Source organism: Harpia harpyja, chromosome 5 (genome assembly GCF_026419915.1).
Source record: "Harpia harpyja isolate bHarHar1 chromosome 5, bHarHar1 primary haplotype, whole genome shotgun sequence".
Lineage (NCBI taxonomy): Eukaryota > Metazoa > Chordata > Aves > Accipitriformes > Accipitridae > Harpia > Harpia harpyja.
This window is the reverse complement of record NC_068944.1, coordinates 28,766,359-28,827,306: the sequence shown is the minus strand read 5'-3', so window position 1 is coordinate 28,827,306 and position 60,948 is coordinate 28,766,359. Positions and strand designations below refer to the sequence as shown.

Below are 60,948 nucleotides of genomic sequence, written 5' to 3'. Positions count from 1 at the left end.
CCAGAGGATGAGAGCAAGTTATACTTGTGGGAAGAGAAAAACATTTTGTGGGATTCCCAGTGTTCAGAGTATTTCATCAGAACTTGTTTGCCCTCCAGTTGCTGAAGATGCCTGCAGCCTTGGGGCGCTTTCAGACAGCTCACCAGTTTTCCAGGGCCAAGTATATACTTCTGATAAAGAAGTAAGTCCTTGTAATTCTATTTGCAACCAGCTAGGAGATAGCTCCTTCTGATTACATGTTGATTTGGCCATGGCTGTCTTGCATTCTTCATTCCTAGGATTCTTTGTTGTCTTTTGTAGTAACTAGAAATAGTATCAATTTGGGCACACAGCTATTATGACAGTTATCCTGTGAGTTCACTCCAAGGTAATACAGTAATAACCATGAATTACCATGAAGCATATCATCTTTAGAAAAAACAGGTTTCTTCAACCCTTTCTTTTTTTGCTTTTGGTTTCCTACAAGTATGATAGTGAAGATGATGATAAATTGTGTGGGAGACAGAAAAAAACCCCCAACCTACTAGTCCAGAAAATGGACCCAGATACCATGGTGTATGAATAAAATAATGGTTAGAAACACAAACAGCCTAAGGGATATGCTGGCATCGCTCCTCCTTCCTTAGCATGACCTACAGTGCAAGGACTGGGCCAGAGACATTTTCTGGAGAGGAGAGCAAGCCAAATTAACATCACATCAACTCAGGGTCCTGTATAATCTGAAGAGACAGGGCAGAAGCAGTGCCATTCTGGTAACAGAGAGCATCAGGCCCAGGTGGCGGACCCTTGGAGAGGGGGATGCTGTAGGAATGCAATAACAGCTTGGAGCCAGCAGCCTGGGAACTGGTTGTCAAGGGAAAAAAGCAGGGGGTGATGGGCAGTCACAGTAAATCCTAGGACAGCAGAGCCAGGAAGGGTAATCTCCATGGGGTTGGGGAAAGGAGCCAGCCTAAAAAGTCTGAGGAAGGAGCATGCCAGTTGGGAAGCAGCTGTACAGCCACGGGGTGGCCACGGATGCCACTGACAAATGTGTGCTGTAACCAAAAGGGTTAGGGCTTCAGGGAAGAGGCAGGGACTTCAGCCAGCAACAGCTGAGAAGCAGAGCAAGCAATGCACCGAGTAAGGAACAAGATTCACGTATTGTGGTGTGGTGTCACGTCACCGAGTAGCGTCCCATTAGCCACAGCAGCACACACTTCTGCCAACTGCAAGAGCAGACATCAGTTTACGAAAGGCCACAGCTTGGAACGGAGACAGTACTGACAGCCGGTAGTGCGGCACTGAAAAGCATCCAGGCTGAGCAGGGATGTGCCCAGGAAAGAGCACATTTAAAATGCTTTAGTTGGGGATTTTCAACTTTACTGTACCATTACCCTTCGAAACTCTCATCCTTGTAAAGAACAGTCTTAGACTTTGCAAACTTGTACCTGGTGAAACCGAGATCCCCTCCAGCGGCCGCACTGAAAAAAATCACGGCTGTTTTTAGCACTTTCAGCGTCTAAAATTTATTCAAAGTTGCAGCAGTAACTGCTTCTCCTTGCTCCGTTTTGTTCTCACGACAGGGAAGCTGCGGCCGCCGAGGCCGGTAGGAAAAGCCGCCCCACCCCAACCAGCTGGGGGTCGCACAGCTGCTCCCCTCCAACTTTTTCTTCACGGTTTGTTTCTCCCCCCGCCTCTCAGCGCTGGCAGCGGCGGCGGCGGCGGCACAGGCGCTGCTGAAGGAGCGGCACCGCAAACGGCAGAACCGTCACGGCGGCAGCGGCACCTCCCCCGGCGGTTAGCACCGGGCCCGCGACTGCCAACCCCCCTCGCGGGCGGGCCCGACGGTGCCACGCCGAAACCACGGCGGCCTCGCCAGCGGAGCGCAGGGCCGGCTGCCGTCGCCTCCTCTCGGCGCCTCCCTGAGGTGCCTGCCGCCCCGCCCCGCCCCGCGCGGCCGCCAGAGCGGGCTGCCCGGGTGCAACCAACTGTCGCGGCGGGTAGAGGGGGGAGGAGAGCACGCCGTTCGGCACAGCCGGAGCGCGTCCCCTGTAACATGCGCACCACAGCGCTCCCATCCCCCCCGCCGGCCGTACCACTTCGCTGCCTGTCCGGCGCTGAGGCGCGTTGGGCAGGAACGTACCAACGCCGCGGAGGGAAAGGGGTAGCCAGGAAGGTCGCGTGAGAAGGGGAGGTCATGTTCAAGCGGCGCAGCGCCGACTTTCGGTCCCCTCGTTTTGGCCGAGCGGCGCGGGGCGGCCGCGGCCTCACGCGGCTCCCCCTCGCAGCGGGAGAGGGGGAGGAGCAGCCGGTCCTCCTTAACCCTTCCCCGGCGGGACGGGGATGGGCCGTCCCGCTGGGCAGCCGCCCCCGCCCCCCCGCGCGCAGCGTTCTTCCCGCATCGCTGCCGCCTCCCGCCGTTGGCTGGTTCCGCGGGGCGCGTGAGCTGGGCGGGGGGGGCGGACCCTCCCGGTAGCGGCCCGACATGTCGGTGGCGTTCGCGGCCCCGAGGCAGCGGGGGAAGGGTGAGATCACGCCGGCCGCCATCCAGAAGGTGAAGGGCGAGGGGCCAGGAGGGGCCGGGCCCGGGCCCGGCGCCGGGGGCTGCAGCTGCTTCCTGCCGCCGGGCCGCGCGGGGAAGGGGGTGGCGGCGCCCCGGAGCGCCCAGGCCCCGGCGGGGGGGGCGGCGGCCGGGCCGCGCTGGCGGCGCTCGGGGCATGGCCCGGCGGGGGCGGTGGTGGTGGTGGTGGTGGGCAGGGCGCTGCCTCTCTGCACTTGGGTAGTTCTTCGGGGGTCCCGGCGCCGGGGGGAGGTGCCGAGCGGGCGGGCCGCGCCGTCTGCGGCGGGGCGCGGAAGCCGCGCGGGTGTGGAGGGGTGGGGGGGCGGCCGATGGCCCTGGGTCTCCCGCCCCACTCCCTCCGTTAACTGCCCCCAGCTCTCCCGAGGCCGCGGGCCTGAGTTAACGCGTAAGGACTCGGCCTGGCTCCGCGGGGAGGCGGCGGAGTCGAGCAAGTCCTTCCTGCGAGGGGTGCCTGTGAGTCGGACTTGAGTCGGGTCGTTCCTAAACCCTGCCTGGCTTTGGGCTCTGCCTCCGCGGGGCAAGCGGCGGCTGCAGCTCCCAAACTTGGTCGGCCTAGTAGTAAGGCTCCCCCCATAAACCTTAAGTGTTATTAAAGAAGAACATTATGGTCGGAGCCAATGACAGCGACTCCGCCCGACTCCATTTAAGCTTTCGTGGGAGGGAGCAAGTTAACTCGCTGAAGCAATTGAAGAAAAGCGTGTCTAGGGTTTGTAATAATCTGTATCGGCAGAAGCAAAGGAGCATGTTCAAGTTCACTGGTAACTTGGTGGTGTTTAGAGACTTAACTGAAGACTCGCGCTGTTATTAGTGTAAATAGCCATGAATCAAACAGATTTCAGATTACTACAAGCTCCTTGTGTAGGAGTCTTTCGGGTAGATATAGCTAAGCTCTGATTTAGTAAAGAATGAGAGCATCAATAAGATAGGTGTTGTAGGGATCAGGACCTCAAAGAGGACCCTCGAGTTATAGTGGAGATCTCCAGGGTACTGTAGCAGAAGTCAGTGCTTGGGAAGTGTAAATGAAAAATACATACCCACTGGGTGAAAAGCTGCCTCAAGGTAGTCAGTAGCAACTTCAGCGTGCTTATGGATGGCGCACACAATTAAGTTTTTCTTGTGCTGTAGTCAAACCATTAATTTGATGGTGGTGCCCTGGCAAAACCCTAGTATAGTTAAAGCTGAAGAATCTTTGTAATGTACATAAGCTGTCAGAAGCCCTGGAGGTGTCTTCATCCAGCTGGAAACTAAATTCTCTTTTGATGGTAGGTGTTTATAACTCTTTCAAAGAACTATTTCAATTTTCTATCAACAACTGCTCAATCAAACTTGTATAAAACAGTGCCTGCAGCCCTATCTCGGCTACAGTTGTATTCTTTCTTGTTTGCTTTCCTCTTAGCCCTAGCATTCCTTTCCTCTCGTCCCCCTGCACTCCCCCCCCCCCCCCCGCCCACAACCCCCCCCCAGGTCCAGCTTACATGGCATCAGTGAAGAATGCAGCCATCTAACTGGCAGTCTCAAGGTCTACCTGTCTGCTAAGCCTTAAGTATCTGCTGCCTTGCTCTGGAAGGTGGGAGACATTCTGAGGAGAGCCTTGATTCAAGGCTTCCTTTGCAAGTGCTCTGTTAGACTTTGGTATGAAAGGTATTAGCTTCTTTTTCCTTATTTTTTCTGGTGAAAATAGCCACTCTGTTTCTTATAGAAATTGATGTTAGTACCTGTGAAATGCATTTGCATGGCAGTGTGTTTGTGATCCTCTTCAGAGAGTGCAACTACAGTTCTGCCTAGTTTCTGAGGCTCAGATGGTAACTCAAAATACTACAGTTCTGTCTGTGTTTAGTGCTTAATGACAGTGTTTCCAGATCCAGCAGTTTCAGGCAAAATAATTGCCCAGGGATTGTTCTAGTCCGTTCTGGAGAATTACTGGTTTGAATTTAGGAAGACTCGGCTGGTTGGCTCATTCTTACGTGGATATAAGTCCTGAGCAGACTGCATGAGGTTTCTGACCTTGTACCCTTTTCATAGTAGAGATGGATTAGTTGGAAGAAAAAAAAGTGTAGGTACTTATTTCCTATCCCCCCCCCATAGTATTTGTTTCGGTTGGATTCCTAGGGAAATAAAGGTGATGTAATAACACTGTGCTTTCCTTGTAGAGGCATGAGCCTTCTGACTAGTCTCAACCATGTCTGGAAGAAGGAAAGAGTCTTGCAGATGGTTAAGATCCTATTAGTTTTGTGAAATTCAGCAGCTGGGTAGAGTAAAGGGATCTAAACTACCTTTCCACTAAGAGGAAGCAAAGGGAGAAACCAATGCAAAATTTTCCACTTGGCAGTAAACTTTCCATTTAGTTCAGTTGACTTGGGTAACTTGGCTGGTAGCTCAGATAGCCGTGGTTCTGCTGACTCTTGTCTGATCAGAGTGTGAGAGAGTGGTTAAAAAGACATGACTGTAGGAACGTGAAGCTCTAGGAAACCAGGCTATATTTTTTTCCTATTTATGGAGCTTGGAACACCTTGAATTCGTGAGCTTTTTGTAGAAAGTCAGGAGGTCTGAAATTTCCCATGATATTAGAACTACCTTTTTTTTTTTTCTTTTTCTTTTTTGTCAGAAAATTAATTCATATAAGTTCATATTCCCGGACACTTCTGAAGTATTATAGAACTATTGTGCCCATTATACAGAATATTTATAAAGTGCAGTTTAATTAGAGATCCTTCATATAAATATGGCCAAGCTTTCCAGTGCATTTCCTTGAAAGAAGTCTGTTTGGTAGGCTTATTTTCTATCAATAACAATTTCAATGCCTTTCATAATTAAATTTATGAACAGTTGCAGGCATTAGAAGGAGAAGGGAAACTCGGGGCTTAAATTTTTAAGTACGTTTCTTGGTAGAGATCAAATGAAGAAATGCAAAACTTTGAAGACTTCCGAAGAACTTGGTGCAGAACAAGCATAGGTGTTTGAATGGGAAGCTTCACAAATGTAGCTATAATAGTGATATGAAACCCTTAAACTAAAAGCTGTAAAACTAATTGGAGGGGGAAAATGGGAGCAAAAGAGTGTTCTATAAATAATTGGTTAAAGTAGAACTTTCTGGAATACTACTTTCTCCGTTGTTTTTAAAACCTCTGAGAAGAGGAGCAAGACTCAAACTTATCTTTGGTTTCTTTCCACAAAGAACGTGAAACTTACTCCGAATTTCTTCTTTATCGTTTCAGATGTTGGATGAAAATAATCATCTTATTCAGTGTATAATGGACTATCAGAACAAAGGAAAGACGTCTGAATGCTCACAGTAAGACATTAATCCAAATCTACTGTGGACTGGGTGAATTTCCATCTAGATCACCATTCTTAATTTGTTTAGCTCACCCTGTGGGAAAACTGTGCTGTGAAGAACAGAAAAGTATTGCTACAGATACTACACTTAAAATTTATGGGGTTTTGATTTGCCATATGACTATCACTTCTGTCAGTGAAATGTTGCAACTTGCCTGCTGCAAGTTGATGTCATGATGATGACACTCATGAAAATGGGGACTGTATAACCAAGACCTTTTTCCTCTGCATCATAATTACACTTTGGGAAAGAGGTATCTTTCTTCTTAAACCTTTCAATCTTGTAGGAATGGACCTTTCTTCTTCCTGACAGCATGCTTGAAAACTACCTGCTTACCACTTGCCCAAGATCAAACAGGCTTGTCTTAAAAGTTTGGCTTGCCAGAATATCCCATGTGGACTTGCTGTCTAGTGGGGTCTCTGGAGAGTGGTCTGAGAGAACTGTGGAAGGAGTGAATTATTAAGGAATATTATTTTCCCATTACTCTTTTCTGGCATGGGATGATCATGGCACCTTTGTAATTGGACAAACACAGAGTCATGTGACAGATGGGGCATCACAGTATGGCTTGAGTCCCTTACTGAGAACTGGTAGTCTGGGAGTAGAAGGGGGGTCATAAATAGTAGATATTTTTGCTTTAAGGGAATGCTTTTATTGTAGCATAGTTACTGTATTAAGCTGTTTACAAGCCTATAGTTATGTATTTGTAATCTGTTCCTGCTTTCAAGGTTATTTTTGTGACTGTGAGCTAGATGTTGAGACTGGAATGTGTTTCTGTAGCAGAAAAAATCATTCCATAGCAATCTTCCAAAGTTAAGGGTCGTGATGAAATGTTTGCACTGTTCTTGGTCACAATTCACATAAATCTATGGTATCTTGTATCTGGGAGCATAATAGAAGGAGCTTTCTTTCCCTAGTGTTTGTGATGAAAATTACACCAAACAGCCACACACGCTCTATATGTCTCCTGGTGACTGGGACAGAAAATGAAATAGGTGAGAACAGTGTCACCCAGCTTTAGATTTTTCATAGCAAGACAAAAGTTGTAGAGAAGATAAAAGCACAGATTTGATGGGGACATTGGCAAAGATTGGGTAATAGGTAAGTGTGAGGGAAAAGGCTTAGGATTCCTAATAATGATACTCTTGTAAGTCTCTTGAATCTTGTTTTACATAGGTAACTTTCCTTACATGTGTAGAATTAAAGTAAATTCTGATGTTATTTGTGACTTAAGATCTGTTTTGCTTTTGTTTATTTTGATAGATACCAGCAGATGCTGCATACAAACTTGGTTTACCTAGCCACTATAGCTGACTCCAACCAGAACATGCAGTCTCTACTACCAGCAGTAAGTACAAAATAGTGTAAAAGTAGGGAATAGATTTCATTTGGGTTACTGGAGGATAAAAAAAACAAAACCAAAGAGAAGTGTTTGAGGTAATGACCAAACATTTAGCCTCTGATTTACTGTACAGTGAATATATGATGCAGTGTCTCTTCATGCTCTATTTGGAATAATCTTACTGCTTAGGTCTTGCTCAAAACCTGACTTGTTTAACTGAAGACTCTTGTTCTGAATTAAATGCGCAGTGCACAGATTATTTGGCCTGCCTCGTAGTCTTAGATTTCTTTTTTTTCTCAACTGAGAACTCTAGTGGTGTCGCTCCTACAGCGGTACTGTTTTTTTTTCTCTTACATTAGAGAAATGTGGTGGTGGGGATGGTATTTTGCTGGAATATCATCCATTGTTTTGCCTCAGTGGAATGAGGTTGGGTAGATCTTTGTCTGCTTTTCTGTACTCTAGGTGAGTCTCTTAAATTCTTTGCCTCTCTCCTGTATCAGAAAGCAACCTTTTTTTAAGGTGGATAATGATAGTATGCAAGAAGTACGGTCACACAGGCTTAACTTGAAACACCACGTTGCTTTAAAAATGAAGCATTTATTGGATAATACTTGCATCTTTTTTTTTTTTTTTAATCTGGAGTTTTCTGAATCTGTGTTCCTGAACTCTTTATTTTATAAGATACCTCAAATTTTTCCCCCGTTCTGTTACAGAGCAGTAAGGAAGGACACAACAAACATGAAAATAGCTTTCTATCTGTTTGCTTTTTGTGTTAATTGGAAAGCTTGGAGAGTTCTTTGTGAGTAACACAAGGAAGTTCTTTATTTTTTGGTAATGAGACTTTTCTTGAATTAATATAGTCTTGATTCATTTCTGTAATATGAAGCTAAAAAGGATGTCTGTAAAACAGCCATTCCTAGATACTAGCTTTCACCAACTGAAATTGAATTACTTTTCCTTTGGTCTCTGGAGAAGTGTTCTCCAATCATTGCTACTAGTGAAGCGTCCTTTCAAGTTGGTACCTAGAGGACTATAGAAACAGTGCTTCATTATGTCCAACCTGTTGTGCCTGTAGAGGCTTCTCTTTTCATAAATCCATGCTTGTAGTTGAGGGGGAGGGAAAGAAACCTTTAAGAGGGCACTGTGTATTACTCAGCTAATATGTTTTTGGAGGCTTAATTCATATCCTGGTTCTGATGACAACTGGAAATGAATTTGACCTTATCCTAGTCCCTGGTGAACAGCCCTGTTCTTAAAGTTGAATGTGATGACATTCTCTTCTTAAAAGAAAATGGAGATAGGGCCAGGAAAGACTTTTGCAGATCAGGACGGAAGTGCATTTCTGATCTTGAATGTAAGGAATATTTGACAGTAGTGAGAAAATAGTGTAGTGTGTTTTTGTTGGGGGTGGGGGGAGGAGTCTCCTTTGGACAACTGAGGGGGGAATAAAAAGCTAGCTTCTTGTTTTTTCTGTCAAACTAAAATACAAAATGAAATTTAGATGTTCGGTCTTACCTAAGTGTAAACGATCTGACCTACCAAGACAAATCTTTGAAGATTTGCCTGAAATGTGGTAACATAATAGGATAAAGTGACTTTTTATAGGGGTTTTTAGAGAAATATTCTTTAAATTCTTTCTGTCTTCCCAACAAATTTTAACCAGAAGAATTTGGGAACATGTGAGCTACTGCTTTTTTCAATGCAAGATAAACTACGTCAGACTCTTTTTCCTTTATTGGCTTTCTGTTTAAGAACTGATGAGGCTCAAGTTGACTTGGAAGTATTATGTTTCTATTCACCGTGCTTCTGTGTCAGCTGTTGAACAGTCTTACTAAATTCAAGGGTTGTGGGTGGCAACAGTTAAATATGGAGCAAGATACTGTGTGTGTAAACATCTACTGTTTTTAATAGTAAAATACATCAACCTTGTGATACTACCATTGCAGTAGTTCCCCACGTAACTTAGGAAGGCTTGATTCTGGATAGCTTCTGAAGTTGTATTTCATCTGATCTATTCCTATCTGGAAGATTGTTCCCCTAGTAAACTATGCTTTCTTTTTTGTTTAAATTTTATTGTTTTTGTTTTAATTGGGTAAATACACTCTCAAGAAATTTCAAAACTTAACTATTACTTTTTATAAAATGCTTTATGTGATAAAATGAGGTTGAAAAGAGAATACTGCTAAGATAGCATTCACACTGAACAAAAGAGCTAAGTGATCAGGTTCATTGAAGTTTTTAATGTAAGCTAAAATGACTTTGAACTTGATGATAACTTCGTTGTATCCTCTCACGATGCTCCTTAGACTTAATGCTTCGTGTTGTTGGGAAGAATGCTTGTAGTCAGCTTCTGTGCCTCTGTCCGCATCTTTTAGAATGCACTATTCTAATCAAATGACTGTACATCCTTTCTGAAAGTGTGGTGTTGCCTGTAGAGAACAAGATAAATCTTAGACTAAACAAAAGTATAGCGAACCAACTGTGTTGTGCAGAGAAATGCTTCTATAAAGGAGGCCTGGAAGTGAGGAAAAGGTGAAACAGGTGAAGCAAGCATTGCAAGGCATGATTGAAGGGAACTGGAAAGACTTTGAAACTCCAGTGTCATAAGAAAGCTCCTGTTGTCTTTGTATGCATGATAAATTTAGAGTATTAAATTATGACTTCTGGGGTAAGAGACCTTCCTTCACATCAGAAGACAAAAGAAGTGTGAGGTTAATCTCCTTCAGTCAACCAGTCTTTTCTCAGCCGTGTGAACAGCAGCATTATTAAGGGCAGGGCTATTTTGGAGTGTCTTCCCACCTGGACCAGAGTGGTGGCTAAGTCCACGCGTGAAGTTGATGCAACTTTTTGCTGTCTCTTTCTGAGTTGTGGCAGGTATTTTCTTTCTTGGACAGCAGTCGGAAGTCTGTTTACCACCACCATATGAGATAAGCTAGCTTCCCAAAAAGGGCTTGAACAGTGAGGAATGCAACACTGCTGTGTTCTTTTGATTTTCATTGGTGCTACTTTTGAGGGAGGCAACAGCAAAGTATTAGTTTCCTTGATCTGTAGGGAGCAAAGATGCAATTAAAGTTTGTTGCTGCGACTTTCAAGAGAACCTCCAAAGAATAGTAGTGAAGTATTGTGTGCGTGTGTTTCTGAATACATTAGGTCTCAAACTGCAGAACAGGCAGGCATCTTATCCTCTCTGACTTTTATTTATTTTTTGTTTTCTTGATAGAGAGTGTTTTAGTGGCATTAAAAAGTCATTGCAAACTGTTGAAAAAAACCCACAGAACAACAAACCACCCCAAACTTTTCCACTTGGACATTTTCCCTCCCCCATATGTCTTCATTTTGCCAAATATTTATAAGAATACAACCCATGACTGTCACTATCGGAAAAAGTACAGGGGAATTTTTGTCCTGCACTCCAGCCTTTTCACTTTGGCATTAGTTTTGCAACAGGCAAATATTGAGGTTTGCAGGAATTATTTGATTGAGAACATTTGTTTTGTTCTTTTAAACACAGAAAAAATTATTTTATTTTTCAGAGTTTTTTTTACATAATGCTACTTGCCTTCTGTCAGCATGCAAAGCACTTGATTTCAGTGTGTATTTCAAGAAGGTGATGAAAATAAATGCTTATGATTATTACTCGATTCTATAAGGTACCAGTTTTCTTTGTATTGAAAGTGCCAGTTTCTTCCAGTAGCAAGCTAAACTCTGTATGTGAAGGGCTTCCAAGAAAACTCGTTGTCTGAATTGTAGGAAAATGTGCACGTCGCATTAAATTGTTTTTCTTAATTTCATAATATTGAAAAGGTTATTAATAAACTTAGTAATAAAAAAGGAATTTTTTTTCTTGCTTGAAATACTTCTCTCAAATCTAATGCTTTTTGTAGGACTTGTAAAATCCCTTAATGTATGCTGTTTCCAAACTTGTCACACAGATTAGGACGGAAGTCCATGCCATTTCAGTTACAAAACACTAATTTATAAAATGGTTATTGCTTTTTACAAACACTCAACATCAACAAACACTGAAATGATAGTTACTTCCAAAGAAACTGCTTCAAGAGGTAGAACCATTAAACTTCATTATTAGCACCTAACTAAAACTTTTCTTCAAGTTCCTTGTTGGAAGATGGGGGTTTTTTGTTGTTTGTTTCGTGGTGTGTGGTTTTTTTGGTTTGTGTTTTTTTTAAAAGCTGTGGAGTTCGGGTGGCTAAATAGGAGTCTTCAATATAAGAATGGTTTCACTCAATTGGTGGAAAGTCTCATATGATCTTAAATGCACTTTAGTATTTTTCAAAGAGGCAATGTTCAATCTGTGGCTTTAATGTACTTGTGATTAGTTTGTTGAAACAATTCAGAGTCTTAGGAACCCAACAGTGCACTCTGCTTTTTTTAGTAGCTTTCATTTTGAACGTAAAAGTTGTCTAAAATACATGTGTTAATTGAATTATCTTGATACTGTTTTTCTTGAGAAAAGCAAGATGGCATCCAGAAAAGAAAAATACGGCTCAGTTTTAACAGCTTAAAATTTGCAGATAAAACTCCAGTTACTGAAGATGAGAGGAATCCTAAATTAATAAAATTCTTGTCCAGTTATGTACCAAATGCCTGGGAGAGTCTGATATCTGTGGTAATATAGCAGAAAGTCTGTTCTTGGTATCTGCATTCCTGCTGATCACAGCTGGCATCGGTCTTTAAACCTCTGGCTTAATTCTGTATATATTGAATGTTAGTGTGTTGGCTGAATTAGTTTTAAAGCAGATACACTATACTGCTTTGTTTATTCTGCATTAGCCTTTCATAACACAAGTCCATGCCAAATTCAAGTTCCACTGTTTGTAAACTGAATTAATAGAGAACAGAGCAAAAGAAAAGGTAGCATGTTTCCTGTCAAGAGGCAAGTGAGCTGTTAGTCAGAAGTGGAGCTTGGATTTTGAAGAATAATTGCTCTGATTAAATGTTTGTTAAACAGTTTTCAAAAATCATAATAATTTCTGAAGACTTTTTAAAAGAGAAACATTAGGTGGCAGATTTTTTGAGAAAGGGAGGAAATATGTTGCATTCGTACCTACCATATTATGCAAGTACACTCCAAGGAACTTTCCTGCTGCTCTTCAAATGAGAGGCAAGTAGAGCCACTGTGGTTGGGATGGGTAAAAGAAATTAAGCTTCGCATTCCTGTACTGTTACTAGAAACTGTGAAGCTAGTGCAAATCCATAATTGATAAAAGCTAATCTATTTGTGCTTGCATCCTTCTTGAAGAACATAATTTTTTAAATTATTCCTTCCTCCATCCCTTTGTACTCTACATTTTTGTTTGCTCTGTTGGTTTTGCATAGCAAAAAATACTTCCTGTGTTTTGTGAGCAAGAAACACATGAGGTAAGCCTCCTTTGGTAATAGTGTCTAGCCCCCAGTTAGTTAGGCTTTGTCACTAAAGAATGGAAATGTGGGACATTTAGATTCATGCTGTAGTACCACAGTACTCTTAAGAATTAAGCGTTACCACTATGTAACTCAGCACTTTAAACAAAATGGTAAAAAGACTTTTCCTGAAGTTGTACAGTATTACGGGTCTGTTACAGATGTAATTTAGTCCATTATTGCTGTCAGTAGCCTAGTTCTTGGGTATGACTGCAATAACCAGTCATAAAAGCAATGCATTATGATCTAGCTGTATAAGTGCTTACAGAGAGGTCTAGTGTGTCTGTATCACTTAATTGTCTTTGCTCCAAGGCCAGCAAGTGATCATCTGTATCCATTTTCTTCCTTTGAGGCTTTGCATGCTATTTGACTTCTGACCTCTCAGTGAATACTCTGATTGCCTACATGTTCATTGTATGTAAAAATGTGGTTGTGGGATACTAACCAAAAGAGAACTAGTTTTACAAATAGCTACTCAGATTTTTTTTTTTTTCTTTTTTTGTTGGGTGGAGCATGAAAGAACAAATCCATCACTTATACTAGGAAACTGAAAAACTACTCACCGTAAAATTGTCAGTAGTACAAGCTTTTTAGAAGACTTACAGGCAAAACAACCAAATTTACTATGATTTAAGTTTTGTGGGTTGTTTCTCCCCTAGCCTGTTTGTTGAATCTCTGTAACACCACCAGTCCTTGTGTTGATGTGCATCTTTTGGGGCTAATAGTGTCATCCTGCTTTAGCAAAAGAGAATTGGGTATGCCGCATTTTAAAAAGAATTTTCGGATTGTGAATCCTCAGTTTATCTGTGTACGCCATGGTGTTGTAGTAAAAATTGCTTTTCCAGGTTGTTTGTTTTGCTCCAGAGAAGCTTTTAAATGTTGGAAAGAAGTTTGGGTGTTGTTTGATGAGATTTCCTTTTGATAGTGATGGTTTTGCTGACATAACCAGAACTGTAGTCTCATCAGCTGCAGATCTGCTGTGTGATGTTTTAAAGTTGTTGTATGATGAACCAATCTGGAGTATCAGTCCAGATTAATTAGGTGGAAAGGGGGATATTTTCATTCTGGATTAGTTCAGATTAACCACAGGGCTATGTTAATAATGGCTGTGTTGGCACAACTGAAAGGGTACTACTGGGAAATGGAGAGCTGCCGGAGGGAGCTTCTTAAGCCAGCAATTTCACTAAAAATAAAAAAATCAGAATATGGGAATTTAAGTTGTTAGCAAGGAGTGAATTCATAGACCACTAGTGTACTCCAAGAGGATCACTAACTTCTGTAAGCTACTTTGTGTGTATTGCTAATCAGGTGTGTCCACATGGGGAGCTAGTGCACTGTACACAAAAACCTACTTACATTGCCTGCTAACTTCTGTGGCTGATTTAGGAATCAGTAAAAATAGCAGCCAATTTGAATTGGGAGTATGCTCTAAAGTGTAATTCATTCATACTTGAATATGTGATTTGCCTCTCTGTAGTACAGCATCTGCACAATAAATACCTATTTCAACCCTAGGCAGTTTGCTCAGAGCTGTACCAGGCGGTCTGGTAACATAGATGCCAAGTCCTTTAGCCTGTATGGTTTTGCTGTTTCCCAACAAAATGCTCTGAGGGTTCTGCAGGATTCTTTCTGCTTTAATTGAGTTTATATAAGGCCTTCTAGCTGGAATAGAGATGGAATTTTTCTCTTAGGTTGCTAAATGCAAGCAAAACCTGTAAATATTGGACCAGACATTAAACCACCTTAAAAGCCAAAGATGCAGGAGGTAAACAGCTGTAGAACAGAAAGCTCCTGCTTTTGAGGACAGATATGAACTGTGTTTTATGGGGGAATTATAGAGTACCTCTGAAGTCATCTAGTTTCTGTAGCTCAGTGCTCCCCAAGTTAACGCCCACAATTAACTTACTCGTAGTCACTTAAAATAAAACCATCTGAATTCATACCAGATTATTCAACTTTTGATTTAAATAATTTGTAGTTATATAAAGAGTTAAGAATTTTGTGTGATTATTTTTTAAGTATCAGAAGAACTATTGCTATGTGGACATTAAGTATTTTAAGGTTAAATTTTCGGGTTGTTAAAATGGTGCAAAAGAATATTTGTACAGTGAAATATTTTTATACAGTGATATATGCAATTTGAAACAACTAAAGATTCCAATTTCCTTTTTGAACAAAGCTTTTAAGTATTACATTGTGCACTATTTTAACATTTTGTTTGAATATTAACTCAGAGTTTCTCTGATTTTTTAAGATACTGATCTAAATCAAGATTTAGAAACCGGTTGTCATTGTAAATTTAGAATTCCTTACTGCTAGTGTCACAGCTGGTACTCCCAACAGTGAAAGCACAAATTGTATTTGTAATTAACTTCACTATTTAGACATGATTGTAAATGCTTTTCATGTAGAAACCCTCCCTACTCCTGAATATTACACTTGCTGAGAATTGATACAGGTTCTTTCATTTTTTTCAATTGAGATACTCTCAGTACTAGAATACCCTGCACCTTGTTGAAGAAGAGTTGTAACCCAATTAAATAAATTTAGCCCCTTTCAAATCTCAAAAATTATTCCTTTATGATCTTATTTCCCAGTCTGACACCTCAGTAAGTACTCTGCAGGTGACATCACCACTGATCAACAGAGTACTGTTCTCTGAGACTGGGACAGCTGCTGTGATACTAGCAATGTGATACTAGCAGGGCAGGGTACCTCCTGGGATGGGATATTTTGCTTTGCAGAAAATGGTATTTGAGAACTGAAAACAAAGATGATTGATTAAATCCTGAGTTAGAGCTTCTCTTGGAAAGATCAGAAGGCTTTTATGTTTGTGTTCCATGTAGCTTTTAATTTTTATTCTGAAACAATTTCAAGAAAATTGTATTTTTGATGGTGCACTTTAAATATCTATTGCTATTTGTATTGATTAACAGTACCGTGTTTTAATGTGCTTAACAGCATTTCCTGTCTTTTACATTTTATTGATAACTGAGTTGGTATTCCACCTCAGTTTTTATAACAATAAATGTTCCATAAACAAATCTTTCAACCTGCTATTGATGGTAAGAAAAATCTGATATGGCAGAGAAGAGATGATAGATGAAAGTTCCAGGTGTACAATTCCACCATGGCAGCTTTTATTGTTTGCTGTCTTGCATGTGATCTAATTTATTATTTAAGAGAAAATAGTCTAAAAAAAAAAAAAAGCAGTTTGGTTATTGTTTTAAGTGTATGCTTTCAAATAACTTTTGGGTTTAGTAGGATTTTGTTTGCTGAAAGTTGTCAGTTAAAATCTCATGGGTTTTATTCTTGTCTCTTTTTTTGGTTACAACTGCAGGTCAGTTCCAATTTTTTTCCAGTTCAGATTTCCAAAGTTGGACAAAACAGCTTATAATTTTTTTTTTCATGCTCTGATAAATTTTAAATGCTCATAGCAGCTATAAATTGTAATCTGTGTTTTTGGGGAAGTAAGCCAAAAATCAGTGTTTAGCAAGTGAAGCTATGTCCAACATCTTGCATCTAATTCTTCAATTTACTTTTTACTGATAGTAAAATATTTAACATTTTCTACTTCATAATTGGAATAAAATTGGCAGTGATTTTAATTTCCATTCCTTTCTGTCACTCATCCAGCAGAAGTAGGAGAGTAGCCTTGCCTTTGGTTCTGTTAACCTAACTACATTTGGATGCAATTTCACCCTTCATACCTAGACTGAATGGGTAGGGTTCATGTTGGGTAACTTTCCTTTCATAAAGGGTGGCGGGGGGGTTCTTTTTATTTTTTCTTTTCTTAGTATTTGGCTTTTGAGTACTTTCTGGTCATTTTGTATTTTTATCATGCATAGTGCATGTTACTGGGGTTAGTAAATTTCCTTAACTTCTGTAAAGAACAAAAAAGGTTAAATGACACAGGTTTTGTGGGGTTTTGGTGTTGAGTTTTTGGTTTGGGTGTTTTTTATTTCTTTTTTTAAATTAAAGCTGATTTAAAAGAAGTTTATCACCCATAAAAGCCTGGATCAACTCTTGATAGAAATAGGGAAGTTGCCATTTTAAAACAATTTTTTCTTGTTTTCTTCTGTCTGTGGCCAGTAGAAAAATAATCTGGAGGAATTTCACTGGGAAATAATTTTATCTGCAGGAGGCATTTCTTTTTAATTAACTCTCAGGTAGTGATTGGTTTATGATCCTGACATGAAGGCCTGTAACACACTTTTAAAATATCCTATATAATATACTGTATAACATAACTGTTTCAATTGCATGTATGTATGTGTAATTATCTCTGAATCTTATTTAAACTTTGTTCAGTGTCTTGTGTTGATTAATTACTCAGGTTTATGTGATTTATGTGGTGTCTTGTATGTTTAATGTTATTCCTCAATTTATTGACTATTCTCCTGGGGTTTTCTTTGTTGTTAAAGCATAAATTGGATGATCTACTTTTTGTATATATCGCACATTAAATTGTATTTCTGTCATAGCCTCTTATGTTTGTTTCCTTTTGATGGGGGGGGGGGGAATCTGTCCTTTTTGACTTGGTTCAGGTGATAACATTCAAAGTCTTTGATCACTAGTTGCCTGTCTTTCGGAATCCTTCTGCTTTTGCAGTATCTTTTTGTGATTGCTTTCCTCAAAGCGAACATACATCATGATCACAAATACCATGGCATTTTTTCCTTGCATATTGTACCTCACTTTTGATATATCAAGTACTGCAGACAGTAAACACAGGTATTATGAACAGTTTTTATGGATTTTTTTTTTATTATTTTTTCACACCAAACTCTCTGGGTAGTGCTCAGTTTTTTTGTTGTTTGGTTTTTTTCTTTTTTTTTCTGGACTAGTTACAATAGGAGTTTCTTTTTTCTGAAGAAAGAGTGGTTCAAAATTCAGTGTAATTGCTGTATATTTATTCATGTTGAATTTCATGTAGCACCATTCTGCTTATTCTTTCTTCCACAGTTTTCAGTAATTAATGTTGCAAAATCTTCAGATGTTGACATATACTAACATATTTTCAGGTGACCTCTCTGTGTTCCTGTATTCTTTGAACTTCATGTAAGATTATTTCTTTCCTTTGGGCAGTTTCTGATCAGTGAAAGTGCGTACCCCTGGGCAACATACTTTTCCAAAAAGCTGTGTCAAAAAACTTGCATTAAGAAGTATCTGTTAAATATGCAGCTAAGTGGTTTAATTTATATTTTTGAAAATTTCTAATAGATTAGAAAGATACGACTTCCCTCTATTGACGCTTTACTAACCCATCTTTATTTTCGTCATCCTTGGAGTTTTATAATACTCTAATTATTTTCATCAATTTACTTGTAGCTTGGGGAACAAGACTCACAGACTTACAATTCCTAGAATTGGTCCTACTACTTTTTTATAACAAGAGGTACAGCGTTCGCCTACCTTCTAGTCATCTTATGGGGTAGTTTATTTTAATGGAAGATTGCATTTTTTAGCAGCCTGGACCTTTTTCTTGCATTATTTTCAAGATCTGAAATGGGTTCACCCAGGTCTTTGGGCTGTGTCCATATTCAGAAGCTCCTCTTGCTAAATTATTTTCTGGTAGTATCTTTTTGGGTGTTTTTAATAACTCCCTCAGTTCTCAGTTCCCTGTGGTTTGTGAAGTCTCTTGCAGGTTTTTGTATCTAATGGGATTTTTAAAATCCTCAATACTTTTTTTTTCACTGTCCTTGAATTTTTGTGCCCTCAACACTGTTGTTTGATCACTGCAGTGTTTGTCTTAGTGTTAAACAATAGTTGTTTTGAAAACTTCGAGAATAAATTTCAGAGTTGGAATATAGTTTTGTCTCAAATAACCTTTGGAGGTTTTTTTGTCCCTCTTTCCATGCATAAGGGCATGCCTGTGTTTGTGCAATAACACCTGCAGGATAGCTAAAACCTAGGTGTGATCTAATGGTTTTTAGTACTTTATAGTATTTTTCATTATCAGCATGTTGTGTGAGCGTTGGATTTACTAATCATTTATACTTGGAATCTAAGAAGTTCATTTTAATTCTGAAGACATTTCAGCTTGAATGGTTTTTGGCTTTGCTCTCTGGTGACGTGGGGGGGTTGTTAGGCTCTGAGCTCTAGCTGCTTGTGTGGAGGTACCAAGTGTGTTGGTTTTGCTAGTATTCCAAAACATACTTTCTAAATAAAAATTTTAAAATATTCTCTTTGTATTCTTTTTTGTTTGTTTCTCTGTATATCAGGTTTACATAATATCTGTTAGATGCAAAAGTAGGATGATAGTGAGCTTTTGAAAGTGAAGGGAGGGAAGGCTTAACTGAAGCAGCCTTACTTTTGTTGCTGACTAGTGGAGGAAGATGGAGCAAAATGGAGCAGCATTTCACTCCCACTGTTCAGATTAGAGCTGCCTTTCACTTTTACCTTTTCTACCTTCTGCCAGTTCTGCTATAGGGTGGGGGAAAAACTTGCTTATAAAAGGTCATTCTCTTAATTGTGGAGGAATGAAAGGAATTCAATAAGAGAAGTCATCTACTTGCTTGCATTTTCTTTCCTTCATCTCCTTCCTTCCTCCTGCTGAAAAAAAGCCTTTCACTAATTTCTGGAGGAATTTTAAAAAATATTGCAGGGAAAATAATACCTGCTTGAGGTATTTGAGGAAATGTTGAGAAAATAAATTAATACCGTTACCCCCTTCCCCTGGGAAGTGAATACATCTGTGTGTGTGTCTGTATTACCCAGATATTGCCATCTCCAAGGCCAAAAAGGGGTCCTGCCTTACACTCATTTGGAAAGCGTTACTCTTTTCCACTGTATTACATCTTGTCTTTATGAATGTCCTGATGAATAGGTGTAGGTATAAGGGGGGCTGGGCGAGATGGGTAGTTAGGCATCACCTCCTTGGTTCTTTCTATGAAGAGAAATGTTGAAAAATACAGAAACGTTTGTCTCGCAGGAAGGGTTTTGCATGAATAGTTACGGCCTTTTAGAGAGGGTCCTCAGAAGCCAGAGATCCAGGGATTTGCTCTCTCAGAGCTGATTTTCATTCCCCTGAAAGCATTTGGCTAAGGTATGTGAAGAGGATCATACAGTCACAGGTGTTTTTAATAGGAGAATGAAGCTGGCTACTAGCAGTCTCTGCATCTCCTTACGCTGCCGTGAGTAGAACCTACTAGTGAATTCCCCCTTGTATTTACTGTTTTTCTTGCTCTCCCTCTTTGAACTCTCAAGGTTATTCAGTTATTTTCCTCACAATTTCATTAGGAAATTTGCCAAAAACATCCTTTCTAGGCAGCTGTCTCTGGACCTTTGGAGGCCAGCACTAATGTGCTTCCAGTCTGTAGGGGGTGTTTGGCACAAAATTATGAACTAGGCCTTCAGCGCTTCGGGGGAGAGAGGGGAAGAGATTGCAAACATTTTACCACACCCAGGTGCAAATTTTTTGCTACTCTATGATTATTCAGAGGCTTTCATCTCTTGTTGTACCTGTTTTGTCCTGGTGCAAGGTCTGTTAACAGTAACAAATTGTTGATGTGAGAGAATTATAATGGAAGAGTTATTTTTCTGTTCACCAAATGTTGCTTTGAAGGCAAGCTTGTGCGCATGTGGGAGGGAGCGACTCCAGCAATCTTAAACTGTTCAGATATAATTTTTTAATGAGGCATTGATTTGTTTGGGGGTTTTTTTTTATTATTATAAAGCGGTGCTTGAAGGTGCTGTGGTGTTGTCTGCATGTAATACTTCACGTAAAATTGATTGAAATGTTAAGTGTTTTGCCAAAATTAATATTGGGAGGAGTTAAATGTATCAGAGCAAGAAATGCATTTCAGTGCTTTCTTTCATACCCCGCTGAACAATATAGGCAACTGCTGTACCATATGTACATATAATATATTTGTCAGACTAACTGCTTCTCGTGTTTGACTAAACTGTCTCCTTTCAGCCACCCACACAGAATATGCCTATGGGTCCGGGAGGGATGAGTCAGAGCGGCCCTCCCCCACCTCCGCGCTCGCACAACATGTCTTCAGATGGTATGGTAGGTGGGGGCCCTCCTGCACCACACATGCAGAACCAGATGAACGGCCAGATGCCTGGTAAGTTTTTCTCCTCTAAGACATTAACACCAGCGTTGCCTGGCAACTGAAACGACATGGGGGCTCAAGGGATACTAGATTGTTGATGACAAAACTGCTTTGAATGCCCCCGAGTACAAGCTCTCTTAGAGTTTGTTAGCTACAGAGCTACGTGACCTGTATTCAGTGTTTATCAGGCTGCCCTTGGGCTTTGATGTAGCTGACACACAGCATTCCTCTGATGAACAGAACTGGCTAAATTTAGTCTGTTTGAAACCGTGCAGTACAGCTGGCTTTAGAAGGCTTATTGGGGAAAGGTATTGGCCTGTGGCTGAGTGAACACAAATCCTTCCATCAAAAGATAATGTGAAATCATTGTAGCTAAATAATTAGATAATAATAAAATAGATACATCTTAAAGAGGGTGTTTCAAATGTGGGTAAATGTTTTTTAAAAAAAAAAATTGCTTTTATACAGAAAGTCATCCAGCTTCCACTAATCCTCTGTGTTCTTTATTATTGAAGATGTGTTGAATCGTAAGGGATTTGTAAAGAAATGGCCTCCAGATTATTGTTCTAGGTGTAAATTTTAAGTCAGTTTTTATGCCATCCTGTTTTGTAATAAAAAGAAAAGTGCTTGGGAAGTCAGAAACAAAGCAGTGAAACAAGATGATAAAATTCCACATTGTACCTACCACTACTGGCTTTGGGGTAACTATTCCCTTTAGCAGTCAGATCAGAATGGAGTAGGCCCTGGAAAAGCTTGCCTCTTTATATAGAGGCAGTTTTCCAGGATTTCCACTCATAAAGTCATACTGCCTATTTCATGTGAATTGGCTTTCAGCTTAAAATTGCAGTCCCAGGATTGCTTTTGTTCCGGACCCCTTCTTTTTTTTTTGTATGGAGCAACTTTTCGTACAAAAGCTCTTCAAGGTATTGATTCTTCCAGGAAAGGTAACTGCTGTCAAAGGAGCTTTGAAAATTCGTCGCTCAGTGGTCACAAGGATAAGCTCCATGACAGCAAACACAGTAAATAACTATGCAAAACTTACTATGAAGTAAAAAATATGATTGCTGTAGTCTCTAATTCTGTGCAAATCTTGATAAAACAGACCTGGTAGTGACAGCTTTTCTGAGAAGAGTGGCTGAATAGCCTCCAGAGGCCATGTGTAAGAACTGTAATAAAAGATCTAGAGAAGAAGTTAGTTTCATCATGCATATTGGTCATGGTCTGCATTTGGATTTGGAAAGAGCAATATATGCTGCTCCCTAAGTAGGGCAGAGATATTCTGGTTGTGGAGTCCTCTATCCATCTAAGATCCATCAGCTCCCATGGAGAATAGCATTGCCTCTCACAAATCAGTCTCTTTGACCCTCTAGTGTAATCATATTATTGTTATTATAATGATCTTTTCCAAGGAGAAGGATTACTAAGTCGCAATGTGAGCATAATGACTTCACTGCAGAGCCACGGGGGAGAAAAGTCACTCCTTAAACATACATATTTTGTAATTAGATAGAGTAAGAAAAGAGCTCTTAGAAAAATATGTGAAAGGTAAATAGGTTTGTTTTGGTATTCACCTAGACAGATACTTAAATACAGTTTCCAACTAAGCTTTAATTTAGCCTTTCTTCCAACATATTCCCTCTTTTTGAATGTCTGTTCCTTCCCTTCTCTGTTTAAGGTTGTCTCTGAGGATGCGAAGATAAACAGCTTAGGATGAGGGCATCTCTAATGTCAGAAAGGCATGCTAAAATTATTTCATAGTTAGGAATTGGAAAAGGAGAAACAAAATCATCTTGTTAAGTGGATAGCTGAATGATTTTTTTTTTAAGTGTTTGCTAGTTTGCCTGTATGTACGCCTTTCTGTATTTCATAGACATGCATTTGTAATAATTTCTGCAGTGTATTCATTTGCTTTCTGTTTATAGGGCACTTACTCTAAAGTTATGTAGGCACTTTGTAATAGAAGCCAGATACAAAACCTTAAATATCTGAAGAGATGATCTGTCCAAAAGGAATAAAGTCACTAACGTGCAAACCAAGAGAATCCACGATTGACAACTATGAGTTGACCAGCCAGGAAGAAATAAAATGCAGGCTCTTAAAAATATCAGATTTCTGGAAGGGCTTATCTGAGTAGGGGCTTCCACAGGCCTGAGTATGCATGGAAGGGTTGATGGGAGGATTAAAAGAACTGCCTAGTGATGGTCAGGGCATGAGTTGATTTAAAGTTCTGCTGTAGACCTGTCCCATTACCTAAAGGGAAAAGGATGATTTTTCTCATACCCGTGTTCTGATTAATGAAGGACCTGAAGTGGTGCTGAGGCCCTTAATTGCATCCCCTGACAAATAAGCGTCTGTATCCTCTTACCAGGGAAGACAGTCATGACGAACCTTTTTCAGCCTGTGGTGGTGTCGTGGTTTAACCCCAGCCAGCAACTAAACACCACGCAGCCGCTCACTCACTCCCCCCCCCCCCCAGTGGGATGGGGGAGAAAATCAGGAAAAAGAAGCAAAACCCGTGGGTTGAGATAAGAACGGTTTAATAGAACAGAAAAGAAGAAACTAATAATGATAATAACACTAATAAAATGACAATAGTAATAATGAAAGGATTGGAATGTACAAATGATGCGCAGTGCAATTGCTCACCACCCGCTGACCAACACCCAGCCAGCCCCCCGAGCAGCGATTCCCAGCCCCCACTTCCCCATTCCTATACTGGATGGGACGTCACATGGTATGGAATACACCGTTGGCCAGTTTGGGTCAGGTGCCCTGGCTGTGTCCTGTGCCAACTTCTTGTGCCCCTGTTGACGCGGAAGTCACGGACACTGCGCACAATCAATATGATCAAGCAGATGCCACTTTATTGCCAAGATAGCTCGGTTTATATGTTCATTCTAGTTACTGTTCACGCATAAGCAAATTAGAGATTGGTTAGCATGAGCTGTCCACGCGCCTAGTTACACCTAATGATTGGTTATATCAACACTGTACACGCGCATAAACATAAGGCATAACTGGTTGTATTAACTAAAACATGCGAAACTTGTCTCAGTCTAATTGGTCAAGATAAGCTGCCGAATTGAGGTTCTTTGTGCCAAGTTCCCTTTATCGTGGAATGCGCACCTGTGTTCTTCTAATTGGTATCTTTTTTTGTCTTCTTGTTTATTCTGTTCAAGGCCTTCTAAAGGCGTCTGGAATGCTCTTACTACCGTTAGCTAAATATGTGTCCACAAGCAAAGCATCCTTGAAGTCTGCTGCCTACAAAACATCCTTGGCTCACAAATTGATCAATTCTATCGAGTCTGGATTGTTCACTGTGTGCCCATTACTTTCCAAGTATCCCACAAATCCCTCTTTTTGTTTTTGAACAATCCAGACTTTAGCCATTGCATTCTGTACCATCCTTCCTAAACAACTGAGTATACAAGGGATAATTAATAACAAGACTACCAATACTAACAAAGCAATTCCCAACATTTTTAACAGATCTCTTATCCATCCCATAATTCCCCAATGGGTAAACAGCCTGTCTAACCATCCCAAACCATCACTAACCTGCCGTTTTTGAACTTGGTCCTTCATCTTTTGTATAGCTTTATGGACCGATTCAGAGTGATCAGATAAATTCATACAACACATTCAATCTAAATCTTCACAACCATGACCATGTGCTAGCAATAGAAAATCAATAGCAGCTCGATTCTGCAACATTGCATGCCGTCTTGCATCGCAAACTCGGCCCAGCAATTGGTAGGTGCCAGCTTTACATGGGCGTCCCCATGGAGGCAATGATGGCCTTGCCGTACACCAGCCTGATGCTCTTTGGAAAATCCTGGTATTTATACATTTGCAGAGGAATGGATTTCAGCACACGTGGCCAGCGGGTGCCAAAATCTGCCTCGGTTGCAACATGGGGAGCCTATGACGCATGTGCTTGCTGGCCAGCCGCCCTGCACGAGTCATAGCCATCCTGTCTACTGGTTCATGGGTTTTGTGATGCGGTTGCAATGCACCGAGAATCTTGACCTGTTATGTTGGTCAAGGTGACCTACAAGATCTATGAACACAATTAATTAAACACAGTAAAAGCAACATTATACCTAATAAAATATACAAGAATAAAAGAAACCCCGATTTTTAACAAAGATACAAACCAACTCCTAAGTCCCCATCCCGCAGTTAAATGCTCTAAGCCGAAATGACAGCTTTCTTAATTGCGTTAAAGCTCTTGCAGCTCCTTCTTGCCTCTGCAGTTCTGTTATCTTGTTTATTAATTGCTCCACTGTCCAAGTTCCTCATGTCCGTTGTTTTTCTGGTGGTTCAAAGTCCGTTTATACTGCAGCTGTCACGTACTCCGGCCCACTCATGGTAACTGCGGCCTACTTATGCTAACTCTAAATAATCAGGCTCAAAGAAATGTCCCCCATTTTCCATGAAGTCTCCCACATGCCCCTTCAGCTTTCTCGCTGGCTGGGCATGAGAAGCTGAAAAATCCTTGACTTTAGTCTAAACACTACTGAGCAACAACTGAAAACATCAGTGTTATCAACATTCTTCGCATACTGAACTCAAAACATAGCACTGTACCAGCTACTAGGAAGACAGTTGACTCTATCCCAGCTGAAACCAGGACAGGTGGAATTGAGTGTTATCTGTACCTGTGACAGATTATGGCTTTTACCTGAAAAAATTCCGATCTGAAGAGTTACATTGACTGAGAGTTTGTGTGATGCAACATAAGGGTGGTCTGCATTTGGAAGGAGATGAAGAACTGGGTTGTGCTGGTGACAAGTTATCTTTCCGGGTTTTTGAGCTTGTTTTATCATATGTAGAAAGTTTAAAGGTAAGACTAGCTGTAGGGTTCTCTGACCTTTGTCCTGGTACTGGTAGGTGACCTTCCTGAATAACAGGTGCTTGTGTATTACCAAGAAGTTCTCTCAAAGTCTTCTTTCCTTCCTGCAAATGTAGTCTCAAATGCACTTAGGCTGGCTTACAGCTTCTCAGAGCCAAGATACTGTCCATAAGTGGTTAAGAGGAAAAAGAACTTCTGTTTATAGTCAAGATAGATACTTATTCCACTAACTTTATTATAACACAGAATCTAATTAGTATAGCATTTAAAGCAGTTACTTTAATGGCAGATATGCACTTCATATCTCATTCATTCATATTCCGTTCTTCCTATTTTGTGTATTTGTATGAAGAAAAAAAAAAAATAAAATCAACTCTTGCATCCTTATGTGCAGGAGAACCCCGTGAAGTATTTTGGCAAAATATAAAAAAAATTATTTGTAAAGTGTGTTCTTACTATTTTTCATTTGCAAGGTTTTTTGATAATACGGTCTTAGCTTTTCCTCTGTCCTTGCCTTCTAGCTTCTCACTAACAAACTACCTGATTGTGACCCCAGAACATACGCATGCCTGACATTTCACGTGCCAGCTTTTTCTTATGAGTGCTTTCTCCTGTTGTGGTGCTAACAGAGATGTGAAGTATAAACCAGCCATTTAGAGAAGGTGTTTTATTTTTTCAACTTCTCTCTTGCAATGATTTTTGCCTTCCCCCATTTTGCTTCTTACATTACCAGTTTTTAAAAACTTCCTCCACTGTGTGTTTGGCTAGCTCTCTGAAATTTATTATTGACAATTTCTTCCTTTAAATAAAAAGGAACAAAACCACTCCCAGGTCCTGACTTTCTGGCACTAACCCTGTGTATTCCTTCCTTTTATTCAGAAAGAAATTAAGAAAGTAGTCTTCTAGCAGTCCTCCAATAATTGCTTGGCACTACAGTCTGGAGCTTTTCTTCACCTTAGCTTTACTTTAACACATTGATTGCTCTCGTGGTTAGAGATAATCTCACTTTTTCAGAATTAAACTGTCTCCACTATTACTGAGTTAGGCAGTGCTGAATTGAAGAGGGGACAGTATAGGCATCTGTAGTTCTCTGTCATGGTCATAATGCTATTCGCTGAGTTGTTTTTTTCTGCATTTGTGTTGGATACGCCTTTGTACAATTAAGCAATCTCGGCTCGCTTGTTTGCAGGAACAGTGAACTGCATATATGATACCTTTTTCAGCTTTTTCACTTTCCTTGATAAAATAAGCTTATGTGTTCATTTCAGTAAGGTGTCTTGAAAAGGACAAAAGGATAAACATATTCTTAAACTTACTCTCTGTTTCTTCATATTGGCTTTTAGTAGATGTGTTCCTTGATAATTGTTATCTTTTTCTTCTACATCTTTTTGTTTGCAGGTCAGTTGGTGTGGTGGGTTGACCCTGGCTGGATGCCAGGTGCCCACTAAAGCCACTCTATCACTCCCCTCCTCAGCTGGACAGGGGAGAGAAAATATAACAAAAGGCTTGTGGGTCAAGATAAGGAGAGGGAGAGATTGCTCAACCAATTACCATCAAGGGCAAAACAGACTCGACTTGGGGAAAATTAACTTAATTTATTACCAATCAAACCAGAGTAGGGGAATGAGAAGTAAAACTAAATCTTAAAACACCTTCCCCCCACCCCTCCCTTCTTCCCAGGCACAGCTTCACTCCCAAATTTTCTACCTAACCCCCAGCAGTGCACGGGGACAGGGAATGGGGGTTGGAGTCAGTTCATCACACACTGTCTCTGCCACTCCTTCCTCCTCAGGGGCAGGACTCCTCACACTCTTCCCCTGCTCCAGCGTGGGGTCCCTCCCACAGGAGACAGTCCTCCACGAACTTCTCCAGTGTGGGTCCTTCCCACGGGCTGCAGTTCTTTATGAACTGCTCCAGCGTGGGTCCCTTCCACGGGGTGCAGTCCTTCAGGCCACAGACTGCTCCAGTGTGGGTCCCCCGCAGGGTCACAAGTCCTGCCACCAAACCTGCTCCAGCGTGGGCTCCTCTCTCCATGGGTCCACAGGTCCTGCCAGGAGCCTGCTCCAGCGTGGGCTTCCCACCTGTTCTGGCGTGGGGTCCTCCCTGGGCTGCAGGTGGATATCTGCTCCACTGTGGACCTCTGTGGGCTGCAGGGGGACAGCCTGCCTCACCACAGGCTGCAGGGGAATCTCTGCTCCAGCGCCTGGAGCACCTCCTCCCCCTCCTTCTTCACTGACCTGGGTGTCTGCAGGGCTGTTTCTCGTACATGTTCTCACTCCTCTCTCCAGCTGCAGTTTCTGTGCTGCTGCAACTTTTTTTTTCCTTTCTTAAATATGTTATCACAGAGGTGCTGCCACCTTTGCTGATGGGCTCGTCCTTGGCCAGCGGTGGGTCTGTCTTGGAGCCGTCTGGCATTGGCTCTGTCAGACATGGGGGAAGCTTCTAGCGACTTCTCACAGAAGCCACTCCTGTAACCTCCCCGCTACCAAAACCTTGCCACACAAATCCCATACAGTTAGTATTGCCTCTATGACCTTGCATACAACTCTCTATGTCCTTATTTTTCACCTTCATTCTGTCCTAGATAGTGCAGTTATTTCTTTAGCCAAGACAGGACTCGGGAGGTGTTTACATTTGAAGGCAGATATGTGTTTTGTTTTGTTTGTTTGTTTTTATTTCACAGAGAGATATGTAATCAAATCACTATCTTCATACAACTCCACTGGCATAGTTTCTTTAGGTTTCACTAAGTTCTCTGTATTTCTTAGGGTTTTGTAGCTTAACAAAAAACCTGTAGCATGTTTGGCAACAATGACATCTTCTTGGTGAACATTGTGTATATCAACACTTGACTTGTTTACAGTTGACTTACTCTGGTTGTACATATCTTCGTAAACTCTTCATGTGGTGCTTGTCAAATGCATAATTCTTGCATTTCATTTACTTTTTTCACTTGTCATATTTATATTCAGTCATACCTCTTACTAATTTTACTCCTAGTACCTGCTCACTTAACCCAGCTAAAGTAGTAAGTAAACTGATCAGATGGTATTGTAACGTTTATACTTTTAAAATACCCATTGAGGGTAGATTTAATTCAGAGAACAATCCAATTCCAACCTGTGTTGTCAGGAAGAGGGGAAATAAAGGGTGAAGAGATGTAGTTGGCCTCATGGGTATACGGACAGGTTGCTCTTCCTTTGCATCTTTGCAGGCATGAGAGGTGAGGTGATAACTTGATGGCTGTCCTTCCAGTCATCATCTCCCACCCTAATAACCTGTAAACACAGTTGCAGAATATTGGCTGTAGATTATATGTTCAAACGATGTTAAATATGCCTTCAGCCATTTTTATTCTACATGTATTTGTACCATGTCAATGTTAATACTGCCTGATTTTTGGAAAAATAAAGTATTAACTGTTACTTTCAGAAAAGTGTATAGTATGGTCTGTTTGAATAAATGGAAATGTTACAGCTATTGTAACAATTATATAGCTGTGATAGAGCCACCAAGCTGGCTGTTAAACTGATCTTGTGCAATTCAGGTTGAAATTCAGGGTATGTTGTGCAAGTACTAAAAAGGATAGTTTTGCATATGATAATGGATATAAAATGAGCTATATGATAATTTACACCTTTGTTGTAGTAGCTTCAGCTGCTCAACAAAAGAAAATGTGTTGCATAGTAGAGCTGAACTTCGTTAACTTTTTTTTAATTTAAATTGGGAAAACATGAGCAAACCTCTGGTTTAGCCTTGTTTTAATGTAATTGTATTTAATTACTCTTATTAAGTTTTGTGACTCAGTATGACTGTATTTGCTTGTTTTATGATACTTAATGTAGAACCTTTTTCCCTGTCTCGTTCTGAAGGACCTAACCATATGCCTATGCAAGGACCTGGACCTAACCAACTCAACATGACGAACAGTTCCATGAACATGCCTTCAAGTAGCCATGGGTCAATGGGTGGCTATAATCACTCAGTGCCATCCTCGCAGAGTATGCCAGTGCAGAATCAGATGACTATGAGCCAGGGACAGCCAATGGGCAACTATGGTCCCAGACCAAACATGAACATGCAACCAAACCAAGGTAAGTGAGGTGCCAGTTAGCTTCTGTGCAAAGGAAACCTCTCAGCTACAGGCCTTTTCTAAAGGTCTTTTCTTGTAGCTTTCCTTCTCTAAATGCATTTGTACCTGTGTTTGGAGGACTCTACATCTCCTTTCTCCCATGTGTCAGCGACTTTTTATTTATTTGCAGACATTGAACTGTTTTCAGGGATTGTGTGACAATCTGGGAATGGATCTGCTTTCATCAGTTATAAGTTTGAACTACAGTTTATCTTTCTCAGACTTTACACTTCTATCTAAGTGTTATTATTGCTCGAGTTGATAAAATACATCTCTACTCTTCAGTCTCTTGGGTAAATTGAAAAATTAAAGTCAGGTAGCCCTCAGATTTTTATACCCGATTAATCTGTGTTCTCTGCTGCATGCTGTTTTAGCGTGGAATGTCTGTTAATCTTAAAGAAATAAAATTCAGTTCCAGGAACAAATCCGCTACTCCCTACTGTTTTCAAGAGATGTCCTTGTGTATATAGTAAAATTCAAAACTAATTTTGTATCTAGGATATTTACATAGCGTAAACAGATGATGTAGCCTGTTGACGTCCTTGTTGAAGTGCAGGGACACTGTAGAATTAAAATATTGCATTAGAGTCACAACAGACCAAATCATTAAATTGTATATGTACTGTGTATATATCTTTTAAATGTGCTTTACAAGTCAGCAAGCAGTATTTTCAGCTTACCTGTGAAGTCCGTTACTACATTGGATCTGGACATACCACCTGCTAAAAGACATACTGCAGAATTTTAGGAAGAAAAAAAAAGCTGCTGCCATGTTTACAGCAAGTATGGTTTTTTTCCCCCAATATGTATGAACTCTTATAGATATATTAGCTGAAGGATATGACTTGAGGATTTTGTCTCTTTTCTAGTGCTGTAGGAGAATATTTTTTTTTCTTTTTCTAAGGCTCCCTCCCTGGTCATTGTAGAAAAAATAATCCTCCAGTGGCATAGGTGGTTCTTCTTGCAGTATACTCTAATTGGAGACCAAAGCTCCACTTTGTTACATAGATACCATTTGTTCCTGAGGTGTACAATCAATCAGTTTGATTATTATATCACAGAAAGGTTCAAAACAGACAAAAGACAGAGTTAATGAGACACCAAAAATAAGTCAAGACGAAACAAATGATTCTAACATTTTCTTGCCAGTAGTGAAAGTGGGAAGTCCTTCATTGTCCACATTGCTAATGGCATTTTTCTTAAAATTTAACAGCAGAGGAAACAAAAGATGGGCACACAGCAGAGGAAACCATCACAAGTGGGAATATTTTTGACTGCCTCTCTGAACTGGCAGGTTATCTGTGTATTCTGGGCAATACACAATGGAGTAATTTTGTAAACGTTGTAAGATGCTTTTGAAAAGTCCTGTGCATGCTCAGTTTAAATGTCTTAGTTGCAGAGAGTTAGCAGTAAATATGTAACAGTATGTGTGAGGGAGTAATCCACTAAGTTGTGCTACAGAAAACAACTTTGTATGACTGGCTTACAATTTAGGACTAGTGATTATTTCATCTCTAAGTAGCGTTCTTTACTCTTTCTCATAATATTCCCCTGCTGTATTTTCAGTATTCTGTCAAACTTGAAAATTGCTCATTAGGAATTAGACAGAAAGATACTTAAAAGCTTTCTGTTCTGAACAAATAATAGTACTGAAGTGGCTTTGGGGAATAAAGAATAAAGCAGTATCTAGCCGATTTACAGGTTCAAGAACAAGAGCAAATTCTCTAGTTAAAACAAGAGCTAGTACCATTGCCTGCACTTAGGGCCACAGTAAACTTTCACATTGGGTAACTCTAATTTTGCCAAATTTTGACCCTTAAGGCTGCGACTTTTTCCATTCCAAATGTCTGCTTCAAGGCTGATTTTTTTTTTTTTTGTGTGGAACTTTCACAGAAGTGGAGAGCAATTTCTGACAGCGGGGTGGTAAATTATCGTCTTTAAAATATTTTCATGTCTCAAAAAACATTAGTAAATAGAGCACTTCATATGTAAATGTAGGAGTGCAGGTGCCCCTTGCTTTAGATAAAGGCTTTGAAACTTGGCTGTTACGTCAGCAAGGTGCTATTTGCTGTTTCAATGAAAATAATGTCCTAAATTAGTCAAACTTTAAATACCTAGGGGGGAAGAAAGTCTTTAAGTCTGAAGATGCGCATGTTTGTTATGTATTGGTAGCTAAGGTTTTTGACCTAAGAATATTCCCAGTCAGGTCTACTTAATACATTTCCTCCATTTTCTACTCTTAGTTGTTGCATTTGTATTGAGATTTGGTGACAAATTAGAGGAAATACTTCTGTATCTTCACTCTCTTGTGACTCCAAGACAGCAGGGGGGAGAATAGCAGAGGAATCTGTGAGACCATGAGGGATTTAGATAGGTAGCCAAGATCCAGTCTGGCTGGGCAGAGGTCTCAGCCAAGCATGGACACTGCAGGTGTCTCATCAAAGTGAAGAAACAAGAATGAGCTGCTAGGAAATGCATTGAGATGCAGTTTAACAAAAAAGGAATAAACAGATTGTGACTTGAAGATTTCTTAACTGGTAGCATGTGCTGCCATTCAGAAATGAACCAAAATTTCTGAACCTCAGTATTGTTGTCAAGAGATGTTTGTGATTTCTGAACCTCAGTATTGTTGTCAAGAGATGTTTGTGAACCCCTAAGCACGCTTTGCTGCTTTGCCTTATAAAGGGGTGATCTGTATTGAGAATGAGAGATCGTACAATAGCTGTCAGTTAATAGCAGCACTAGCTAAATATAATGCTAAATATTCTGCAAGATAAGGTCTTGGCATCTCAAGTTGGCTGTTAAAAATTACTAGATGTTTTTGACCTTAATCTTTCCCTGCATGGGTTCCCCATCTGTAGAGGAATGAATCTGATGGTAAGATTATGACACCATCTGATTTCACCGGAGTGTTGTGAAAGTATATTCATTATGAAGATTTGGACATTTTTATGAGTTACGAGTGCCATAAGAAAACCCCTGAGTAAATTAATAATTCTGTCTTCAGTGTTTGACTACACATGGCATCTCACACAAACAATTAGGAGGAAACAAAATATTGAAATAGCTTTTCAGTGAATAATAGCTACTGTGTACTGAATGAGGCCAGTACTTGTAGAAAAAAAGCATGCTATCGTATAATAAAGACACCATAACACGCAGAAAGGTTTGATCTAACTTTTGTGTGGTTTTAGCATAACTTTTTATGTGCAAAACTTTCTCTAGCAAAACATCTTGCTGTATGTACACGTTTTGAGGCAGATGGTGTTAGTAAGAAAAAATGAGAAAGTGCTAGTTAAGAAATAAAATGCATAGTAACAGAACCCATTGTTGGATTTACTTTCTGTCTCCACTTTGTACTCATCATTGATTTGCACTAGTTAATAAAATGCTAGCCAGAGAAATATCTTAAATGAGAAGCAAAATTTTCGTGGTATTGTTTTTATATAGTCAGTCCAGTTAAAAAAAGAAGTTTAGTCATTTTGGACTTAGGAAGCAGAATGTTTTAAGTGGAAGATTCTGTAGATGACTCTTGATTAAAAAGCTACTGTAGCAGCCTGGGACATCCGCAAGGAGTATTGGCTACCTTTTTGGAAAAGATAGGAAGCAGCAGGAGCTGAGTGAATGTGGAAGAAACTCCTTTCTTATGGGTGCATTTCTTCTTTTGTATGAGAAGCTACTTATATTGAATGAAATATTTCAAGTCTTGCCAATTTTTGATTTTTCAGAGGGGAGGTGTAAGCATGATTTTCTGGAACCTGAAACTTACATGGAAATTCCTCTTATTTATGTTGAACAGATCTTTCACAGTCAGAGAATAATAATAAACAGTAGAATTCAAATACTTCAAGGACCAAGAAATTATAGTTTGTCCATCTCAGAAACTTTGTTTCTCAGATAGTTTTGTTAAGCTTGGCCATCTCAGAAACTCTTTCTCAGATCCTTTTGCTAGGATTCTGTTCCCTTGCCAGAAGCACTTGAAGCAAAGTTGCCAGACTCCCCAGTCTGTATTTAATGAGCATTATACGTTGCTTGGGATGAGAGAGAGGAACTAGTTTACTTTTAACAGGTGAACTCTACGTGAAAATATCATGTTGACTCAATTATTTGCAGAAGACCAATTGTTGCATCTGGTGCTGAGATTGTTTTAATGACAGTTTCATTTATATAAGCTTACAAAAATTCCATTAATGTTTGAGAGCTATTTCAATTACAAGCAAATATGAAGAGATCACAGAGACAGCAGAGGTGAGGCAGTTCCAGAATTCCTGTTCTTTTGTTGTCCATACAAAGAAAGGAACATAAAGATAGGAACATCCAATGTTATCTGAAATATAAACATATTCATGTATGACAGATCAGGATAAAATGATTCCCGAGGTTGAGGACCTTTTGTGAATGTTTTTCCATCTGTTCATTCCCATGTAAGCAGAGGCTGTTACGTTTAAATACCTCAAATGCTTACAGGAGTCATGATGTCATGGACAAAGCAGGACAGTCTCAATTTTTTGCACACCTAACCTGTTAAAGAAAAATAAAATTGCCTCCACCTTCTGAAGTGCCATCGTGCTAAAGCTGTATTTGTAGCATGTCTAGCTGTAGAAGACACTGCAGTTCTATTGTGAAAAAAAGAAAAGATATAAACAGGTGCCATAGTGCTTGTTCTTTCATCTTCCTTCCCTAATGTAAAACGTGATAGGTGATGTTGGTACTAAGGAATTTTCTTGTATGAGTTATTTTTATGTATTTTTTTTTTCTTAAATGACACTTGAAATTATGGTTCAGTTTGAGATGAGAACTTTGTGGAATAAGCAAGTGTGAAGAAATTTCTACTACCTTTAATTTGCAACCTAAATCATACATTAGGAGTAGTAAAAAATTTTGTATCCTCAAAGTCTTTTGAGATGGTGTTTAAACTGCCCCTCATGTTAAAACACCTTTAAGATTTCGGTTCATTTGACCGAGTACATCTGAATTGTAGCTTTTGTCAAGAATCTTGAGAAAATGGCAAGTTAAATTTACCCTACAGTAGAGTTCCTAAGCTAGCTCTTGCAAGAATTACCACCATCACTTATGTTTAAAAACAAGCATTTTTTTTGTAAACAAAGAAAAACAACAAGGAAGTTTTGCTGAGAGCTGCTCCATTGCTAGGTATAGATTTTGTTATTTATGTAACAGTGGACACAATGACAAGATTTACCATGGTAAATCTGGCACGGTGTACTTTTCTGATACTCTAGATGTGCATATTCAATTTAATGGATACAGAAGGGAACGTAGCAACCAGTGATGAGGAAAAGGCCGAGGTACTTAATGCCTTCTTTGCCTCAGTCTTTAATAGTGAGTCCAGTCATCCTCAGGGTACTCCACCTCATGAGCTGGAAGGTAAGGATGAAGAGCATAACATACCCCCCTTAATCCAGGAGGAATTAGTTAGGGACCTGTTACGCCATCTGGACACTCACAAATCTATGGGACCTGATGGGATCCATCCAAGAGTACTGAGGGAACTGGCAGAGGTCCTTGCCAAGCCACTCTCTATCATCTATCAGCGTTCCTGGTCAACAGGGGAGGTCCCAGAGGACTGGAGGCTTGCCAATGTGACTCCCATTTATAAGAAGGGTCGGAGGGAGGATCCGGGGAACTACAGGCCTGTCAGCCTGACCTCAGTACCGGGAAAGATTATGGAACGGTTTGTCTTGAGAGCACTCACATGGCAACTCCAGGATAAGAGGGGGATCAGGCCCAGTCAACATGGGTTTACGAAAGGCAGGTCCTGCTTGACCAACCTGATCTCCTTCTATGACCAGGTGACCCGCCTAGTGGATGAGGGAAAGGCTGTCGATGTTATTTTCCTTGACTTCAGCAAGGCCTTTGACACTGTCTCTCATGGCATACTCCTTGAGAAACTGGCGTCTCGTGGCCTGGATAAGTGCACTATTCACTGGGTGAAAAACTGGCTGGATGGCCAAGCCCGAGGGTGGTGGTGAATGGGGTGAAATCCAGTTGGCGGTGGGTCACGAGTGGTGTTCTCCAGGGCTCGGTGTTGGGCCCTGTTCTGTTTAATATCTTTATTGATGATTTGGATGGGGGGATTGAGTGCACCCTCAGCAAGTTTGCAGACGACACCAAGTTGGGAGGCAGGGTCGATCTGCTTGAGGGTAGGGAGCCTCTACAAAGAGATCTGGACAGGCTGGATCGATGGGCTGAGGCCAATTGTATGAAGTTTAACACGGCCAAGTGCCGGGTCCTGCACTTTGGTCACGGCAACCCCATGCAGTGCTACAGGCTTGGGGAAGAGTGGCTGGAAAGCTGCCCGGCAGAGAAAGACCTGGGGGTGCTGGTTGACAGCCGGCTGAATATGAGCCAGCAGTGTGCCCAGGTGGCCAAGAAGGCCAATCGCATCCTGGCCTGTATCAGGAACAGTGTGGCCAGCAGGAACAGGGAGGTGGTTGTTCCCCTGTACTCGGCACTGATGAGGCCGCACCTCGAGTACTGTGTTCAGTTTTGGGCCCCTCGCTACAGGAAAGACATTGAGCTGCTGGAGCGTGTCCAGAGAAGGGCAACCAAGTTGGTGAGGGGCCTTGAGCACAAGTCTTATGAGGAGCGGCTGAGGGAACTGGGGTTGTTCAGTCTAGAAAAGAGGAGGCTGAGGGGAGACCTTATCGCTCTCTACAACTACCTGAAAGGGGGTTGTAGTGAGGTGGGTGTTGGTCTCTTCTGTCAGGTGTCTGGAGATAGGACAAGAGGAAATGGCCTCAAGTTGAGGCAAGGGAGATTTAGGTTAGATATTAGGAAAAATTTTTTTACTGAGAGGGTTGTCAAACATTGGAATGGGCTGCCCAGGGAAGTGGTTGAGTCACCATCCCTGGAGGTATTCAAAAAGCGCGTAGACAAGGTACTCCAGGGCATGGTTTAGGGGGCATGGTTAATGGTTGGACTTGATGATCTTGAAGGTCTTTTCCAACCGAAATGATTCTATGATTCTATGATTCTATGATTCCTGATACGAGTGCACGTTGTGAAATGTCTAAAGAATAGACCTCTTCTTAGGAGCAAAACGAAAATATTTTTGAAGACTGAAGAGACAATAGCTTGTACCATTGCTTTCTGGTTACACCCAGCTGCTTCCATAGCTCTTTAATCAGAACAGCAGAGCCACCAGTTCACTTATGCGTGTGGTTGTTCACTTTTCTGCTTCTTCAGAAGTTTCAACTATGTCAGCAGTTATTCTTGTCCTCTCATAGCATTTACCACCAGTATCTGAGTTTCAGTAGAAGAGATAAAGCTAAGGAGACCTTTTTAAACCACTAAGTTTTTCTGCAGCTCTTTCATCCTCCTCTGGACCTGCTTGAGCAGGTTCAGAGGAGGGCCATGAAGATGATCAGAGGGCTGGAGCACCTCTTCTATGAAGACAGGCTGAGAGAGTTGGGGTGGTTTAGCCCAGAGAAGAGAAGGCTTCAGGGAGACCTTACAGCAGCCTTCCAGTTCCTAAAGGGGGCCTACAAGAAAGCTGGAAACAGACTTTTTACAAGGACATGTAGTGATAGGACAAGGGGTAATGGCTTTAAACTGAAAGAGGGTAGATTTAGATTAGATGTAAGAAAGAAGCTCTTCACTATGAGGGTGGTGGGGCACTGAAACAGGTTGCCCAGAGAGGTTGTGGATGCCCCATCCCTGGAAGTGTTCCAGGCTAGGTTGGATGAGCAACCTGGTCTAGTGGAAGGTGTCCCTGCCTGTGGCAGAGGGCTTGGAACTAGATGATCTTTAAGGTCCCTTCCAACCGAAACCATTCTATGATTCTATGATTCATCCTCAGTGCACTTCTGGTCTCAGATTTGAAATGAGCAGTTGAGGAAAATGTTGTGTATTCTTGATAATGTACACTATTTTTAATAAAATTGAACAATGAGCAGTTCAGTTAGGACCTATTGTCCTGGCTTGCTTTATACATTCACTTACTTCGTAAGACGGATTTGGGTCTACACTGTGCATTTCAAATGTCTGTTTTATGACTACCAAAATTGCCTGTACTACTCACAGGACCTACAGTATTACTTCTTAGCATCTTTTTCTTTAGACTTTTATTCCAGGAATGCTTCCAGTCTATTGATGTGTGAAGGCTGCCTTCTGAATATACAGAAACATTTATAGGGCTTTTGTACTACCAAAGTTAAAATAGTTTCTTGGAAAGACAATAGCCTGCTTGTGTACTTGCATATTTACAGGGATAGTCCTACACAATATTTTCTTGGACACATTTTGGACTGTAGACTCATTTTGGACTCTACAAATACGATATTTTGTCCTCTCTAGAATAAATAGTTGTAGAAATTCACCAAAAAAGAATTTCTAAGGAGAATTTTTGAAAACAGCGAGTATTCTCTTGCAGTGCACCATTTTGTGAACTTCTGTGTGTGAAGTCTTACCTCCAAGTCAGGAAGAGGTCATGACTTCCACTGAGTGTAGTTTGTGGTAACCTGATTGGATATTCAAGAGCTGTATTTTAAGTGGGTTGTAAAAATATGTCCTACAAATATGAGAAAGTCTTAGATCATGAACTAATGGTCTTAAGTTTTTGACTTAAGTTTTGTGAAGGGGTTTTCTAGGTTAGTTTTACGTCATATTGAGTATTGTACGATGAATAAATGTAGCTTTAATGTAGGCTTGATTTTTCAAAAGAAAAAACAAATTCAAAGTTCTCTTACCCCTCAGAACTACCCCATAAAATGGTTCTGTTGCATGAGACGATAGAGACCATGGTTCTTCTTTTAGGTATCTTCTTAATAAGAGAGGGATGTGAACCAAACTGGAAGCAAGCCAGGCATTCTGTTATTAACACAATACACAGTCTGATACAGGGTAGTGAATTCTCATTGTGGCTCTACAAAGCGTTAATGAAGTTCTAATTTAAAAAGCAAACAGAAAACCTCTACATTGCACCATGGGGACCCAACACATTTTATCACATTGTATTGTGACTAATATTAATATTGTTAATTAACAAGCTTTCTTGAGATCTAGGAATATTATGGCAACAAGTTATTTTTTTTTGAGGCTGCCTAATGTTTCTCAGTACCTCCGAAGAGAGGAGCAGTGAAGTAGAATGATCTAAATTACCTACTCGTTCAGAAGATCAAAAAATGAAATATATTTTTGCTAAGTGAAAAATAATTACAGTATCTCAATTTAAACCACTTTTTTTCTTCAAAATCAGGACACAGAAACTGCCGTGCTGAAGGGTGGAAGCATAACTGGATCATTTTAAGAGTGGCCAATATTTACCTTCAGAGGAAAATGAAGCTTAACAGAACTAAGGCCGCTTTGCTTCTCACTGAGACATTCCGCACAGGGGTTTAATGGGATTTAACTAACGCACTTTGAATTCAAACCATTAATTAATTTGGCTTAACTTTCTCTCGTAACCCCACATAAACAGGATCTAAGTGACTATGTATTCCTTTCCTTATGTAAATCCATTGTCAGTATTGACTGTGTCTAGGTAATTTTCCAGTACTGTTGTTTCACATAGGACTTCCTGCTTGCGCTCCAGCACCTAGTTATTTAAAAATAGTAAATGCAATGGCAAAATCTAGCATACAGAAAACTAGATGATAACCTTCCTTTTTCTCCTGGGATGGGGCTGAGGAGTGGCTGTGCTAGTTTGATGGTTTGATTTGTGAGATTGGTTAGTTGTTGTCTTAGTAGTTTATAAAATAATTTTTTTAAAAAGGCAAAAAAAGCTTAGGGTTTCACCATTAGAAAGTGTGCAATATGTGTTAAGTGGTTTGAATTAATGTATTATAAAAATATGTTAAGAAGTTTAACTCCTTGTCACAACTCTTTCCTCCTCATATTTTTATACTGGAATAACTTTTCTGAAGTGGTACTACAGAGGAAGTGAAGAAGCTGTTCTCTGTTAAATCAATGTAACCTGCAATCTCATATAACGAAATGGTGTAACTATAATTTTCATTGCTGCATGGTGTCAATAGGGTGCTCTTTTAACTGTCTGTTTTCATTACTGAAGTTTGCATTTCTCCAAGTTCAGCCTTAATTAGATTTTCTCAGTTGATAAAACATGGACAGTACTTGATCTCTCCTGGTCTTTTCCTGTGATTCACAGAAACTTGGTGCAGCTTGGTATGAAAGGCTTTTTGTTATAGGCTGCTTGGGACTGTTCAGTGGAGGGCAGAGCATATATTCCTGTGGGCCTTTCTGCATACTGCCTGTTGTGTGATTGCCTGACTGACTGGTACACATGGTTTGTCTTTACAGGCTAAATAAATTTGCTTATTTTGTGATAAGAGCTTGTTAATGGACTACAATAACAACTACACATGTATTAAAATTATGCCATGAAGAGTTTACAGTGTTGACTGATTTTTCTGTGACTTATCAAGGTTTCACTGTCAGGTTTTCATCTACACTTTGCAGGAGCTTTTTAAAACAAACAAAAAATGGCGAAAGTGTTTCAGTTATCTTTGTGCATGAATAAACTGATGTCTGTGTAGTTTGAAGAAAAATTATCTAGAAAGCAGCCTTATTTAGACTGAGTTCTATTTTGTAATTTGGTTACTGAATTGATCGCCTGTGTTTATATAGGTCCAGAAACAATGAATCCTTATGAGAGCACTAGAAATACAGAGCCTTTTTTGGTTCCTTTTTAAAGGTTGGGTTTTCAATGTTCTTTTTGAAAGATTTAATCACAAATCATGTGTTACAGATGACATATTTGCTACTTTTCCTTTTGCAGGTCCAATGATGCACCAGCAGCCTCCCTCCCAGCAATACAACATGCCACAAGCAGGTGGCCAGCATTACCAGGGGCAGCAGCCACCTATGGGAATGATGGGCCAAGTTAACCAAGGAAATCACATGATGGGTCAGAGACAGATTCCTCCATACAGGCCGCCACAGCAAGGTAGGACTTAACTTCAGTGTTTTTACATTGATTTTAAATAACCATCTTTAAAACTATTTTAAATCACTTCCTTGCTTACACCAAATTCTGATCAAGTCATTGGGTGTCACAGACTTTGTTTGCAGACTCTTTTTGTTATCCTTTTAAGGGTGGTTCTTGCAGCAACAGATTACTGGTATCACCATGAAACGTGAAGACAAGTATTTCTTTTGTTTTGAGTTCTTTCTGACAAAAAGTATATAAAAATACACATCTCAGATATGCTGGTGCAGAATTCTGTTTCGATATTTAAATGATAGGTACAGAAAACGAACAGAGTACCTGCTTCGTTCTGAATTTGCTCAATTACAAAAAAGGAACAATGTTGCACAATCTTGCTTCTTTCTTTTTTTTTCTTTCCAGTCCTTTTAGAAAAGGAATAACTTTATTTTTAACACCTTAGTCTGTTATACACATGTTCCTAAAATGAGCTCAAAACTGAAGTTTGATATATTATGTGCTCAATCTAGTGCAGCCAAACAACTCTGTCTGTGTGTGTGTATATAGAGATCTTTTTTCTTTCTTTTCTTTTTTTTTTTTTTTTTTTTTAAGTAAACCAGATTACATATGTTGTCTGAAATGCAACGATATGGGTGGGGAGTACATTTGAGAAATATTTCTCATACTAGAATCAGAAATTAGCAGGCTTTATAACAGAGAAAACAAGTTATTTACGTATTGACTGGTTGTGGTTTTTCAGGCCCACCACAGCAGTACTCAGGCCAGGAAGACTATTATGGGGACCAATACAGTCATGGTGGACAAGGTCCTCCAGAAGGCATGAACCAGCAATATTACCCTGATGGTAATCTCTCATAAATGTTAACTTTCCCATTTTCTATACCTGCCCAATACTAATGTAGTTATATGCCCAAAATTAGGGAATAAGGCAATAATAGTAATTGGATATCATACCTCACATTTACAAAACTTTCCAAATTCAGAATTGTTACTACAGTTTAAGTTACTATGACTAGTTAATTATACAACTTACTCAAAGCATGTAATTTCTAATACTCCCATTTGAATCTCTAACAACAGTCTTAGTATTTCAAAATGAAGTTCTGCAATTGGTTTATCTAAAAGCATGGAGGGTTCCTTAGCATATCTAGTATAATTGAGATGAATTAAAACAGTCATAACTTTCTTATAAATAAGAGATGGGGCGATATCCTTTTATTAAAGATTTTATCGAAGTGGAAAAACTTGCTACAAAGATGTGGTTTTTCTGTAAATATTCTATTTTTTTAACTTAGCGTTTAGTTTTCATATAAGTCGCACAAATGTGTTATTGCTGCTATGGTATGGGCCTTTAGTTTAATTTTTACAAAGGAATAAAATGGTCCCTGCCCTGAGGAGATTGTAATTGTGAATCCTCTTTAGAAGTCCCCCTAGTACTTTCAAGACAAGACCAGAACTTTGAATTTCATATATCTGTCCTCCTACCTCTTGAAATTTAGAGTGCTGAAGTCTATTGGATTGCGTTATAAGTTAGAAAAGTTGTAATTAACCTGTTCTTAGGCTGAGCAGAGACTGGGAGAACAAAGATGCTGACTCATGACTACTGTGATAACCATGTGTGCAACTTAATGGTATCTTACGAAGTTCAAGGAACGTGGTAGATGTTAACATTTTAAAAATGTATACAAAGCAAAGCTGTGTAATTGCCAAAGCAACTACTCATTGTAAATAAAAGGATACAAGTTAGTTGTTTGAGTTTTAGTTTCTATTAAATTGACTTTAAGTTACATCAAGCCATGTCTATATAAGCTTACATGTGTTATTTTTGGAGATATACGTGCAGAGTTACTTTCCAAGTTGCATTAACTCTTAATTATTAAGCTTTCATTTTGGAACTTTTATGTTATACTCATGAACTTTAAATGGTTACAGGCAATTTAATTTAGTAAGGGCAATTCAATGTTACCATCAACAGCTCTGTGGCAGCACAGATTACTTTTCTTAGACCCGTTCCTTCTAAAGATTCATTCTTGATCATTACCTCATTATTACTCTTACATAGAACTTAAAAAGAATATGACTTGTTTTAATGGTTATGTATTTATATTAGATTCAGTCAATGACGTATGGTACAGTTGCAGAACTAATTATAAAGACCACTTAGTTTTAGGACTATTTTCTCCTTTCCTTATTTTTATTCCAAAATTTTATTCCAAATTTATATAATTTGTATAATTTAATTTCAAATTAAAACACAATTGTGGCTTGTTTTCTTGACCAAGTTAGCAAAAAGATATATTTTGGTCATCTGTAAGACAAAATATATTTGTTCCAAAAACAACAACAGGTGGGGTGCTTACTGCATATATTGGTTTCTTAATCAGAGATGCCTGTAGTCTCTGAAAAGAAAGATTTGTTTGTAATGATCCTACTCAGGACTGGAATGTAAGAGGAATAGTTTTCTTAAGACTTGTAGGAATTCTGTTTGTAGGGAAAACCTTGAGGATGTTGTTTTTCTGTCACTTAAAAGCAAAATTTAATGTAGACTGTGGTTCATAACTTCATTGAGCTTTATTTGTTATATTTCACACTGCTTTTAGCATATGCTTTTGAATTGGAGATCAGCAGAACAGGTGTTAGACAAAGTATGATAATTGCTTTCTTTGTTCATTCTAATTTAATTCAGGTTATTTACATGTGAAAGGCCTAAATGCTTGCTTTTTTTTTTTTTTTTTTTTGAGTGAAAGATAAAGTACTTCTCCCCCTGCCCCCCCAACAAGGATTATCAGAAGGTTAAGACCATCCCTTGCTGTGATGTTGCTAAAACTACTGCACTAAGCCTTTTTTTTTTTTCCTGTCACATGTTAATTCAATATGAAAGGAAATCATATTAATAAGTCTTTGGCTAATACAATTGAAAATTCTTTTTCATGTATATCCAGTTGAAATTTTTTTCATTTTTCTGAGAAATGAAATATTTTTAGCGTTTTCACTCAGAGGCCATTAACGTTTCTTCCTGTCTCTTGTCGAATTGATGTAGGTCATAATGATTACGGTTATCAGCAACCGTCGTATCCTGAACAAGGCTACGATAGGCCTTATGAGGATTCCTCACAACATTACTACGAAGGAGGTATCTATATACCTTCACACACATACGCACATACATTCCCTTTCCTCCCCCACCTGCAACGGGAACAAAAATTCTTACACAACACGACTTAAACCCATGCAAAGCTCTTGTAGAATACTAGTTGCTGCCTGTCTTGAAAATTGCAGGGAACTTGAAGCATTCAGAATAATTTCTTGCAAACACCTAAAATATATAACCACAATTTGCCATTTCTAACAACAGTAAAATGACTAAAACACTCTAGATATTTTTTTTTTTTTACCTCAATGGAAATTTTTATTTAAACATAAATTTGTTGGTTCAGTTGTATATCTTTTTGTGTGTGTATATATTTTGTATAATTATAGTGCCGTTAGGAAACAGCTTGCTGATCTTGTGTAGCTAGTCTGTGCTCTTGTAGCTGTCCTTAATTTTGTCTTTTTTTATTTTATTTAGCATAGTCATGATCTTATGACTGTGATGTTCCAGTAAATGTAATGCTCGTTTGGCAGAGATGCTGAAAATGCTGCAGTTCAACTTTGCAAAATTGGCTTTAACTGCAGTTTGTTTGGCCGAATTCCTTCTGTTTGGTTTGAGTTTTCTTTGTTTTGTTCAGTTTTTGAAATCAATATTGCATTTTCATTTTGTTCTTGTGTTGTTGGCTGTGCATCTTAGAAGGAAAAAATTAATTAAGTAGGTATCTTTATAAGTTTTTGCTTTCTTGCAATGATTTTACAGGAAACTCACAATATGGTCAGCAGCAAGATGCATATCAAGGACCACCCCAACAGCAGGGTTATCCACCACAACAGCAGCAATATCCAGGCCAACAGGGCTATCCAGGACAACAGCAGGGTTATGGTAAGAACCTGAAGACACAGAGAGCAATGACAGAAAAGACTGAGAGATCCTCATATGTTATTCTGTCCCTGTTTTTACTGGGTTGAAAGGCCAGGCTTGTCCAAAAAAGCTGTATGCCTGCAATTTCACTGGGCCAAAACAAGAAAGTGTAGAAGACAGCATCTTTTGGGAAGTAGATCTATTGGCAATCTAGGACGGTGTGGTAGCACAGAAAAAACTGAAGGTGACTGACTAGACAATGTTATAACAGGTGTCTGTAATTTAGAAAGACCCAGAAAGACTCTGCTCTTTTCTGTCCTCTGTAGGTGAACACAGGAGGGCATAAAGATGGCAAAGAGCCATTTATACCCTTTCATCCTTGGACTTCCCATTTAGGGCAAAATCTTTTAAAAACTAATTTAAAATTTCATCCAACATACATGAATCATTCTTCTTAAATTCTTGTACTGATCAGTAAGGAAATGAATATAAGCATTGCCAATGCAGCTTTCAAGAGAGTTTGTCATATAAGTTTGCACTAGTAGTGCAAACCTTCTGATGTATGGCAGGAATGAGAAGTCCTCTGCCACAGGTGAGATAATGTAGTCCTTGGATTCAGGGAAAACCTCCCAAACAGGAAACTTGTAGCATGTAATTTTTGTGCATTACTTCTGAAAACTTGAGGTCAGAAGAGCATGCTGAAAATACTGCTCTTTTAAGTTTTACTTGCTTGCACATTGTAAAGCTGAACATACTTATCTCAGAAGAAGGAATCTGAAATCTAATTCTCTATATTTTAACTTTTAGTTTTGTTGCAGGTTTAAGTGCTAAAACTTTCAGCATTGTGGGTATGCAAGGAAGTGCATGGATGACTTGTTTGCCATGTAGATAAATGCCAGATTTGCATTAAATACAGTATTAATGAGACAGAGTTAAGTTTCAAGAGGATCTTTAGCAAGTTTTCTCCTTTTGGAGGTTATGGATAAATTGATAGTTCTGAAATAATATTCATGTACTTATATTCTGCTAAACATAACATAGTAACAGAATGAAGATCAGAGTGAAGGTCCGTCTAGCTCACTATTCTAAATTTTGTAAGTAAAGAAATAAAATCTGACTTACTCTGAAAATTTGGGTTAAGAAATACTAGAGGAAAGGAATGAAGAAATCTGTCGGAGTGACTTACCCACCGTAATTTGTAAACCCAAATAGCATACTTCTCAATTTCTATATTGAAGTTCCATTTTTATTTAATAAAACCTGTCACTGAATATTTAGAATTCAACTATAAAAAATCACCATGAATAAATAAAACCAAGTTTCATTTGTCAGATGAACACAGCACTTTTTACGATGTAGTGTCCTTGCTCAATTTAATATTTAATTGCTTTCTAATTTGCAAAAATAAATCAGCATCCCAGTCATTATTATCAATCTTTAAGGTTTTGTTCCACTGTAGAAAGCTGAAACTGCATAGTTCAAGGGGATTTGAGGCCTGAGGAGAATGGTAATAGCATATGGAGCTTTTCTTCTCCAGGTCATCTTCTTGACTGTCTTATAGATCCAGAATTACTGAAAGAGTTACCAGCTGATGTCATCTTAATGTAGCTAAAACTAGCCTTCTCTAGCACTGAATTACATTATTGCTAAAACTCATCTGTTTTTTCTGAGGGGAAAAAAAAATGGTGTCGGTTTGTTTAAAAGAAAGTAATTCTGAAGAGTTGCAAATCTTGCTGACTGTGCCAGTTTTTAAGGGGTGGTGTTGGAAAAGCTAACTTAGATCCATTGCAAAAGATCCATATGGAGTGTCACTGAAATACACAGTACACTACCTCTCCCAAGGCAGGGGATGAGGTTAATTTTGTTTAGAACACAGCTGCACTGCCTGATGGTAGTAATGTACAGCTTCCAATGGTAGACAGGCTGAGTCCCTGTGAGTAGTAACAGAAAGAGTTTGTATTGACAAAAGAACAGCTTCCTTTTACAGCCAAAAAAGGCTGGAGCCAAAGGTTTTTTTTCTACCCTTTTCCTGGAAAGTTAAGATGACCAGATGAGTATGGAGTAGAGGGTGCTTTTTTCCATCCCACAATAGTGTTTACTGTTGTTACATCTCACATTTTATGCATGTAACTTGCTTGTCTGACATCCCATTTATGATTGCCTGCTGTAGTGTGAGAACTGACTTTCGAGCAGTGCAGCACTGCTAGTCTCTTCAAAAGGTCCAAATACTAAACGAAGCCGATCATCTGGCTGCTCCTCGCATTACAAATTTCTGGAACTGGAGCAGCATACAGCAGGAGAAGAGTGTGCCTCCCTAAATCCTGGAAGTGCTCATCTTTGTGATTTGTCATTTCTTGCCTTGTTCTTCCCTGTCCTATGACCTCGTGTGTGGAACTACATGCATTGATAATAAATAATTAATATATCAATAAAGGTAAAAGTTTCTGTGGTTGGAGCAGAGGCCCTGTCAGCTAAGGTGCTTTTCCAGGGTGAGGGGAGCACCACTGATCCCTGTTATATTTTTAAGTAGAAAGAGACCTAATTACACAGTAGTGATACTTGCAGCCCTGCTCAATTGTAAAATTCAATGATTTTACTGTTCTTTTTCCTAACCTCCTAAGCAATCTTTCTTTTGTTTGTTTGTTTGTTTCCATTTTAATGATCTCCAGGCCCCTCCCAGAGTGGTCCAGGACCTCAGTATCCCAATTATTCACAAGGACAAGGCCAGCAGTATGGGGGATACAGACCCACACAGCCTGGGCCACCACAGCCACCACAGCAGAGGCCTTATGGATATGACCAGGTATTCTTTAATTTGATGAAAAAGTTGTGATTCTTACACACTCATTTGATAATCTTAGTTTCTTGTGGACGTTTAAACTAACGAACTTGAGGACGTGGTCTGTCAGGTGTGTATATACAATTCTCAGGGATTTTATTTCCAGGCAAGTTAGCTAGAATCATTTGTCTGGAGGTGTGATTAGTCATTCTCTTCTGAGTTTGCAAAGTTTTAATGCAATTTGGCAAAGTGAGGCCCTCCAGGCAATATTTTTGGACCTTAAAAATTAAGGTGATCTGTTTCATAGCCTCATGGTGAATGACTAATATGAAAGATGAGGTTCCTAAATCTCATGGTAGATCATTCTTCATTACTGCTTTGCAATAAAAATGGTTGAATTGATTTTCCACAAACACAAATCCTCTCCAGTTGCAGAATCACTTCAGGGTGTGCAACAGAGGTCCTTCTACTGTAGAGCTGTGCGGGGAGACATGAAGCCTATTTTTGCACAGGTTTTCTCCAGGCAATATAAAGGAACACTAAACATGGGAAAGAGGTGACCTGCAAATCAACTGCTGCTTTCCTATCACTGCTAAGATAAGTTTAAAACAAACAAGAACCACCACAACTTCAGGCTGGAGTTGTAGTGGAGGACTCCTGTAAAAAAAAAATGTCTTCTAATTAAAGGATGAAGTGGAGGTTTTATTCCTGTAGAAGGTACTAAACTGTAAAAATTAATCTTTGCAATATGAATCCAGAAATATCATTAAAACATATGCTATTACTTTCTCAGCATAAATAAAATGGAGATTAACTAAATATACCTTATGATCAAGTTGAGGTTCTAGTGTTTAAATAAAATCCTGATACGTCAGTAGAAGATCAGTTGAACTTTCAAGAACTTTCCCTTGGAAATAAGAATAGCCACAATTGCCCGCATTTTTAAAGGAGAACAGTTAGCTTCCTTTCTACAGAAATTAGAAAATACAAGGAAGAAGGAACAAACTCTTTCAGTGTGGTAGTTTAGAGATGCAATTACTTCTAATTATTTAACAGATAAACAAAATGCTTATGCACTGAACTAATAGCTTCCTCCTGCAAATAATAAGCTACAGGAAAATGCTTTGCTTGTGGCAAATGTAGGGTCAAGGAAACTTAATCTCAATTTGCTGAGTTTCTTCCAGCTTTCTTTGCAGTAGAAGTGGATAACCCTCTCTGTAGATAGACTGCACAAACTGGAGGAGTAGAGCCCAAGTTCCACTGGGAAACTCAATTAGAGAAGACCTCTCTTTCATACTAGCCATTCCCATAGGAATTGCGCTGCTTAAATTCTCATCTGGCAGCTGTTCTGAAACTCTTCTTCCTGACTGATTGCCATATTATGGAAAAAACTGACATTGTAACGTAAAAATGGAATTTAAAATACTGCCTTATCATGATCGTACTTAATGTGGAATGGTGGCAGGACCGCGGTTTGGAGAATGTTCGCTTCCTAGCACACTACTTGTTTCTGCAAGCCTTGAACCCTGTGGTGAAGGATCATGGTAAGCATGTAGCATTGATGCTTTCACCTCTGCCCTCCTCTGCAGTACATGACATTCTGTCAAAAGAAATAGAGAATATCAATAAGGGTAATAATTCTATGTGTCGGATGTATGGAGTAATTGATTCCCACAGGATATGTTGACTAGTTCTTTATGTTCACTGGGATGTGCCTTGGTTTTTGAGATACATGTATCAGTCCATTCTGTGATGCTTGATACATGAATATTTTTAGGTATCTCTGAAGGCAGGTTAGTTTCCTAAATTACTTTGAATTTAGGTGACCTTGTCTTTTTGAAATAATTTTCAAAGTTTAGGTGGGAAGTAATTCCCATCTTTTATTTCTGATGGTGTTCTGCAAATTTCACAGTAGTCTGTTGAATTCAAAGGTATACTTTTCTGGTCGAATTAGGTTCTTGGCTTTAAATCCGTATCCTCAGTCTTAATTTTTACATTAAAACACAAAGGTCTTTTAGTGAGATGAAACTGTACCACTTACTCATATTGGTTTATCATTTATTGTTATTTGTTTCCACCTTTTAACATCATAGTTTATTTGGATGGTCTTCTGATTTCAGCTTTTAATACAGGAAAATATGCCTTGTGGTCTAATGATGTATTTTGATGTGGTTTGTTTTGTTTTGTTTTGTTTTGTTTTTTAGGGTCAGTATGGGAATTATCAACAGTGAAAAAGTACTCACATTCCAGTAGGCAATATCTATTAGCAGCCATATTGTCTCCTCAGCACTGTGGACATGTTCCTGAGATGAGAACCTCCCATTCCATCTAGCTTTTGGAAAAATCTTGTGGCTGTTTTATGGTATACAGTCTTTATGGGTTAATTGTTAAAGACTGTAGATTCTCAGAAACTGATTTCACATCTCTACTCTAGATGGCAATATTGGACAGAAAATATGTGACATAACAATTTGCAGTGAGTTGAGAACTGTATGTCAAATAGACTGTTACAGACTGAAAGGTGCGAACAGCTTTGTATGTTTATGAAGGTTATGGGAATTTAATATTTTTTCCACAGATTTTTTTGTAGGGGGAAAGGGGAAATGCACACTTTTTACAGCAGCAATATTTTGTATATTATGTTTTTCATGTGGTGAATATGCAAGACAGTACACTACTCGCTGGGCAGGATAAGAAATCTACTGTTAAAAATGGGTAGGGGCATGATAAGTGCTTGATTGTATAAGTCTCGAAATGGTGTACAATAAAGATAACAGTGAAAAAAGATGGAGAGCATCATACATCACTGATAGGTCCATGTACAAAGAATGAGAATCCCAGTTACCTAAATGGGAACATAATTAAGGACAGTATAATATAGTCTTGTGCAAAGATTAATTTTTTAAGCTTTCCAATTTTTCTGAGTGAAGCATTTTTGTAAAAATTGTTTCTAACATAGTTTGACAATTTTCTGCAACATTTTTTGGGTAACAAGATAAACGTTTGGGTTTTATTTCTCAAGTGTTTTGTCACAGCTTTGCATAAGCAAGCTGTAATCCCTCTTAATAATTGCAATAACAAAGAAAATGACAAGTGTTAATTTTACTTGGCTTGAATATGCAAAGAACTTGAAAAATAATATGGAGGTCAGGACTGTATTGTATAAGTGTATTTTAACCTTTAGTTGAATAATTTCTATGTATCAAAATAGCCTAGACGACTTTGTAAAACCTATCTAAATTTTCCTAATTGGGAGTTAATATCTTTAGAAAGGGGGCATTTTTTGTGTGTGTCCATTTTTCTTATTGGTTAACATGAGACCAAGGGATGTTTTATGACATCAAATATAAAACCTGTTGGTGAGGTAAATGCCAAATTTTGTTTTGAACTGCATTAAAGCTTATAGTGTTGCATGTGAGATAGAGGCAGCACCTTGATAATAGCATAGTACACAAAAAATTGTTTTTGAGACTGTCCTGCAACTGTATATCGGATAAATAAATGGATATTCTTCTGTGCAGGAATATATGCATTCAGGAATTCCTGGCAACTTTTATAAATGACAAAACTTAAAATTAGCCCAGGAGTAAAATGGTATTTTTTTTTTTTTTCAGTTGGCGATCATGGGGGGGGGGGGGGGAGAAAAACAACTGGTGTTCATAGTAAGTATGACATTATACATGCAAGACAAGATTTTCAATTTGTTCATTTTTAAAGGGAAAACAATTTTCTTAAAGTCAGTAGAAAATACACATCAAGGTTTGAACAGATATGGCATGAGGAACATTATTATGAATGAAATGCTTGTACGTTCTGTGCCAATTTTCCACCACTGTGTACTTCATTGCTATTTAAAACTGTACTCCATCAATTCTAACGGAAGAATAAATTATTTGTGATTTTAATTTTCTCATTTGTTTCTTTAAATTAGATCCCTATCACTCTGATGTCTCATCTGGAGACTCTGCTGTGGGTTTTTATTTTATAGAAGTTTGGCCAGAATAACCAAACTGTATTTGCATTCTAGGACTTTATCAAAATTCTCTTGCCATAGCCAAGTTAATTAGAATTAACTGTTCAGTAATCAGCATGTTGTGTAGGTTGTTTGTTGCAAAATTCTTCCTCTGAAAATGAAGGTCCATGAGGCTATAATCAAGATGACTGAATTAGATAAATGAGTTGAGGACGCAAAAATGTGTTGAACCCAACCTGGTGTAGATATGTTATCTCATTTGAAATAAGCTCAACTGACATTAAGAAATAATTTGTCTTGCCAGCCCATCTTCTGTTGTCTTATTCTCCTTTTTAATGGAAACTAAAATTGCAATTTTAATAAGCAGAATTTCCTCCAGGGTTTCCCTCCTAGAGACTACTGCATTTGCAAGGTTTAATTGTTTTATAACGGTCCTGTTTCGTAAAACTTTTTAATTGGTGGTGACAAAAATTACCTTATTCCTCTGATACTATGCCAGAAGAACAACTTGAGAGGAGATAGCTCCACGCAAAAGTATGTCTACTAAAATTATGTATTAAAAAAGAACCAGTTTTCCCTATACAAAAAAGAAGCAGGAATGCATGACAGGACCAGGGTGAAATAGCAAGATACAAGGTTCATTTTAGTAAGTAATCTTTATTAAATAAAAATCCAGCCAATAGGAAACTAGTAAAAAAGGTGTTACACTTGGCATTCTATATGTGGAATGTAGAAAATAAGACCTAAGAGGGGGACTGACACAGCAAATCAAATATGTGAACAGAAATGATACAAATGTTCAAAGAGTAAAGAGGAGGAGTTAATGAATTCAGTGACTTTTAGTTATCATAGCACTGTCGTTTTTGCCATCATATATTGCTCCTCCTTTTCAGACGTTTTTATTTCCTTTTCTGCTCTGTGAATGACTCGCAGAAGAGAGAAGCTGGCTCACTGTTTCAAGTGAAATTGACTTCACAATGTTGTAACATAAGTAAGCAAACATGCCACTTTATAGAGCAGGATAATTGTATCTTTCTGCAAATAGTCCTGCTTTCATTTTCATATCTAAAATTACATTTATATGTTTAAAGTAATTGGGTTGTTTTTTTTTTTTTAGAAAATACTCCTGATTAAAGAGGGGCAAGGACTTCAGTGCAAGAATCATTGTACTTCTACAGTTCTCACTACAGAGGATGCTGAAACACTTTAATGTGATTTAAAAAAAAAAAACACCCAGATTTTAGATTCCAAAAAGGAGAGAATACTTAAATTTACAAAATGAAGAGAAATTGTTAGATCAGCAAGTCCAGGTGGAATTCAGCCAGAAGCCCTGAAGAAGTTTAGAGAGAAAGTAGCTGACTTTCCTACATGGGCAACAGTTGCCGTATCATAAAGTAGAAGCATAAGGGTGAAATCCTGTGAAATGAACCCAGACAAACCTTGTGAAGTGAATAGATAACTGGATAAAGTCATAAGTTAAATTAAAAAAAAATATATATTTTCAGTAGTATATTAAATATGTTTTTAAAAAAATAAATAAAGACAAAAATGTGCCCCTTAATTTGCTAGAATTGTTGTAAAAGATGGTAGCACAATCTGATAGAATTGGTTTTTATTTGTATTCACAAAGCTTGAAGTTCTTTGAGAAGGTGCTACCATAAAAATACAGCATGCAGTAAGGTGGACTGTGAAGCACTGGAAATTAGATAAGATGGGGGGAGAATAGGAGTAAGTGCTATATATAAAAACATCATGGAGATGGATGACAAATTATGCCAGAGCTTTTGGGACCACTGATTAACACTTACTTACCAAATAAATTGGAGAAAAGAATACATGTTCCAGTAGCAAAATGAGGTGGAAATGGTGCTATTTAGATTATGCAGGATGTAAAACTGAGGGGAAATGCAGTGGACCATAGCAGAACTTAAGAAATGGCTGATGTTTACAAATACAACAAAGCAGGTACTGGGTGGGATAATACCAATTTACTTATACACAGTTAATCAACTGTCAGGAGAAATTCTGCAGCTAGTGCACTAGAACTTCTGTTCAGTGGGTATCAGAAGTCACAGTGCCACCAAAATGTTCAAAAAGCGGTGGCATGGAATGCTTAACAAAATACCGTAACACTGATCAGAGTTTTATCAACACTCTGAATTACTGTGTTAATCCTTGTCTCTCCCATATCAAAAAAAGATAGCTCAGATAAGTCGGTAATGAGTGGTCAAGAGCGATTGAAGTATGTTTGGGATTCTCTGTTTCAGCAGTCGGTATGTATAAGCCAGTGGTACTTAACAGTGTAATTTTTGCAAGGATACGGACAACATGGTGAAAATTAAAGGCAACACCTTTAAAATCGATATCAGGAAATGCTTTTTACGACATGCACAACTGCAAACTCAGTCCTTAAGATACTATTGAAGCCAGGGGCTTAGGATTAAAAAAATGAATTGGATATATATATGAGAACATGAACAGTTATGTTAGATCAGATGAAACAGTTTATTTTGAAAGACTGTAAAACCTCATGCTTCACAGCTTTATGCAACAAGCAGCATGCTAGAGTTTGGAAGGTATTTCTGTTGGTGCCTTGACAGTAAATATTGGGAGTGTATTTAGATTTTTTTTTACCATAACTTTTATAACCTTACTCTGCAAAACCTGGAAATAGGCATTATTAGCAGGAGGCTGTTGGTTTAGGTTGCAGAATTAAACTGAAATGTAATTCTGGAGTGGTAATGTTCTGTTCAGAAATTTTTTTTTTTTCCACTATGGTGAAATACATCATTCAATAAAAATAGTGAAATACTTATGTTTCAAGCTAGCGTGATGCTGGATGCATTCAGTCAATTCTTATAAGCTTCCCATGACACAGTTTTTCAAGAAAAATTCTTGACTAACCCAGCAGAATGTCTGATTTTCCTATACCTGAGATCTGATAATTTTACAAGAGGAGGGTTTTTTCAGGTTTTTTTTATACATAATGTTTTCTAATTTTCCCTTACTATTATTCACTTGGTCTTTAAGAAACAAAGGTAGTTCAGTATGTCAGTGACTGCATATTTACACCTCAGGTTTCTGCTGGGAAGAGCTGTGAGGCTGGGAAGGAAGCTGTTGGAATAGCTAGAGCTAATAGTCTGTGAACTCTTCAAAGCACTGCGTTATATTCGCTTGCCGTGACACTTTTTAAACAAATGGCGTAGGTGAATTGCCATATAAATGCTTTTGCATTTTGGTTCATAATTTTCATTTAATCTAAAAGTTAATTTTACACAGCATAAATTCTAATCACCTACTGCAGTTGGTGTTGCCAGAAGTGTGCTGGCATCTTAACACAAGTCCATTACAGATACTTTTGTAGAAAAATGCCATTTGCTAGGGCAGGCTTGGTAGAAATACGCGTTTTGTTTTTATGAAATTAAGTTACATCAGTTATACCTCCTGACTGTTTTTTAGCAAACTTCAAGTGAAGAATTTTTAATCTCCAGTATTAAGTTGCTGCCTTTACATTTTTCCAGTAATAGCTTTTCTCATCCCAGAACCTTTAGACTTCTTTTCCACAGGGCTACAATATAAACAAGTGCCACAGTTCTTAGAGTTTCTATCTAAATACTGATTATGGCTTTACTTGTTAAGATAGTTTCTTGCCAAGTTGATATGGTGTCAGTCTCAAAGGTTAATGATCTGTATCTCTCTCTCTCTTTTTTTTTTCCCCCAGCAATGATACAGATGATTTTAGAGCTAGCTCTTCTTATTTCAGCACTTAGATAACTACATCTATCTGTTTCCTCCCAAGGCTGTTTCCAGCTTGGATAAAATGTTTGCATTCTATCATGAAATCCCTTATTTAGAAACTTACTGTTGGGGAAAAAGCGTTCTGGCTATAAACACCAGAGTTACTAATTTTTTTAAGCCCAGAGAGCCTGCCCACCTGAGCATGACACAAGGTATTTGCTAGCTTCATACTGGTTTCAGATGTATCACCTGTTTCAGCATCTGTGTAGGCTCAGGAAAGGTAAGAACATAGCAAAACTGAGGCAGGCGTGAAGGTTTCTGTTGTATCCACCAAAGTTTTTGGCTGATGACAAGTGGTTGACTTCAGGACCATAAATAGATGCTTGGTGGGTAGGAGGATATCTGTAACTGCTACAAGAACCTTGTGCGCAGGCTAACATGTCTAATGGAGCCTGGTGTCCATTGGTGCTTGTTATGACTGTTGCTATGCCCTTGCTGTAAAGACAGCACTGATACTTCATTACCTCAGAAGCTTACTTCTATAAGGCCTGTATTATATGCCCTTCAATTTCACATTGCTTCTGGTTTTCCTGCTCTCTGGCAGCAAACAAGGAAGGCAGAAACCCAGCAATCTTATGTGAGACCCACTCTGCTGAGGAAGGAGCAAGGAGCATGGAGATAATTTGGCTGCTTCAGTAGTTCTTTTGCCTGTTTAGAAATTTGTTTAAAATGTGGTAGACCTGAGGTGTATGGGCCAAGCACGATAGAGGTGACCTGCTGACTAAGTTTTCTTGATGGTCTGCCTTATTACCATTATTTAAGTGACCACTGACAGCTGGTCACCATTTGAATGAACGCTTGGCAGTATGTCTGCACGACTGATTTGTATCAGGTTTTGAAGTGAGTTAGTGGGCCAAAGCACCTTTTGTTGAGCTGCCTACCTTTCCATTCAGAGTTGTTGCAGGAGGATGCTGCAGGGTGTCATGATGGCTGGTGTGCATTTGTCTTTGCAACATGTTGGTCCAATGACTCAGTAACTTGTAGGCTCTCCTTTGTTGCTGTTTCTCTCTCTCTTCATGGGACTGTGTTGATATCTGTTCTGTTTTTGTAAGCCATGACAGCTCACCTTTTGACCATGCTCATCTTCTAGAATGGTAGCAGGCAAGACTGACCTTGAAGCCTGACAGATACAAAGATAGCATTGCTGCTCGAGATAACTGCAAGATGACTGTGACAAAGAACCGATAGCAGTTATTTATGGAACTGCTCACATGGATAATATCATCATAGTTCCTTCTTTGGTATGTGTTTGAGACCACCTTCTCCATTGCTATGAGGAGGCTCTGAGCCCAAGAGACAGCTATCAATTAGTGGATAGACATCATACTTATCATTTGGAAGCAGGGCTTTTGGGTGAAGATCTCTATAGGGAGCTGCTCCCTGAGTTTCTAAACACCTTCCAAGCACCAGTACATGTGAGGCAGAAAGTGCCCAACAGGCTTCCTTCTGTTGCTCAGTGGCTGATGACTTTGGAGTGGGAAAATCTACTGCAAGGAAGATGGACAACAAAATCTGCCCTCTCCTGGCAAAATCCATAATGTAACGTGGAACCTCACCCAGTGCTGAGTCCTCAATTTCTAGCACTGTGGGCACCTGTGACTACATCAACAAGAAGAGTTTACTACTCCTTTTATATGAAGCTTCATGGATATCCACGATGTACTGACTGGTGTCACTGGCTCAGGATGGGACACCCCTAGAATCATACAATTATAGAATCGTTTAGGCTGGAAAAGACCTTTAAGATCGAGCCTAACTGTCAACCCAACACCACCATGCCCACTAAACCATGTCCTGAAGTGCCTCGTCTACGCAGTTTTTGAACATCTCCAGGGATGGTGACTCCACCACTTCCCTGGGCAGCCTGTTCCAATGCCTGACAACCCTTTCAGTAAAGAAATTTTTTCTAATACCAAGTCTAAACCTCCCCTGGCACAACTTGAGGCTATTTCTTCTCGTCCTATCACTAGTTACTTGACAGAAGAGACCAGTACCCACCTCACTACACCCTCCTTTCAGGTAGTTGTAGAGAGTGATAAGGTCTCCCCTCAGCCTCCTTTTCTCCAGGCTAAACAATCCCAGTCCCTTCAGCTGCTTCTGATAAGACTTGCTCTCTAGACCCTTCACCAGCTTCATTGCCCTTCTCTGGCCATGCTCCAGCACCTCAATATCTTTCCTGTAGTGAGGGGCCCAAAACTGAACACGGTACTCAAGGTGTGGCCTCACCAGTGCCGAGTACAGGGGGACGATCACTTCCCTGCTCCTGCTGGCCACGCTATTTCTGATACAGGCCAGGATGCCGTTGGCTACCTGGGCACACTGCTGGCAGGCTGTTGAACCAACACCCCCCGGTCCTTTTCCGCTGGGCAGCTTTCCAGCCACTCTTCCCCAAGCCTGTAGCGCTGCATGGGGTTGTTGTGACCCAAGTGCAGGACCCGGCACTTGGCCTTGTTGAGCCTCATGCAATTGGCCTCAGCCCATCGATCCCCATCTTCCCCACCATCTCCTGCAGATGTAGATCTTGAGAGCAGGAGAGACTGGTATTCCTTTTTCTCCAGATAAATGAGTATCCAAGGAGAGTAGATCCCTAAGTGCACTCTGGGCTGTGATGCCAACAGTCTGTGGCATAGAGTCATGAGAGCATAGAGGGTCCATTTATCCACGATACTGTACACTGATGAATCTGAGCTGTGTAGCCTCTGAAAGCAAAAAAATCATGTTTAAGTAAAGGGAGGTGTAGAAAGCTAGGAGGAGGAAGAGATGGTAAGACCTAGAAACATCCACAAGCATAAAGGCTTCCTTAATGTAACCCGGGAGACCTGCAAGGACAAGGAAGGGAGGGTCTGTAGCACCAGTGCCAACATGGGGGAGAGTGGAGAACTTGATGTTTTACAATGACTTTGATGGCTGACAGCGTTCTTGGAAGGCAGAAAGTCAGATCATAAACTAATACGCATTGGAAGGGACCTAAGGAGGTCTCTCGTCCAACCTCCTGCTCAAAGCTGGGTCAATTATGAAATCGGATCAGGTTGCTTAGGTCTTTATCCATTCAGGTCTTGAAAATCTCCAAGGATGGAGACTGCACAGCCTCTCTGGGCACTACATTCCCCTGCCTGACTTTACTCCGTGTGAAAAAGTTTCTTTTAGCAAGTCTGAGCCCCTTTTGCTTCAGCTTATGCATGTTGTCTCTTGTCTTCCAACCATGCACTGCCACAAAGTACCTGGCTTGGTTGTCTTACTAACCTCCTTTTAGGTGCTTGGAGGCTGCTGTTGGGTCCCCTCCAAAACGATCTCATCTCGGCTGAACAAGCCCTGTGCCCACAACCTCTTCTCAAAGGGCAAGTGCTCCATCCTGGTGGCCCTCCACTGAATTTGTTCCACTTCATCCATTTATTTGCAGGGGTGGGACAAGGCTGGACACATTACTGCAGGTCCATGCAGCTCCCAATACACAGTCAGTCCCTAGCAGTCAAAGATGTCAGTGCCAGAAACTGAAAGTGTCAGGAACCAAAGATTATATAGAAGGAGGTGTTAATTTATAAGACCAGAGGAGGAACAAGAGTGAGGGTAGTGAATCAATATGCTTAAAAGTCCAGATGTCTGTATGTAAATGCAGTAAGTACAGGAATATACAGAAAGATTCTTAAGTGTATGATCAAAGTTATGACTGCATTGGCATAACAGAAACATGGTTCTATTTATTTATTTACAGGGCTTGAACATTAACACATACAGAACTTTTTTCAAGAAGGACAACAAATTGAAGAGAAGATACTTTGTCAGTGAATAAGGCAGTATGTCTTCTCTGAGGTATAGAAGATAGGCCAATTGAGAATTTGTGGCAGCAACAAATGGGAAGAGAGCAAATGCTGTCCTTGTGGTGGGTGTTTACTATAGACTTTAAATTAAATCTGCCTAAGGTGCACAGGGCCATTCTGCAATTGACCAGGCCAAGCCAAGTCATCTGAAATGCAGGAGTTGATGGCAGTGGGGAATGGTAACTGTGCAAACATGTCTTGGGAAGGGGATGCAGCAGAATACAGGCAGGTTCCTAAGGGAGTTTTGATACAGAAGGGACTGGGAAAGCAGCCAAATGGAAGAGGTCTTCTGTGTTCATTCTCACCAGTGAAGAGGAATCACCTCTCAATGCAGGGCTTAAAGGAAGCTCGAGTAAGAGATCATGAGGTGGTAAGAGTTTACTCTTAGAAAAGGGAGGAAGGAGAGGAGCAAACAGTACTTTGAACAGCAGAACCAATGTTGCCCATTTTTGCATTGTATTATCAAGAATAACTTATGGTTGGATGCTCCGATGCCTAACAAGTTGAGCTCTAACAGCAGCCTTTGCTGAACTGAGGTATTTATCAAATCTCTTTTCTTTCCTAGTTGGGTTGTTTCATGACCCTTGTAGGAATGTAATGTCTTGAAACATCTCTTTCAGAGTTGAGTGAAATTTGTCAAACTTGGTTGAAATTTGTCAAGGAGTTCACTTTTCCTCAGGAAGCCTAACAAACAGCAAACTTCCACAAAGAAGATGTCTGTAATCTCAGAGAATGAAAAGGAAACATGTTATGGGGAAAAGAGTCTAAAGAAAAAGGAGTTTGGGAGAGGTGGCAAGTCCTTAAAGAAATTATACTATGGATAGACGTACAAATTATCCCAATGTGAAGGATCAAGAGCTTATCAGTGCCTTCAAACAAAAGAGGAAGTGCACAGAAAGCTCTCATTGTTAGGATTAAGCTTAAAAGAATAGTAGAATACATTTAAATAAAATCAAGGCAAGCCACAAAATGAACTACAACTATTCAGAGATACTGGTAGAAAAGGAAGAGGTGCTCCATTACTTCACAGAGAACAAAAGCTGTAGACAGTGTTGCTGAAGAGTATTCAAGCTTAGGACATTGCTCCTAGACTCTAGGCAGGAGTAATCAGTTACACAAATACCTGATGAGGAACAATTCATTAGGTACATATAACTTTACTATAGTTACAGCAAATGATTAGATTGCTACCCCTATTTTAGGATCAAGTAACTAGTAAAATAACAGCAATAATAATGATACAGTCTAGATTTGTTATCTTAGTGCCCGTATCAGACCAATTTATGGCAGGAGGAAAGACAGTGGGCACATTAGAGGTAGGCTTTTGGTGGAGATAATTATCCCCAAATGACTACTGGCAAGAGGTGTGCATGGAGAGATGATGGTGGGTGGATCTCAGAAGGGAATAACATGTATTGATTGTATTTATCAAACATAGTGAGCTGACCACAAGATCCATAATAGTATATTGGCTCATTATAGTACAAAACATATATTAGCTCTAACATAGATTACACCTTTAGTTTTAATCCCCACCACCGCTGAGGGAGCCATGAACTTCCAGCAAAGGATCTGATGGGGAGGGAGTAAATAAATGGTCTTGCAGAGAAGCTGCCACATCCCATGGAAATGGATGCTGGGAAACCAGTAGGTAAAACTCTCATTTTGAACATCAGTTGCAGCTGCTATTCAGTTGTTGTTACTCCTTTTTAACTTCAGAAAACATCCTTTAAGTTTAAACTTTGCTTACACAAATTCATGATGTTGTGATTCAGTGGGTCCCGGACTCCTCAGTGATTTTCAACCTTATTAAGCATCGGTGCAAGTTTCCCAGTTGGTACTGAGAAACTGTGGCTTTTGGGAAGGTGAGAATCCAAGTTCTCTGCTAAATAGGCTGTTCTGAAGCACCAGCATCTTCTATGGTTTGTTTCTCTTTTTGATGCTGAGAACCTACTGATGTTCAGGATATCCTTCCACTGTCATCTTCAGCTGAG

General features: G+C 39.6%; 1 protein-coding gene across 4 annotated transcripts; it reads left to right on the top strand.

Annotated features, from left to right (window-relative positions):
- The first annotated feature begins 2,308 nt into the window (after window positions 1-2,308).
- Window positions 2,309-51,270, top strand: SS18 (SS18 subunit of BAF chromatin remodeling complex). Of its 4 annotated transcripts, none has more exons than XM_052787472.1 (11): window positions 2,309-2,533; window positions 5,776-5,852; window positions 7,161-7,245; window positions 20,582-20,735; window positions 29,451-29,672; window positions 40,467-40,634; window positions 41,374-41,478; window positions 43,675-43,767; window positions 44,485-44,607; window positions 47,256-47,389; window positions 49,570-51,270. In XM_052787472.1, the coding sequence occupies exons 1-11, from the start codon at window positions 2,465-2,467 to the stop codon at window positions 49,594-49,596; spliced, it is 1,257 nt and encodes a 418-aa protein (XP_052643432.1). In that variant the 5' UTR covers window positions 2,309-2,464; the 3' UTR covers window positions 49,597-51,270. The 4 variants fall into 4 exon arrangements, with proteins under 4 accessions (XP_052643432.1, XP_052643435.1, XP_052643434.1 ...); XM_052787473.1 differs by lacking the exon at window positions 2,309-2,533 and adding an exon at window positions 3,021-3,822; XM_052787474.1 differs by lacking the exon at window positions 43,675-43,767 and having other exon boundaries at window positions 2,315-2,533.
- The last annotated feature ends 9,678 nt before the right edge of the window (window positions 51,271-60,948 follow it).

Coding starts and splice junctions, on each gene's coding strand:
- SS18 (XM_052787472.1), top strand. CDS start 2,465: ATGTCGGTGGCGTTCGCGGCCCCGAGGCAGCGGGGGAAGGGTGAGATC. Junction 7,246..20,581: donor TGCAGTCTCTACTACCAGCA/GTAAGTACAAAA, acceptor GTCTCCTTTCAG/CCACCCACACAGAATATGCC. Junction 29,673..40,466: donor GAACATGCAACCAAACCAAG/GTAAGTGAGGTG, acceptor TTCCTTTTGCAG/GTCCAATGATGCACCAGCAG.